Raw genomic sequence first — 72,089 nt, 5'->3', positions numbered from 1 at the left:
CGGCTCCACTCTCGGTGTTCTCCCCACAGGTCTGCTCCTCTCCCGGAAGGTGAGTGACTGGGCCGCAATCCTTGGGCTCAATTTATCGGCTCCACTCTCGGTGTTCTCCCCACAGGTCCGCTCCTCTCCCGGAAGGTGAGTGACTGGGCCGCGATCCTCAGGCTCAATGTATTGGCTCCACTGTCGGTGTTCTCCCCACAGGTCTGCTCCTCTCCCGGAGGGTGAGTGACTGGGCCACGATCCTCGGGCTCAATTTATCGGCTCCACTCTCGGTGTTTTCCCCACAGGTCCAGTCCTCTCCCGGAAGGTGAGTGACTGGTCCGCGATCCTTGGGCTCAATTTATTGGTTCTGCTATCGGCGCTCTCCCCACAGGTCCACTCCTCTCCGCTCCGCTCCTGGAAGGAAAGTAAGTCTGGTATCTGTGACGGACAATGAGGAGAAACACAATATCAGGAGAGAGTGAAATACATTTTACTCTTCAGACGATATTATTTATTATATTTCAGCTGTTCCTTGTTTCACAAATATTTTGGCGGGCTTTTCAAATTTGTGAATGGGTTTCAGCTCTGACAATTTGCCACTGTCAATCTCCACCCCATTTTCTCATTGCCCTTTGATGATCGGCGAAATAGCAGCTACCTGATTGGTGACATGAACCAGCCAATGAGATTCAGCAGACAGTAACCAATCAGAAGTAGCCGGACTGCATTCCTCCAGAAGGTAAAGCAGGGAAGTGCGGGAGGAATTCCTCACTCTTTGTGAAAGTATTTGTGAGATTGTGGAAATGTCTGGAAGAGGAGCAGGGGAGAGACCATGATCCTGTCTCAGGTGAGTTTTTGAGTAAAATGGCTGCAACCAATACTGTAACTTCAGGCCAGGGAGTGTGTAACACGGTTCGGGTGGTAGTGAAGGATAAGGAAGGAGATGCACCGGTTGATCGTACCTTCTTCATTAAGAAAATCCTTATTAATTTCTGTGGATTCCAAGCTGCGAACATCTTCTGCCTGCAGGACTTCCCCAGCAGTGGATATTTTGACGTGACGTCCAAGAACATGGCGGATGCATCAAGTTCCTGAAGGTGTTCAAGGAGAAGGGAAACCAGGCGCCGCTGTCGATCCTCACAATGGAGCCGCTCTTCACACTGCCATCGCAACGTGACCGGGTGGTGAGAAGCCACCTCTACAACCCCCATGTTCCTGTCGTGGATGTACTCACCTTCCTCACCAGGTATGTCGAGGCGGCCGGCAGCAGCACTGATGTCAAGGACCCATTTGGGAATTGGACCAGTTAGCGGCAGGTCAAGGTGACCTTGAAGGTCGATGCCAACGGAGCCATCATCCATCCTCCCTCCAGCTTCGCTTTCGGGGGAAGTCGAGGCTTCATGGTCTATGCGGAGCAGCCCAGAGTTTGTCGTACCTGCGGCAAATCTGGTCTTGTGGCAGCTAACTGCAGCACAGTCGTCTGCAAGAACTGCAAGAAGGAAGGCCATCAGACCAAGGACTGTAAACAGAGTAAGTACTGCAACCTGTGAGGTGGGGCAGGCCACCTCTACAAAACCTGCCCAAACGCTGCCTCAGTTATGCTCAGGCAGCAAGGACCAAGGAAAGACCGGGTTAAGGAACGGTGAACATGTCTGGTGCTGGGAGGGAAACAAGCAATCCTCCCCACAGCGATGAAAGTCTATCTGAGAAAGAGAAGAAAGGGGAGGCAGCTGCAACCAGTGACCCAACACCTACTCCGTGCCTGGAAACTCCTCCTCCACAGACAGAATTAATGGAGGGGGAGGCAGCAGATGGACAAACAGGTCAGTGGCAGGTGGTACAAAGGAAGAACACAAAGAAAAAAGCTCCAAAAAAAGAACAGGTCACCACCCAAACCAGTAGCAAGAGGAGGCTACCGTCTGAGACAGACTACAGCAGCTCCTCCTCACTGGACGAGGAAGGGCCGGAATGATGGCACCTCCAAAAGAAGCAGCAGAACTCAAAGGAGCTGGCAGATAAAGCCCCCCAGCTCCGGGGCAGTGGAAGCTGTGACACGCCCAGCGCACCCCAAACCAAAAGCATGGAACCCAAGGTGATGCTCAGTGCACCCCAGCTCCGGGAGACCGAGAGCAGCGAAGTGTCCTGCGCATTCCAGCTCCAGCTCCGGGAAGTCAGGAACAGTGATGTCTTCGAGGAGGGACCGAGGGGAAAGACACCAACAGCAGAGGACAACCCAAGCCTTGCTGCCTACAAGACCAGTCCCCCACCCGCCGATGTCACCCCAGTGGAACAAAACCCTCATGAATAACCATGAGGGGTTTCTGGGCTCAACGAATGTGAAACAGCTTGCGGACACGATGGGTATGCAGGAACATACTCAAGGACTGGGACTAGCAAGGACACCTGGTGTGGTAAGCAACACCCAACTTTATAGTGGATATAAAGAATGCTTCGATTAACATGCATTGTGTTAAATCCACCACGTGATGTGTTTCAACCTTGGATGACTTCGCAAAGGTCAAAGCCGGCGTACTGTTTTGTCAGGAGTGTGGAATCCTGCACCGCAGCACTTACAGGCAATGGTCACGATGGTGATCCCATGGGTCATCGATCTGGTCCAGAGGAAATGATTCCTGTTCCTCTGGCCTGGGGATTCTGCTGCGGGGAGGCAACTTAACCATCTCTGAAGTTAAGATGCTGGTGAGCGGTCGCCTTCTCGTAGCAGATGTAATGTACAACAATGCTCCGCTCCAGTTAAGCAACGTAGATGCCCCGGTCCAATGCAGCGAGTGGCTGACCATCCTCCAGCAACTCACACTGCTGCTGGCGACATCCAGGCCGGTCATTCTTGAAGGTGACTTCAACTGCATCATTGATGCAGCTGGACAATCTGGCAGTGACGACAGAAAACTGGACGCTCCGCCCAGATTCTTAAATGAAACAGTAAAAAATGCCAAACTGCACAATGTCTTCAGCAAACCTGCAGACAGAGAGCAGCGTAGATACACATGGTCAAGATTGGACGGGTCTGCCCGTTCCATGATTGACTTCCTGTATGTGTCCCCTGCTTTCACGGTCAGATCCACCGACGTCAAGCTGGTGTTCTTCTCCGACCACTGCCTCTTACTGGTTGACTGTCACTTACAGGATGACCAGCGGGTTAGCAGGGGGACATGGAAGCTCAATGCTACACTGCTAACCCCAGAGAACATTGTGGAACTCAAAAGAGATTGAAAAAGTTGGAGAACAGTGAGACCCTCTTTGAGTATCCGGTGCACTGGTGGGAAGCGATCAAGGAGAACATCAAGAGGTTCTTTATCTCCAAAGGTGTTCAGAGGGTGAGAGAGACAGAGGGAAATGTCTGCACTCCAGAAAAGAATGCAAAATCTGCTCCGGCTGCAGTCGATGGGTGTCGAGGTCAAGGAGGTGCTCCAAGAGGTGAAGAGCCAGCAGGCCTCGCTCTTTGCCACGGAGGCCTCCAAGATCATCTTCCGGTCCAGAGTCTGCTCCATTGAGCAGGATGAGACGTGCTTGCGTTTCTTCTTCCAAAAGGTACACAGAGAGAGCTCTGTGATCAGCAGCCTGAAGGAAGAGGATGGCTCGGTCACAACTTCACACTCCGACATACTAAGGATTAGCAAATCCTTGAATGCTGGGCTGTAATACGTGAAGTCTATGGACAGCACGTCCTCCCAGTCCTTCCTGTCATCTATCACAGAGGTCTTAGATGACAGCATGCAGGAGAATCTGGACAAACCGCTAACTCTGGACAAGCTGACAAAGGCCATCAAGTCTTTTGAAACGAAGAAAACTCCCGGAAGCGACGGCTTACCAGTTGAGTTGTATTCGGCCCTGTGGGACTGGGTCAGCCCAGACCTGCTGGAAGTGTACGAGAGTACGCTCCTGGCCGGCAGCATGTCAGAATCCATGAGGAAAGGCATCATCACCCTCATCTACAAGTAGAAGGGGGAGAGGGCAGAAATCAGAAATTGGCGGCCCATCTCACTGCTTAATGTAGACTACAAGATTCTGTCCAAAGTCATCGCCAGTCGAGTCAAGACTGCTCTGGAGTTGGTGATTCACCCTGACCAGACCTGTACTGTACCCAGCAGGAAGATCTCTGATAGTGTTGTGCTACTCAGGGATACGATCGCCTATGTACGGGTCAGGAGGGTGGACACCTGCCTCATCAGCCTGGACCAGGAGAAGGCTTTTGACAGGATATCGCACACATACATGATGGATATGCTCTCCAAAATGGGGTTTGGGGAGGGAATCTGCAATTGGATCAAACTGCTCTACACAAACATCAGTAGTACAGTCCAAAAAATTGGGTGGGAATCAGAAAGTTTCCAATCAAATCTGGAGTCAGACAGGGCTGTCCTCTTTCCCCTGACTTGTGTGTTTGCTGTATCGAACCCTTTGCTGAGTCTATTTGGAAGGATGCGGGCATAAGAGGGGTGACAATCCCAGGCAGTGGAGTCACTCAGGTCAAAGCCTCCCTGTACATAGATGATGTTGCAGTATTCTGATCGGATCCGCTGTCCATTCGCAGACTGATGAGCATCTGCGACCAGTTCAAACTGGATTCGGGAGCCAATGTTAACCATGGCAAGAGCGAGGCCATGTTCCTTGGAAACTGGGCTGACCGATCCTTTGTCCCCTTCACTGTCAGGTCAGACTACCTGAAGGTGCTGGGGATATGGTTTGTCAGGGCCAGGACGTGCACCAAAACCTGGGAGGAGCGAGTAGCCAGGGTACAACATAAACTGAGCAAGTGGGAGCAGCGATCTCTCTCTATTATGGGTAAGAACCTGGTCATCAGGTGCAAGGTGCTCACGTTGTTGCTGTAAGTGGCACAGGTCTGGCCCATACCCCACTCCTGTGCTGTGGCGATCACCCGAGCCATTTCCCGCTTTATCTGAAGACGCAAAATGGACAGGGTCCAGAGGGACACGATGTTCAAACCTCTGGATAAAGGCGAAAAAATGTACTCAACGTCGCCCTCAACCTGATGGCCGCCTTAGTATGTGGCTGCATCAAGCTGTGCGTAGAGCCCCAGTATGCAAACACCAAGTGTCACTACGTGCTGAGGTTCTATCTGACCCCGGTGTTGCGAAGGATGGATCTGGTGACATTGCCACGGAACGCTCCATCCAGTTGGACTGTGCGTTCGTGGAAATGTTTGTGTGGAAAAACACCTTTGACCACCAATCCATCAGGCAGTGGTCTGCACGGAATGTCCTCAAGTCTATCTTTGGAAAAGAAAAGTCTGGAAGAGGAAAGACCGGCAGGAAAGCTCGGTCCAAGGCCAAGTCTCGCTCCTCCCGGGCTGGACTGCAGTTCCTGGTGGGCCGTGTTCACAGGCTCCTGAGAAAGGGCAACTATGCTGAGCGTGTGGGTGCCGGAGCCCCGGTCTATCTGGCTGCTGTGCTCGAGTATCTGACCGCTGAAATCCTCGAGTTGCCCAGTAACGCAGCCCAGGACAACAAGAAGACCCGCAACATCCTCAGACACCTACAGCTGGCTGTCCAGAATGACGAGGAGCTCACCAAGCTGCTGGGAGGGGTGACCATCACTCCGGGCTGGGTGCTGCCTAATATCTAGGGCATTCTGCTGCCCAAGAAAACCAGCGCTCCGGGCACCAAAACCAAGGCAATCTGCCAGGATTTTATCAAATACCCAAAGGTTCTTTTCAGAGCCACCCACAGTATCATTCTTGTAAATCTCCTCTGTACTCTCTACACAACAATTATGTCCTTTCTGTAATGTGATGACCAGAACTGTACGCAATACTCCAGCTGTGGCCAAACCACCGTTTTAAACAGTTCTCGCATTACATCCCTGCTTTTGTTGACCAAGAAAGGAAAGCATTCCATATGCCTTCTTCACCACTCTATCTACCTATCCTGTCACTTTCAGGGACCTGTGGACATGCACTCCAAAGTCTCTCACTTCTTCTACCCATCTCAATATCTTCCCATTTATTGTGTATTCCCTTGCTTTGTTTGCCCTCCCCAAATGCATTACCTCACACTTCTCCAGATTGAATTCCATTTGCCACTTTTCCGCCCACTCAATTAATCCATTCATAAGTCTACAGCTATCCTCCTCACCATCAATTACACGGCCAATTTCCCAATCATAGCTCCCACATTTAATTCCAAATAATAATTATTTTTTTTTTAAGAGATACAGCACTGAAACAGGCCCTTCGGCCCAGCGAGTTTGTGCCGACCATCAACCATCCATGTTATACTAATCCTACACTAATTCCATATCCCTACCACATCCCCACCTGTCCCTATATTTCCCTACCACCTACCCAGGGACAATTTATAATGGCCAATTAACCTATCAACCAGCAAGTCTTTGGCATGTGAGAGGAAACTGGAGCACCCAGAGGAAACCCACACAGGCAGCACCCAGAATTGAACCCAGGTCGCTGGAGCTGTGAGGCTGCGGTGCTAACCGCTGCGCCACTGTGCTGCCCGTGTGGTAACATACACCACAAACAGCAAGGGACCCAACACTGAACCCTGTGGAACGCCACTGAAAACCGCTTTCCATTTGCAAAAACATCCGTTGACTACTATCCTTTGTTTCCTGCCACTGAGTCAATTTTGGATCCAACCTGCCACATTCCCCTGTATCCCATGGGCTTTCATTTTATTGACCAGACTGCCATGTGGGACCTTATCAAATGCCTTACTAAAATCCATGTAAACCACATCCACCGCACTATCCTCATCAATGCTCCTTGTTACTTCCTCAAAAAACTCGATCAAGTTAGTGAGACATGACCTTCCCTTAACAAATCCATGCTGACTATCCCTGATTAATCCATGTCTTTCCAAGTGGTAGTTTATCCTGTCCCTCAGAATTGATTCGAATAATTTACCCACCACTGAGGTCAGACTTACCACATCCTTTTAAAATAATAGTACAACGTTCGCAGACCTCCAATCCTCCGGCACCTCCCCCATATCCAGTGAGGATTTGAAGATGATCCTCAGCGCTTCCACTATTTACTCCTTGGCTTCCTTTAACAACCTCAGATGCAAACCATCTGGCCCTGGTGATTTATTCATTTTCAAGGATGTCAGACTCTCTGGTACTTCCACTCTCATTATGCTTATCGTATCTAATATTTCACACTCCTCTTCTTTTACTACAATGTCTGCATCATCCCTCTCCTTTGTGAAGGCAGAGACAAAAAACTCATTAAGAACCCCGCCCACATCTTCTGGATCCACACAGAAGTTCCCTTGTACATCTCTGATAGGCCATACCCTTTCCTTAGTTATCCTCTCGCTCTTAATGGACTGATAAAACATCTTTGGGTTTCCTTCAAGTAGTTGTATCCAGTCCACATCCACCAAATCACCTCTCAGTTTTGTAAAATTTGCCTTCCCCCAATTTCGAACTTTTACTTTTCGAGCTGCCCTGCCATTACTTAGCTTTACAAACTCATTATTGCTCGTGTAATAAGTAGAATAATTTACCAGTTACTCACCGATCAGCTTCTTCCCCTGTATCATGGAGGCTGAAAAGGCAGAAGAGAAGAGACCAAAGAGCACCTCCTTCCCCTAGTCAGTGAAGTCCCTCACACATCAACTCACAGCTTTACACTCTGTCCAAACAGCACTTTCTAATAAGTAATTATTCATAAATTACACTAACTAAAACATTAGTAACCTGACCAATTACAAGGTAGCTATTTGAGGGTTTTTAAACAAAGAGCTTTTTTCCCTATCCCAAAGGCTCTTTTCAGATCCACCCACAGTATCTGAAAGGGCTGATTACTGTCTGAAGTCTGCTCTACCCACACCTCTGTCTATCCCTCTTCATCTAGAACAACCAGCGTCATCTTCCATTCCTTTCACCATCATGTGTTTAACTCGCTTCTCCTTTTTGACAGTCAGATATCAATGTAATAATGAAATGATCTGTGTCAGTGCTGGCCATTTCCCTGTCCTGATTTCAGACCCCACTCTGGACACTTGTTTCCCATTCCAGGACCTTCTTGTATTAATATTCAGCACCACCTGTCAGTCAGAAACTTGTCTCAATGAACCGATCCTTTTACTGAACTTCCAACTGCTGCTGTCTATTTCTCGAGGGAAAGAGCTGCTCACTGAATAAGGATGTGAGGGGAATGTAACCCGGCTGCTGGTGAGAAGGTCCCGTCTTCTCAATCAAAAGCCTTTTATTTTACTTCAGTGATTCCCAGATTCCCAGCTGGTCTGTTGAGGATTTTGTTTTCACAGAAATAACTTGTTAAATACAAATCTGATTCCAACATGTCAGTAACAGGACAGAATGGGAACCTTTTAAAAGGATGAAGCAACTATTTCAGTGGCTTCTCACTGTCCCCCTGAAGCCTGTGTGAAGGGGAATTACCAATAGTCTGTAATTTATTACTTCCACACCAAGTTTGAGTTATTTGTCGTGTGAAAGATTGCTGAACGGAGTCTTTTACTGTCAGTTACGGATGAGAAGTTGACAAAAATTGGCAAGATAAAGCTGTTCATAAAATAGCACCAGAAATTTGAGTCGGTAAAAGCAAAATTGTGTTTTAAAAGTTTATTTAAACCGCTACGGGAAAATAGATTTTTATGTACTTTTCCAGTCGATCACTTCTTTTCCAAAGTGAAATTGGTGGCTTTCACAAATTCAAATATTCTGCCAGGTTGACAGGTTCAACCAATGATTTTTTGTATTTTGTGCTTCGAGGTTCTCTGATTGAATCATTCCTGAGAACTAATGGCTGTGTGGCCTAATGGATAAGGCGTCTGACTTCGGTGTATTCTATGATGTTATCAGAAGATTGCAGGTTCGAGTCCTGCCACGGTCATTTTGACCCAAAGGGATTATGCAGGGCTTTGGGGATCAAGTCGGGGACTGAACAGATTGGAAACCCGACATGGACTTGATAGGGCGAATGGCCTCCTCATGTGCTGTCACTGACTTTATGAGAAGAGGGTGACCAATCAGAAGTGGGCTGGGGTTACAGCGGGCTCAAACTGCAGGAATTCCAGGTCCCTGAATGACTGAGCTGAAACTGATCAGTTTCACTGCAGGAAACACCGTCTCGGGGGAAATAACATCACAAATAATTCCATTTTGCTAATTATTCAATTATAAAACAATGGGCAGATGTGAAGGTGTGATGTTACTTTTCACTGTGAGGGGAGAATCCACCATCTGGGTAAATCAGCAACTTTATAACATCGTCTGTACGTTTAGAAAAGAAACGATGAAAACTCTCCCCATAACCCTGGTGCGGTGGAAAGGCTCAATTCAGAGATTGGACTATAACGAGAGCACAACATAAATCATTAACTGATATTTCCGGCATAAAACACACCCCAGCTCCCGTTCCCATGTCACTGCTGTCCCTATGAGGCGGTGGGTGACTCTGAAAAGAGACTTTGTTTTGTGTTTCTGCAGGAAAACCACAAAGATCCTCCCAGGCAGTGAAACTCATCTTCCCAGAATCTCCATACCAGATTGAAACAGAAAACACAAAGACAGTGAGAAAGTTCCAGAGAGTTACTGAGCATTAAAACCAATGAAATAAACCAATTCTAGAGAGATGTTGGTGCAGCTTTTTCAGAGAGATTGTGGGTGGCTCTTAAAAGAGCCGTTGTGTTTCGAGTGTTTTCACTACACGGTGGAGTTTTACTTGGAGTTGATGTACTTGGTCACTCACTTTGTCCCTTCTCACATTCCGAGCGCTTTGTTGGGTGGAAATGTTTCTTCAGGCAGTTTCAACAGCTCAGAGCCGACATTGAGTGAGAAACCAGAAATGGGAGTACGGGACACAGACAAGGAATTGAGGCTGAACCTTTCTAAATCTCACTGGTTATAGGCCTCAGCTAGAGCATTGTGTCTAATTCCATGCTCCACACTTTAGCAGGAATGGCAAGGCCTTAGAGAGGGTGCAGAGGAGATTTACTAGAATGTATCAGAGATGCAGGAATTCAGCTAATGTGGAAAGAATAGGGGTCTGGGGTGTGTGAAGCTGGGGTCCTTCTTCTTAGAGCAGAGATGTTAATGGGGCAGTTAATAGTTGTGTTCAACATTGTGAAGAGTTTTTATAAGAAGAAAGAAGTTTGACTACAATTAGGCAGAGCCTTGGTGAGATCACACCTGGAGCAGTGTGTACAGTTTTGGTTCCCCTTATCTAAGGAAGGATATACTTGCCTTAAAGGAAGTGTATCAAAGTGTCACTCGATTGCATCCTGGGATGAGGGGATTGTCCTATGAGAAGAGATTGAGTAGACGAGGCCGATATTCCTCAGAATTTAGAAGAGTGAGAGGTAATCTTACTGGCACCTAAAAATCTTAAGGGATTTAACAGGGTAAATGCTGGGAGGATGTTTCCTCTGGCTGGGGAATCTAGAACTAGGAATCACAGTCTCAGTATAAATGGCTCCATCATTTAGGACTGAGAAGAGGAGAATTTTTTTTCACTCAAAGTATTGTGAATCTTTGGAATTCTCTACGCGCAGTGGTTAGCACCGCAGCCTCACAGCTCCAGTGACCTCGGTTCCGTCCAGGGTATTGCCTGTGCGGAGTTTGCAAGTTTTCTCTGTGACCGCGTGGGTTTCCGCCGGGTGCTCCAGTTTCCTCCCACAGCCAAAGACTTGCAGGTTGATAGGTAAATTGACCATTGTAAATTGCCCCTAGTGGAGATAGGTCGTAGGAGAATGGTGGGAATGTGGTAGGGAATATGGGATGAATGGAGGATTAGTATAAATGGGTGGTTGTTGGTCGGCACAGACTCGGTGGGCCGAAGGGCCTTTTTCAGTGCTGTATCTCTCTGTGACTCCAGAGATGTGGATGCTCAATCATTGGGTATATCCAAGAGAGAGATCGATAGGTTTTTGGATACGAAGGGAATCAAGGGATCTGTGCTCGTGTGGTAAGATGGAGTTGATGTAGGAGATCAGCTGTGATCTTATTGAATGGCAGAGCTATTTCGATGGGCCGAATGGCCTACTCCTATTTTTTATGTAAAGTTCCATTCTCTCAGGGAATATTTAATTTTCAAAAAGAGAAATACTGCACACACTGGAAACCTGAATAATAACAGAAGATTCTGGAAACACTCAGCAGTTCCAGCAGTATCTGTGGAGAGAGGAAGGTAGGAGCAATGTTTCAGGTCTATAGAAGGGTCACAGAACTGGACCACTAACCCGAGCTTCTCTTCTCCACAGTTGTTTCCGGACTGGCTGAGTGTTTTCAGTATTTTAGACTTTTTCTTTCTGTATTTCATCCATTTCCCATTTGACTATTTGCTGTGAAACTTTCAGCGTTGTGCTCAATTCTTTGTGTCGTTGTGTTTTCTTTATTTGAAGTAATGTAAATAGTATCCTGAAATGAATTTGCCAAATGGTTGGGCAAATTGTTACAACCAGTTTTTGAGCAAGTTCTCCACATACACGGTGAAGGATTCCTTCACATTTGTGAAGACCATACAGGACTTGCATATCGATAGCAATGCCATGTCCATGTGTCATTTGACATTGCTAGCCTATTCACCAATGTACCACTTCAGGAAGCCATAGATATTTGCACTGCAGTGCTATATCATGGTGATCTAGACCCGTCACCATTGTGTGAATCCGTATTCATTGAACTTATGAACTCGGCAACTTGCACAGTTGAGTTCAGTTTTATTGACACCATGTATCGCTGGTGTTGCCATGGGATCCCCTCTCGGCCCAGCTCTCACAAACATCTTTGTTGGATTCCATGACAAACCTGTTTTTAAGGGAATGACACCTAACCTCCGACCTCTTGACTATTTCCAATATGTAGATGATACGTTTGCTATATTTGAATCCGCAGCTGCATGAAATAACTTCCTTGCACGTCTTCATGGGCTCCATCCTACACTCAAATTCACCTTTGGAATGGAGCTGTCAAATGAGTTCCCTTTCCTTGATGTACTAGTTGAGAAATCTGCTAAGGGGTTTTCTACAACGGTCTACCGCAAACCGACCTTCACTGGTCAATACACGCGTTGGGATTCTTACAGTTCCACGCGCTATAAGATTGGATTTATCGACAACCTCATAAATAGGGCTGAGCCATTTGCTCACCATGCAATATTGATGGTGAAATAGGGCGAATCAAAGACATCCTGCATTACAATGGCTACACTGATCAGATCATTTCTCACTGTATATCACACAAACTTATAAACGGGCTGAAGGCCGTCGTTTTGAGCCCTGAAAAGTGACCAGTCTCCCTCAAATTACCCTGGAAGGGTAATATATCCCCAGTATTTGAGTAACAGGTGAAGCGAGCTGTTTCCTGCTGTTACTATGCAGGAGCAACAAGTGTGGTGTTCACCACTAACAGGATGCTGCTGTCAAGCAAAAGAGACGTCCTGCCTATCACACAAATAAGTAACGTGGTATATGAATTTTAATACCAGTGTGATGCTAGGTTTCTAGACCGTACATCCCAAAACTGGCGGATTGTATCAAATAACATGTCCCTTCCGCTGTTCGCAATGGGCCCTACCCAACCAACCCGTGCTTGCAAAACTCAAAACACAGTATCCAACATGAGATGTGATTCCACAATCGGACAACATTTGCTAAATAATTCTCAGTGTGCTAAGAATTACGTTGACAACCGATTTAAGACTGTCAGTAGGGCTCGCAGTGTGGTGCATTGGTGTGTACTGTAAACTACATATATTAATACACAGGGCCCTGTTCTTTGCAGACAGAAAGAACATGCACACATGTTGTGCCAGTTTCAGCTGAACAAAATAAGTGACAGCCATTCACTGGCTCATTCCACAGGGCAATGCCTTGACCAATCAGAGTCAAGCTGCCTGGTTTAAATTACAAACAAAGCTGGGCAGTTATCTGTCAGTTACCATAAACTGGTGCATTCTGAATGGCAATGCCTCTACCAATCAGAGTTCACTTGCCAACCAATCAGCACTCTCTTCTCATACAGAAGAAAGTTGTTGTTTTCCCTTAAATTGGTATTCTTGCGGATTGCCCTGCTGAGTGCAAGACGAAAACAACTGGCTACCAAAGTTTGGACAACATGTCACTATTTTCACGAAATGATTACTTTTATTTTCAATATAAAAATATAAAGCAATATGAGTGTAACATTTACAGACAAATTCTATTACCTCACATTGCCTGATTCTTTCACACTGACAGACTGTGTGAACTACTGTCCCGATTTTGCAGTTCTCACTTCCAGTTAGCAAATGTCAGCAATCTGTGATACAGTGCAGTTTACAGACCAGACCGTCAATCACAACATGCAATAATTGTTCAGCTTATGTTGGACTGGTGGGATTTAGAAATACTAGGAATTGAGATGAGCTGTTATTGTATTTAATTATTTGTTTCATGGGATGTGGACGTCGCCAGCCAGGCCAGCATTTATAGTCCATCCCTAATTGCCCATGAGAAGGTGGTGGTGAGCTTCCTTCTTGAACCACTGCAGTCCATGTGGGGTAGGTACACCCACAGTGCTATTAGGAAGGGAGTTCCAGGATTTTTACCCAGCGACAGTGAAGGAATGGCGATATAGTTCCAAGCCAGGATGATGTGTAGCTTGGAGGAGAACTTTCAGGTGGTGGTGTTCCCATGCATCTGCTGCCCTTGTCCTTCTAGGCAGCAGAGGATGCAGGTTTGGAAGGTGCTGCCTGAGTAGCCTTGGTGCATTGTTGCAGTGCATCTTGTAGATGGTACACACTGCTGCCACTGTACGTCAGTGGTGAAGGGAGTGAATGTTGTGGACGGGGTGCCAATCAAGCGTGTTGCTTTGTCCTGGATGGTGTCGAGCTTCTTGAATGTTGTTGGAGCTGCACCCATCCAGGCAAGTGGATAGCATTCCATCACACTCCAGACTTGTGCCTTGTAAATGGTGGACAGGCTTGGGGAGTCAGGAGGTGAGTTACTCACCGCATGCTTCCTACCCTCTGACCAGCTCATGTAGTCACACTATTTATAAGGCTACTCCAGTTCAGTTTCTGGTCAATGGGAACCCCCAGGAAGTTGATAGTGGGGGATTCAGCGATCGTAATGCCGTTGAATGTCAATGGGAGATCGTTAGATTCTCTCTTGTTCGAGATGGTCATTGCCTGGCACTTGTGTGGCGCGAATGTTACTTGCCACTTATCAGCCCAAGCCTGGATATTGTCCAGGTCTTGCTGCATTTCTACATGGACCTCTTCAGTATCTGAGGAGTCGCGAATGGTGCTAAATTTTGCAATCATCAGTGAACATCCCCACTTCTGACCTTATGATTGAAGGAAGGTCACTGATGAAGGAGTGAAGAAGGTTGGGCCGAGGATACTACCCTGAGGAACTCCAGCAGTAATGTCCTGGAGCTGAGATGGTTGACCTCCAACAATCACAACCATTTTCCTTTGTGCTCGGTACGATTCCAACCAGTGGAGAGTTTTCCTCTTGATTCCCATTGACTCCAGTTTTGCTCTGGCTCCTTGATGCCATACTCAGTCAAATGCTACCTTGATGTCAAGGGCAGACACTCTCACCTCACCTCTTGAGTTCAGCTCTTTTGTCCTTGTTCGAACCAAGGCTGTAATGAGGTCAGGAGCTGAATGGCCCTGGCGGAACCCAACTGAGCGTCACTGAACAGGTTATTGCAAAGCAAGTGCCCCGTCGATGACATATTCCATCACTATACTGATGATTGAGAGTAGACTGATGAGGCAGTAATTGGCTGGGTTGGAATTGTCCTGCTTTTTGTGTACAGGACATACCTGGGCAATTTTCCACATTGCCGGGTAGATGCCAGTGTTGTAGCTGTACTGGAACAGCTTGGCTAGGGGCGCGGCAAGTTCTGGAGCACAGGTCTTCAGTACTATTGCTGGAATATTGTCAGGGCCCGTAGCCTTTGCTGTATCCAGAGCCTTCAGTCGTTTCTTGATATCACGTTGAGTGAATCGAATTAGCTGAAGACTGGCATCTGTGATGCTGGGGACTTGAGAAGGAGGCCGAGATGGATCATCAACCCGGCACTTCTGGTTGAAGATTGTCGCAAATTCTCCATCCTTGTCTTTTGCACTGATGTGCTGGGCTCCCCCATCATTGAGGTTGGGGATATTTGTGGAGCCACCTCCTCCTGTTGGTTGTTTAATTGTCCACCACCATTCATCATTGGATGTGTCAGGGTGTAGATCTGATCCGTTGGTTGTGGGATCACTTAGCCCTGTCTATTACATGCTGCTTCTGCTGTTTGGCATGAAAGTAGTCCTGGGCTGTAGCTTCATCAGGCTGACGCCTCATTTCAAGGTATGCCTGGTGCTGCTCCTGGCATGCCCTCCTGCACTCTTCATTGAATTAGGGTTGATCCCCAGCTTGTTGGTAATGTTAGAGTGGGGGAATATGCCGGGCCATGAGGTTATAGAATATGGTTGACTGCAATTCTGCTGCTGCTAATGGTCCACAGCACCTCATGGATGCCCAGTTATACATTGCTAGTTCTGTTCAAAATCTATCCCATTTAGCACAGTGGTGGTGGCACACAACACGAAAGAGGGTATCCTCAATGTGAAGACGGGACATCATCTCCACAAGGACTGTGCAGTGGTCACTCCTACCAATACTGTCATGGACTGATGCATCTGCGGCAGGCAGATTGGTGAGGATGAGGTCAAGTATGTATTTCCCTCTTGTTAGTTCCCTCACCACCTACTGCAGACCCAATCGAGCAGCTGTGTCCATTGGGACTTGGCCAGCATGGTCAGTAGCGGTGCTACCGAGCCACTCATGGTGTTGGACATTGAAATCCCCCAGCCAGACTACATTCTGTGCCCTTGCCACCCTCAGTGCTCCCTCCAAGTGGTGTTCATCAGTCTCTCGCTGTCTCTTGCTGGTTTGCTCAGTACCTTTCTCTGTCTGTTCATTTCTGAGTCCTGATAATATCTTCCTGGTTTTCTGTGTGTCTTTCTCTGCCTGCCTCATTGTCAGTGCTGTTACTCCGTGTCCTTGTGTCATTGCGCAGTGAGGGTGAGTCCGTCAGCACGTGTGTTGCTGAGTCCGGGATTCTTGAGAAATCCGACTCCAATCCTATTTTTATAAAAACATTGGGGAAATAACACGAACAGTTCACTTTCAAAACATCAAGTATTTACCCATAATAACAAGATGCTTCCGAAGGCACTCGATTGTAATCAGCTTCTTCCTTCTCGTGAACACATCAATCAGTAACAAATCACTTTTGCTCACACGAACACAAGCTGCAAACACGGACCAGCCGAGTCTCTCCCACTTTGTCAACCCCTTCCTGCAGAGCCTCCTCTCCACCACCAGATGGTGATGTTGGCCACAATAAAACCAGGACAAATGGTCACAGTGAGGAGACGGTCAGTAACAGAAAATAAAACAATAACAGGGAAAACCTTTACACAACAACAGGGTACATCTTTACACAACAGAAAACATATTTACACACCACGAAATACCTTTAGACAACAGGGAGAATACAATCATACAAATGCCTTGTTTCTCCATCTCAGTCTCGTTGTCTCTCTCTCTGTCCCTCACTTTTGCTTCCTCACAGTCTATTCTTCGTTTTCTATGTGTTTTTCTCTCTGTCCCGTTGTCGATGGTGTTACTCAGCGTCCTTGTAACATTGTGTAGCCAGGCTGAGCCTCCCAACACCTGTGTTGCTGTAATAAAAACAGAAAATGCTGGAAATGCTCAGTAGGTCTGGCAGCATCTGTGCAGAGAGAAACAGTTAACAGTTCATGTCTGTTTCGTTAGTTCACATTAACTTTGTTCTCTCTCCACAGATGCTGCCAGACCTGCTGACTATTTCAAGCATTTTCTGTTTATGTTTCAGATTTCCAGCATCCGCAGTATTTTGCTTTTGTACGTGTGTTGCTATGTCTGGGACTGTTTGAGTGCAATGCTATTGCTTTATAAACAGCGTTGAAACAAACATTTATCTCGCTAACACACAGCACTAATACACAGCTGGATATAAACAGCAGCCTGCAGCAGAGGGCGCAGTGGAAGTTTATTAACACAAATAATTCACCAACATTATATTTACTGCTATCCACAATCACACCACGCTTCATCTTAACACGTTTTACTCTTTATTTACATCAACTTCTTCCTTCCAGTAAACACTTCAATTTGGAACACAGCTTCCAAATCACCTTTATTCACAAACCCGAACACACATCAGCCCAGACTTTCCCCTTTCTGTCAACCCATTCCTGCATCACTGCCTCTCCACCAACAGTTGTTGCGAGCATCATACAATCATAGAATGGCTGCAGCACAGAAGGAGGCCATTCGGCCTGTCGAACCCGTGCTGGCTCTCTGTTAGAGCAACTCACCTCATTTCACTCCCCAGTCAGTTCAATTTTGGAGGTGGGAAAACTTCTCGAAAGAATAATTTGGGACAAAATTAATAGTCCCATGGACAAATGTGGGTTAATTCAAGAAAGCCAGCATGGATTTCTTAACGGAAAATCATGTTTAACTGTCCTGCCGTAGTTTTTTGATGAGGTAACAGAGAGGGTTGATGAGGGCAATGCTGTTGATGTGGTGTACATGGACTTTCAAAAGGTCTGGCAGCATCTGAAAGGTCACTGACCTGAAACGTTAACTTTGCTTCTCTCTGTACAGATGTTGCCTGACCTGCTGAGTATTTCCAGCATTTCTTGTTTTCATTATGGCACAGAGTTCCCTTTTCAAACTTACAGAATTAACCACAATAATGTACTCTGAGATTCAAGTTAAATATCAGCCCAATATTTACACACATTATGAGTTTATAAGTTTCAGTATTAATTCCCATTAGTGCATCCTGACATATACATTAGATATAACATAACATAAGAACAGAAGAAATAGGAGCAGGAGTAGGCCATTCGGCCCCTCAAGCCTGCCTCGCCATTCAGTAAGATCATGGCTGATCTGCCCCAGACCTCAACTCCTCTTTCATGCCAGCTCTTCATAGCCCTCAACTCTCCAATATTTCAAAAATCTATTTACATCCTCTTTAAATACTTTCAGTGATTTAGCCTCCAATACTGTCTGGGGTAGAGAATTCCAGACATTCACTACCCTCTGAGAGAAGAAATTCCTTTGCATCTCAGTTTAAATGAGTGTCCCCTTATTCTGTAACTATGTCGCCTAGTTTGAGATTCCCCCACTAGTGGAAACATTTTCTCAACATCTACCCTGTTAATAAAAACAAGAAATGCTGGAAATACTCAGCAGGTCTGGCAGCATCTGTGAAGAGAGAAGCAGAGTTAATGTTTCAGGTCAGAGACCCTTCTTCACCCTGTTAAGCCCCCTCAGAATCTTGTAAGTTTCAAAAAGATCACCCCTCATTCTTCTAAACACGAATGAATAACCTGTTTAGCCGTTCTTGATAAGTCAACCCCTTCATCCCAAGAATCAGCTGAGTGAATCTCTTTTGAACTCCTCCAATGCCAGTACATCCTTTCTTAAGTCTAAATCTCAAGTGCGATATCAGATTGAGAGAATCTGAAAGATAGTATAACCTGAGATACAAACTGAGAATTCAGTTTAAAACTCCCCCGGATTGTGAAACTAAAAGATACAATAGCAATTTAATTTGTATAGACTGTGCGTTGGATCACATTCCAGCCCTCATCCAGTATCAGACTGGAAGATACTGTAGCAATTCCATTAGTGCAGACTCAGCTCTACATTACAGAGCAGGGAACATATTTAAACAACCGGGAACACTTTTACACAAGACGGATCATATTTACACAACTGAGAAGATCTTTACCCAACAGGGAACCATTTTACACAATAACAGAGAACATCTTTACACAACAGCGAATATAGTTACACAACAGAGAACATATTACACAGCAGGAAATATCTTTAAAAGAACACAGGGAACATCTTTACACAACAGAGAACACAATTACATAAATCATCAGTCTTTCGCTGTCTCTTGCTGGTTTGCTCAGTACCTTTCTCTGTCTGTTCCTTTCTGGGTCCTGATAATATCTTCCTGGTTTTCTGTGTCTTTCTCTGTCTGTTCCTTTCTGAGTCCTGATAATCTCTTCCTGGTTTTCTGTGTGTCTTTCTCTGTCTGTTCCTTTTCTGGGTCCTGATAATCTCTTCCTGGTTTTCTGTGTGTCTTTCTCTGTCTGTTCCTTTCTGGGTCCTGATAATCTCTTCCTGGTTTTCTGTGTGTCTTTCTCTGTCTGTTCCTTTCTGGGTCCTGATAATATCTTCCTGGTTTTCTGTGTCTTTCTCTGCCTGCCTCATTGTCGGTGCTGTTACTCTGTGTCCTTGTGTCATTGTGCAGTGAGGGTGAGTCCGTCAGCACGTGTGTTGCTGAGTCCGGGATTCTTGAGAAATCCGACCGCAATCCTATTTTTATAAAAACATTGGGGAAATGAACATATTTCACTAACGGGCAGCTAAAATTTAAACCAGCAGTTAGCAGAGTGGCGCAGCGGAAGCGTGCTGGGCCCATAACCCAGACGTCGATGGATCGAAACCATTCTCTGCTATTTATGTTTGGTAGGAACACAAACCGTTCACTTTCAAAATATCAAGTGTTTCCCCATCATAACAAGATGTGCTCGATTGCAATCAGCTTTTTCCTTCTAGTGAACACATCAATCAGCAACAAATCACTTTTGCTCACACGAACACAAGCTGCAAACACGGACCAGCCGAGTCTCTCCCACTTTGTCAACCCCTTCCTGCAGAGTCTCCTCTCCACCACCAGATGGTGATGTTGGCCACAAGAAAACCAGGACAAATGGTCGCAGTGAGGAGACGGTCAGGAACAGAAAATACAACAAGAACAGGGAAAACCTTTACACAACAACAGGGTACATCTTTACACAACAGAAAACATATTTACACAACAGGAAATACCGTTACACAACAGGGAGAACACAATCATACAAATGCCTTGTTTCTCCATCTCAGTTTCGTTGTCTGTCTCTCTCTCTCCGTTCCTCACTTTTGCTTCCTCACAGTCTATTAGTTTCCTGTGTGTTTTTCTCTCTGTCCCGTTGTCGATGGTGTCACTCAGCGTCCTTGTAACATTGCGTAGCCAGGCTGAGCCTCCCAACACCTGTGTTATAGAACATAGAACAGTACAGCACAGTACAGGCCCTTCGGCCCACGATGTTGTGCCGAACCTTTAATCTACTCGAAGATCAAAACTACCTACATACCCTTCATTCTACTATCATCCATGTACCTATCCAAGAGATGCTTAAATGTCCCTAATGTATCTGCTTCTACTACCACCACTGGAAGTGCATTCCACGCACCCACCACTCTCTGTGTAAAGAACCTACCTCTGACATCTCCCCGAAACCTTCCTCCATCACCTTAAAATTATGCCCCCTGGTGATAGCTCTTTCCACCCTGGGAAAAAGTCTCTGGCTATCCACTCTATCTATTCCTCTCATCATCTTGTACCCCTCTATCAAGTCACCTCTCATCCTTCTTCGTTCCAATGAGAAAAGCCCCAGCTCCCTGAATCTTTCTTCGTAAGACATGCCCTCCAGTCCAGGCAGCATCCTGGTAAATCTCCTCTGCACCCTCTCTAAAGCTACCTCATCCTTCCTATAATGAGACGACCAGAACTGAACACAATATTGCAAGTGTGGTCTAACCAGGGCTTTATAGAGCTGCAGCATAACCTCGCGGCTCTTAAACTCAATCCCCCTGTTAATGAAAGCCAACACACCATACGCCTTCTTAACAACCCTATCAACTTGGGTGGCAACTTTGAGCGATCTATGGACATGGGCCCCAAGATCCCTCTGTTCCTCCACATGACCAAGAATCCTGTCTTTTCGCCTGTATTCTGCATTCAAATTCGACCTTCCAAAATGAATCACTTCACACTTTTCCAGGTTGAACTCCATCTGCCACTTCTCAGCCCAGCTCTGCATCCTGTCAATGTCCTGTTGCAACCTACAACAGCCTTCCACTCTATCCACAACTCCAGCAACCTTCGTGTCATCGGCAAACTTGCTAACCCAGACTTCCACTTCCTCATCCAAGTCATTTATAAAAATCACAAAGAGCAGAGGTCCCAGAACAGATCCCTGCGGAACACCACTGGTCACCGAGCTCCAGGCTGAATACTTTCCATCTACTACCACCCTCTGTCTTCTATGGGCCAGCCAATTCTGTATCCAGACAGCCAACTTTCCCTGTATCCCATGCCTCCTTACTTTCTGAATGAGCCTACCATGGGGAACCTTATCAAACTCCTTGCTGAAATCCATATACACCACATCCACTGCTCTTCCTTCATCAATGTGTTTTGTCACATCTTCAAAGAATTCAATAAGGCTTGTGAGGCATGACCTGCCCCTCACAAAGCCATGCTGACTGTCTCTAATCAAACTCTGCTTTTCCAACTAATCATAAATCCTGTCTCTCAGAATCCTCTCCAATAATTTGCCCACTACCTACGTAAGACTGACTGGTCTATAATTCCCAGGGTTATCCCTATTCCCTTTCTTGAACAAGGGAATAACATTTGCCACCCTCCAATCATCTGGTACTACTCCAGTGGACAGTGAGGACGCAAAGATCATCGCCAAAGGCGCGGCAATCTCTTCCCTCGCTTCCCGTAATATCCTTGGATATATCCCGTCTGGCCCCAGGGACTTATTTGTCCTCATGTCTTTCAAAATTTCCAGCACATCCTCCCTCTTAACATCAACCTGTTCGAGCATATCAGCCTGTTTCACGCTGTCCTCACAAACGACCAGGTCCCTCTCACTAGTGAATACTGAAGCAAAGTATTCATTTAGGACCCCCCCTACCTCCTCCGACTCCAGGCACAAGTTCCCTCCACTATCCCTGATCGGCCCTACCCTCACTCTGGCCATCCTCTTGTTCCTCACATAAGTGTAGAACGCATTGGGATTTTCCTTAATCCTACCCGCCAAGACTTTTTCATGTCCCCTTCTCGCTCTCCTAAGTCCATTCTTCAGTTCCTTCCTGGCTACCTTGTAACCCTCTAGAGCCCTGTCTGATCCTTGCTTCCTCAACCTTAAGTAAGCTTCCTTCTTCCTCTTGACTAGCTGTTCCACATTTCTTGTCATCCAAGGTTCCTTCACTCTACCATCCCTTCCTTGCCTCATCGGGACAAACCTATCCAGCAGTCGCAGCAAGTGCTCCCTAAACAACCTCCACATTTCTGTCGTGCATTTCCCTGAGAACATCTGTTCCTAATTTATGCACCCCAGTTCCTGCCTAATAGCATTGTAACTCCCCCTCCCCCAAGTAAATATTTTCCCATCCCGTCCGCTCCTGTCCCTCTCCATGACGATAGTAAAGGTCAGGGAGTTGTGATCACTATCACCGAAATGCTCTCCCACCGAGAGATCTGCCACCTGGCCTGGTTCGTTGCCAAGCATCAAATCCAACATAGCCTCCCCTCTAGTCGGCCTATCTACATATTGAGTCAGGAAACCTTCCTGGACACACCTGACAAAAACTGCTCCATCCAAACTATTTGCACTAAGGAGGTTCCAATCAATATTAGGGAAGTTGAAGTCACCCATGACAACAACCCTGTTACTTCTGCACCTTTCCAAAATCTGCCTCCCAATCTGTTCCTCCGTGTCTCTGTTGCTATTGGGGGGTCTATAGAAAACTCCCAATAAAGTGACTGCTCCTTTCCTGTTTCTGACTTCCACCCATAATGACTCAGTAGACAAACCCTCCTCGATGACCTCCCTTTCTGCAGCTGTGATACTATCCCTGATTAACAATGCCACTCCCCCACCTCTTTTACCTCCCTCCCTATTCCTTTTGAAACATCTAAACCCCGGAACATCCAACATCCATTCCTGCCCCTGTGATCTCCAAGTGTCCGTAATGGCCACAACATCGTAGCTCGAAGTACTGATCCATGCTCTAAGTTCATCACCCTTATTCCTGACACTTCTTGCATTAAAATAGACACACTTCAACCCATCATACTGGCTGAAACTTTGCCCTGTCAACTGTCTAACCTTCCTCACAGACACTCTGCACTCGGTATCTGCCTGTTCAACAGCTACCCCATCCACTGATCCATAGCTCCGGTTCCCATCCCCCTGCCAAACTAGTTTAAACCCTCCCGAAGAGCTCTAGCAAACCTCCCGCCCAGGATATTGGTGCCCCTCCAGTTCAGATGCAACCCGTCCTTCTTGTACAGGTCCCACCTTCCCCAGAAGGTATCCCAATGATCCACATAACTGAAGCCCTCCCTCCTACACCAGCTCTGTAGCCACGTGTTCAGCTGCACTCGCTCTCTGTTTCTAGCCTCACTAGCACGTGGCACCGGTATCAATCCTGAGATTACTACTCTGCTCGTCCTGCCTTTTAGCTTCCAACCTAACTCCCTATATTCGCTTTTCAGGTCCTCATCCCTTTTCCTAGCTATGTCATTGGTACCGATATGTACCACGACTTCTGGCTGCTCCCCCTCCCCCTTAAGAATCCTGTAGACTCGATCTGAGACATCCCTGACCCTGGCACCCAGGAGGCAACATACCATCTGGGAGTCTCATTCGCGACCACAGAATCTCCTGTCTGTTCCTCTAACCATTGAATCTCCTATCACTATCGCTCTCCTATTCTCCACCCTTCCCTTCTGAGCCGCAGAGCCAGGCTCAGTGCCAGAGACCTGGCCGCTGTGGCTTTCCCCTGGTAGGTCCCCCCCCACAACCGTATCCAAAACGGTATACTTATTATTGAGGGGAACAGCCACAGGGGATCCCTGCACTGTGTGCCTATTCCCTTTCCCTCCCCTGACGGTCACCCAGCTACCTTTATCCTGTGACTGAGGTGTCAGTACTTCCCTATAACTGCTCCCTATCATCCCCTCTGCCTCCCGCATGATCCGAAGTTCATCCAGCTCCAGCTCCGGTTCCCTAACGCGGTCTGTGAGGAGCTGGAGTTGGGTGCACTTCTCACAGGTGAAGTCAGCAGGGACACAAGTGGTGACCCTTACCTCCCACATCCTGCAAGAGGAGCATGCAACTGCCCTAGCTTCCATCCCCTCTGCTCTAAATTGACAACAGAGAATAAAAAAATATAAAGGAAAACCTTACCTTACCAAACCCTCCACACAAGAGTCCTTTTTTTTGGTTGGAGGAGGAGGATGGGTGGGAGACACTACACGTGTAGTGTTTCGGGTTTAGCCACTGCCCGAATATATAAGTTCACTTACCCAGCAGTCCCCGTGTCCGCGTCCGCCGAATCGCCAGGTAAGTACTTTATAGTGAAACGTACCTTCCCAGCTGCCCCCTGGCTCGCACTATCACTGCTACTGCTGATCAAAGGTGTTGCTGTAATAAAAACAGAAAATGCTGGAAATGCTCAGTAGGTCTGGCAGCATCTGTGCAGAGAGAAACAGTTAATAGTTCAGATCTGTTTCCTCAGCTCACATTAACTTTGTTTCTCTCTCCACAGATGCTGCCAGACCTGCTGAGTATTTCAAGCATTTTCTGTTTATGTTTCAGATTTCCAGCATCCGCAGTATTTTGCTTTTGTACGTGTGTTGCTATGTCTGGGACTGTTTGAGTGCAATGCTATTGCTTTATAAACAGCGTTGAAACAAACATTTATCTAGTTAACACACAGCACTAATACACAGCTGGATATAAACAGCAGCCTGCAGCAGAGGGTGCAGTGGAAGTTTATTAACACAAATAATTCACCAGCACAATATTTACTGCTATCCACATTCACACCACGCTTCATCTTAACACGTTTTACTCTTTATTTACATCAACTTCTTCCTTCCAGTAAACACTTCAATTTGGAACACAGCTTCCAAATCACCTTTATTCACAAACCCGAACACAAGCTGCAAATGCTGCAAACACACACCAGCCCAGACTTTTCCCTTTCTGTCAACCCATTCCTGCATCACTGCCTCTCCACCAACAGTTGCTGCTAGAATCATACAATCATAGAATGGCTAAAGCACAGAAGGAGGCCATTCGGCCTGACGAACCCATGCTGGCTCTCTGCTGAAGCAACTCACCTCGTCTCACTCCCCAGTCAGTTCAATTTCGGTGGTGGGAAAACTTCTCGAAAGAATAATTCGGGACAAAATTAATAGTCCCATGGACAAATGTGGGTTAATTCAGGAAAGACAGCATGGATTTCTTAAGGGAAATTCATGTTTAACTGTCCTGCTGGAGTTTTTTGATGAGGTAACAGAGAGGGATGATGAGGGCAATGCTGTTGATGTGGTCTACATGGACTTTTTAAAGGTCTGGCAGCATCTGAATGGTCACTGACCTGAAACATTAACTCTGTTTCTCTCTCCACAGATGCAGCCAGACCTGCTGAGTATTTCCAGCACTTTTTAGTTATATTTCAGCTTTCTAGCATCTGCAGTATTTTGCTTTTATTGACTTTCAAAAGGAGTTTGATACAATGCAACACAACAGACTTGTGAGCAAAATTATAACTCATGGAATAAAAGGGACTGTAGTAACATGGATATGGAATTGGCTGAGTGACAGGAAACAAAGAGTAGTGAGCAATGGATGTTCTTCGGGCTAGAGGAAGGTTTGTAGTGGAGTTCCCCAGAAGTCAGTGTTGGGACCCTTGCCTTTCCTGATATATATTAATGACCTAGACCTTGGTGTACAGGGCAGAATTTCAAAGTTTATGGATGATATGAAAATTGGAAGCATTGTGAACTGTAAGGATGATCGTGTAGAACTTCAAAAGGACATAGACAAGTTGGTGGAATGGGAGGACAGATGACAGGTGAAGTTCAATGCAGAGAAATGTGAATTGATTCATTTTGGTAGGAAGAACATGGAGTGACAATATAGAATAAAGGGTACAATTCTAAAGGGGGTGCAGGAGCAGAGGGTCCTGGGGGTATAAGTCATTGGTTGAGAGAGTGGTTAATAAAGCATACAGTATCCTCGGCTTTAGTGATAGAGGCATAGAATACAAGAACAAGGAGGTCATGTTGAACTTGTATAAGACACTAGCCTCAGCTGAAGTACTGAGTCCAGTTCTGGGTGCCACACTTTAGGAAAGATGTGAAGGCATTGCAGAGATTATGGAAAAGATTCATGAGAATGGTTCCAGGGATGAGGAACTTCAGTTATGAAGATAGATTGGAGAAGTTAGGACTGTTTTCCTTGGAGAAAAGAAGGCTAAGAGGAGATTTCATAGTGGTATTCAAAATGATGAGGGGTGTGGACAGAGTGGATAGGGAGAAACTGTTCCCACTTGTGAAAGGATCGAGAACGGGAGGGCACAGATTTAAAGTTTGTTGTTCATTAAGTGTCTTCTATTCTGGGAAAAATAGAGCATATGATTGACTGTATCAGTAAGTGGGAAAATTTAAAATTTTTGTTGTGACCTGTGGAGAAGTGGGATGAGACTAAATAGTAACCACCTCAGATTTCAATTGCAACAGCACTTGTGATCTGACTCTGTAGCTTAGTTGGTTAAAGCACCTGTCTTGTGAACAGGAAATTCTGTGTTCAATTCCCAGCGGAGCCTTATTTCATATTTGCAATATGCTTGAGAAGTTTGGGTGTTAACATTTATGTCTGTGTCTTGTGAACTTTAACTTAGAATTCAAATTTCATGATGAATTTCATTCACAGGAGAAAACAGCCTTTGTGAAGGATGTGAGTTTGGAATGGCTGTTCCTCCTTGCACAGAAATTCAGTGCTGATATTTCAAAGGCAACCTCTTTGATACAAATTTGTTCACAGTTGCATTCAACCTGGAAAAAAAGCTCGACCTTAATCTCACTGAAGGAAAGTGTGACCGTGTTGTATGTTTCAAAGTGTGTGTGTCATTATGTGTTGCTTGTAACTGAGACTGAGACACGACGCAAGTGGGAGGGTTGATCTGAGGTTTGGAATATTTCTCAGTCAGGAACAAGAAAAATCAAAGGAACCAAATAAGAAAACCTATGTCTCATGTGGTTACCGAGAAACGGTGAGGAGATATTAAACTTTGTTCTATTCAAAACAGCTGTGTGAACTTTGACCTTTCCTGCCTTTTCTCAACAGTATTTGAAGTGTCTCGGTAACAATGTTCAGTGTTGAGGAGAGTGGGGTCTGGGTGAGCAGATGCTGAGTGTGACAGGGTCAGGACTGGATGCAGGAAGTTCTCTGACAGTCTCTCTTGCCGATGGGTTTGAGTTGATTTTCAACTGGGAGCAGCTGGTTTTTCGATAAATGAAGGAAGTTCCCTCCAACCATTTTTTTCTAACAGTGTAGGATAAGGATGTGAAGGGTTAATGCTGAAAACAGTGGGATCAACCCCTCCCACTGTCAGAGTAATGATGAAACAGTCACATGAGATGAGGTTTGGGAGAAGAGAGAGCAGCACCAAGGATGCTAGTTTCGGAGGCTTGATGAGTGTGTATATAGTATTGTGTAAATTAGAAAAGAGGTCTTAGTTCTTTCAGCAGGAAATGTGTCCAGAAAATATTGATAAAGTCACAATTTTATAATTCAGGAGTCGGAACACAGATATTAATTCCAAGTGACAGTTCTGGGTTCATTTAACAAAAGTAGAGAATAATATTACTCACTGCTTGAAATCCCCCAGTGAGGAGACAGTTAAACAGGTGATCTGTTGAGGCATCCTTCAATCCAAGGGTTCGACAGCATTTAATCTCCCTTTTTGGTGAAATTCTCTGTTATTTGAAACTTTTTTATCCAGCTTTGATGGGTGAGTGAAAAAACTGAAAAAAGTGAACAGTTCCATCCTTTCTTTTCTTTCTTCTTCCCTTCTTTCCATCAGGTTCTCTTTTCTGTCCTAGATCAATATAATGAGGAGAATCCCAATTTAATCTGCTGTTTCTGGTGTTTTATCCATTCCAATTAAAATTCAACATTCCAATCAAATCTATTTGTTATTCCACAGTGTCTCTCCATGTGTTTTATTCTGTTCTATTTGCTCACATTCTGTTTGATGATCAATGTTACATCTCACTCTCTTTTCTGGTGAAGATCAGAAGCAGTGATATCTTTTTGCACCACCCATCAAGTCGGCCTGAGGCTGTGCCTCGCCGATCATGTGGAGTTAGGAACATAAGAACAGGAGTCGACCATTCAGCCCATCGAGCCTGCCCCGTCATTCAATATGATCATGGCTGATCATCCACTTCAATGCCCTTTTCCCCACACTTTCCTCATATTCCCTTCTGTCATTTGTATTTAGAAATCTGTCAATCTCTGCTTTAAACATACTCAATGACTGAGCTTCCACAGCCCTCTGGGGTAGAGAATTCCAAAGATTCACAACCCTCTGAGGAACAGCATTTCTCCTCATCTCTGTCCTAAGCGGCTACTCCCTTATTTTGAAATTCCTTCCCTTGGTTCTTGACTCCCCAATCAGGGGAAACATCTTAGCTGCATCTACCCTGACTGTCATTTAAGTATTTTGTAGGTTTCAATGAGATCACCTCCCATTCTTCGAAACTCTAGAGAATACTGCCCCAGTTTCTCCAACCTTTCTTCATAGAACAGTCCCACCATCCCTGGAACAAGTCTGATGAACCTTCGTTGAACTCCCTCTGTGGCAATAATATCCTTCCTAAGGTAAGGAGACCAAAACTGCATTCCAAGTGCGGTCTAACCAAGTTTCTATACAATTGAAGCAAGAATTCACGACTCTCGTACTCAAATCCTCTTGTGATAAAGGCTAACATACTATTAGCTTTCCTAATTGCTTGCTGCACCTGCATGTTAGCTGTCAGTGACTTATTGACATGGACACCCAGGTCACCCTTATATTCTATACCTCAGCTAATAAAGGAAAGGATTCCACATACCTGCTGAACCACCTTATTGACCTGTCCTGCTACCTTCAGGGATCTGTGGACATTCGCTCCAACGTCCCTCACTTCCTCTACACCGTTCAGTGTTCTCCCATTAATTGTGTATTCCTTTGCCTTTTTTGACCTCCCAAATGCATCACCTCACCCTTGTCCAATTTGAATTCCATTTACCACTACTCTGCCCACCTGACCAGTCTATTGATATCTTCCTGCAGTGTACAGCTATCCTCCTCGCTATCAGCAACACGGACAATTTTCATGTCATCTGCAATCGTCTTGATTGTGCCCTCTACATTCATGTCCAAATCATTAATATATACCACAAAAAGCAGGGAACCTAGTTCTGAGCCCTGTGGAACACCACTTGAAACAGACCTCGAGTTGCACAAACATCCGTACCCAATTCCTTTTTGCTTCCTGCCACTGAGTCTATTTTATGTCCAGCTTGCTACATTCCCCTGGATCCCATGTGCTTTTATTTTTTTTAACCAGTTTGCCATGTGGGACCTTGTCAAAAGCCTTGCTAAAATCCATGTAGATCAGATCAACTGCACTATCCTCATTGTTACTTCTTCAAAAAATTCAATCAAGTTAGTCAGACAGGAGCTTCCCTGAACAAATCCATGCTGATGATACTTGATTAATCTGTGCCTTTCTAAGTGACAGTTTATCCTGTCTCTCAGAATTAATTCCAATAATTCACCCACTATTGAGGTTAGGCTGACTGGTCTTTAATTATTCGGTCTATCTCTTGCTTCCTTTTTCAACAATGGTGCAATGTTAGCAATAAAAACAAAATGTACTGCAAATACACAGCAGATCTGGCAGCATCTGTGGAGAGAGAAGCAAAGTTAACATTTCAGGTCAGTGACTTTTCATCAGAACAGATATGTTAACTTTGCTTCTCTCTCCACAGATGCTGCCAGACCTGCTGTGTATTTCCAGCACTAATAGTTTTTATTTCAGATTTCCAGCATCTGCAGAATTTTGCTTTTATTGCAGAGACCTCCAATCCTCTGACATCACACCTGTATCCAGTGAGGGATTGGAAACTGATGGTCAGACCTTCCACTATTTCCTCACTGGCTTCTTTTAACAGCCTGGGGTACATTTCATCCGGCCCTGATGATTTATCCACTTTCAAGGATGCTCATCCCATTTATACTTCTTCTCCCCCTCAGTTTATCATGTCCAATGCTTCACACTCCTTCTCCTTAATTATAATGTCTGCATCACCCCCTCATTTGTGAAGACAGTAAAGTATTCATTAACAAACATACCAACATCTTCAACCCTGACACATAGGTTACTTTTTAGTTCTTTGATGGGCCTTACTTTTTCCTCTGTTGCCTCTTACTCCCATGTATTGAAGAAATATCTTTGAATTCGTTTTGATTTTGCTTGTCAAAATTCTTTCATGCTCTGTGTTTTTCACCACTGCTCCCAAATGCCTGTAGTCATGTCAAAGCACAACTTGTCAGAAGTGGGATTTAAACCCACCCCTCCAGAGAGCGTTGTGATCTGAATGCACCATTTCAGACTGCTTGACCATCCTGTCTACCCCATGTGGATGCTTAATGCTGAGGTAGTTATCCATTCTTTGTGAAAATATTTGTGAGATTGTGGAAATGTCTGGAAGAGGAAAGACCAGCGGAAAAGCTCGGTCCAAGGCCAAGTCTCACTCCTCCCGGGCTGGACTGCAGTTCCCGGTGGGCCGTGTTCACAGGCTCCTGAGAAAGGGTAACTATGAAGAGCGTGTGGGTGCGGGAGCCCCGGTCTATCTGGCTGCTGTGCTCGAGTATCTGACCGCTGAAATCCTCGAGCTGGCCGGTAACGCGGCCCGGGACAACAAGAAGACCCGCATCATCCCCAGACACCTGCAGCTGGCCGTCCGCAACGACGAGGAGCTCAACAAGCTGCTGGGAGGAGTGATCATCACACAGGGCGGGGTGCTGCCTAATATCCAGGCCGTGCTGCTGCCCAAGAAAACCAGCGCTCAGAGCTTCCAGAAAAAGGAAAGCGGCCAAAATGTCATCTAATAACCCAAAGGCTCTTTTCAGAGCCACCCACAGTCTCTGTGAAAGGGCTGATTACTGTCTAATTCCAGCATGTCAGTAACAGGACAGAATAGGAACTATTTAAAATGTTTAAGCAACTATTTCAGTGGCTTCTCACTGTCCCCCTGATCCCTGTGTGAAGGGGAATTACCAATAGTCTAATTTATTCCTTTCCACACCAAGTTTGAGTTATTGGTCCCTTAAGGATTGCTGAATGGAGTCTTTTACCGCCAGTTACAGATAAGAAGTGGGAAAAAAATGACAGGTTAAAATTGTGCGTAAAATAGCGCCAGGAATTTGTGGCGAAAATAGCGGAATAAACAAAGGTTTTTAAAGGTTGGTGGAAAATATTTTACGAACAACTTTAAATAGATTTTCCAGTAATCGCTTCGTTCCGACACTGAAGTTGGCGCCTTTTGCAAATTCAAACTTTCTGCCAGGTCGACAATTTAAACCAATGTAATAAAAACAAGAAATGCTGGAACCACTCAGCAGGTCTGGCAGCATCTGTGGAACGAGAAGCAGAGTTAACGTTTTGGATCCGGAACTGTTCGCACCCACACTGTTTGGGATCATCTTTTCCCTGCTGCTCTCATATGCATTCAAGTCTTCAGAAGAAGGAATTTTCCTCCACACATGATCAGGTGGCAGGTTGATCAACCTTGCCTGTCTAAGAGCGAAGACCAAAGTACGGAAAGTCCTCATCAGGGAACTCCTCTTTGCTGACAATGCTGCATTAACATCTCACACTGAAGAGTGTCTGCAGAGTCTCATCGACAGGTTTGCGACTGCCTGCAACGAATGTGGCCTAACCATCAGCCTCAAGAAAACGAACATCATGGGACAGGACGTCAGAAATGCTCCATCCATCAATATCAGCAACCACACTCTGGAAGTGGTTCAAGAGTTCACCTACCTAGGCTCAACTATCACCAGTAACCTGTCTCTCGATGCAGAAATCAACAAGCGCATGGGAAAGACTTCCACTGCTATGTCCAGACTGGCCAAGTGAGTGTGGGAAAATGGCACACTGACACAGAACACAAAGGTCCGAGTGTATCAAGCCTGTGTCCTCAGTATCTTGCTCTACAGCAGCGAGGCCTGGACAACATACGTCAGCCAAGAGCGACGCCTCAATTCATTCCATTTTCGCTGCTTCCGGAGAATCCTTGGCATCAGGTGGCAGGACCGTATCTCTAACACAGAAGTCCTCGAGGTGACCAACATCCCCAGCTTATAGACCCTACTGAGCCAGCGGCGCCTGAGATGGCTTGGCCATGTGAGCCGCATGGAAGATGGCAGGATCCCCAAGGACACATTGTACAGTGAGCTCGCCACTGGTATCAGACCCACCGGCCATCCATGTCTCCACTTTAAAGACGTCTGCAAATGCGACATGAAGTTCTGTGACATTGATCACAAGTCATGGGAGTCAGTTGCCAGTGATCGCCAGAGCTGGCGGGCAGCCATAAAGGCGGGGCTATAGTGCGGCGAGTCGAAGAGACTTAGCAGTTGGCAGGAAAAAAGACAGAAGCGCAAGGGGAGAGCCAACTGCGTAACAGCCCTGACAACCAATTTTATCTGCAGCACCTGTGGAAGAGTCTGTCACTCTCGAATTGGTCTTTATAGCCACTCCAGGCACAGCTCCACAAACCACTGACCAGCTCCAGGCGCTTACCCATTGTCTCTCGAGACAAGGAGGCCAAAGAAGAAGGTGTGGCTTTTCACTGAGGGCATGTGTCGACTGGGGAAATAACTAACTGTAGAACCTCGGGCACTGTTTACACAGCCCGTTTAGAAAATCAAATCCACTGCACATCCTTGCTGCAAGTGAAATGTCAAATTTGGGGATTCCAGTTTTATTCCCGAATGCAGCACAGATTTATTCCAGTCAGTTCTGAACAGCCAATCCCAGCTCCCGTTTCCAGGTCACTGCTCTCTCTGTGTGAGGCGGTGGGTGGCTCTTAGAAGAGCCTTTGTTGTGTGTTTGCTGGAAAGGGTCGAGTTGTTCAGCCGCCAAATCCGTGGAGTGCGGCCCTGCCGTTTCAGAACGTACACCACATCCACGGCAATGACCGTCTTGCGCTTGGCGTGCTCAGTGTAGGTGACCGCATCCCTGATCACATTCTCCAGGAAAACCTTCAACACCCCGCGAGTCCCCTCATAGATCAAATCCGAGAACCGCTTGACCCCGCCATGGCGAGCCTGTCGGCGGATTGCTGGTTTAGTGATGCCCTGGATATTATCACGAAGCACTTTACGGTGCCGCTTTGCTCCGCCTTTTTAGTACCTCCCTCTCTCAATTTGTACCCTCTCCATTGACTCTACTCTCTTCACTTCCACTGATATTTTGTCCAATTCCACTTCCTTAGTGATCACTGATACAAAGTACTCATTAAGTAGATTAACATTGCCCTGCACTTCCAAGCATATATTACCCTCTTTGTCCCTAATAGGCCGCACTCTACCTCTTACTACCCACTTATCATTTACATGCTGCTCAAAGATTTTTGGGTTCCCTTTCATGTTGACTGTCAGTCTATTCTCATAGAAATATAGAATAAGCAAATATAGAAGATGTAAGTATTTCCCATCCTTGATGAGGTGGAACTTTTTTATGTTGTGGGTGGTAATGTCTCGGCCCACGAGTGAGGTGGAAGCAGAGACAATCAATGATTTGAAAAGGAAATTGGATGGATACTTGAAGGAAAGAAACTTGCAGGAGGAAAGGGATCGAGCTGGTGAGTGGAACTGACTCTACTGCTACGGGGAGAGCCAGCATGGACATGATGGGCCAAACGACCACCTTCTATGCTGTAAATGACTCTGTGTTGTTTCTCAAATTCAATCTACTGGTGCTTGGTAAATAATTTCAAAGTAAATTGTGCAACTGGAAAATCAGAACCAAGGCAAGGGACGCATAAGGAAGCAGAATTGCTGAAACCCAGGATTGAACCTGGGTTCCCATGGATCAGATACTCCTCCACTAGGGATCCACTAGGGATCATCCAAGTTACTTTTAAATCCTCCCATGGGTCCACATGTCAGACTGAGTTCCATGTTGTAGACTCAAGCAAAGGAAATCTGCTCAGTTCCAAAACTATCAGCAAATTGAAGCTGATTACGATCAACATCATCAGAGGTCAGAACGACGTGGTGAAAGAATACACCCTGAAGAAGGATCCACAATATATTCAAAGACATCAGCAAAGTAAAAAAGAAGAAAATCGATGATAAAAACAGAAAGTGCTGGAAAAACAGAGCGGATCTGGCAGCATCTGTGGAGAGAGAAACAGAGTTAACATTTCAGGTCAGTGACCCTTCTTCAGAACTGGCAGATATAAGAAATGTAAAAGATTTTAAGCAAGTAAAGTGGGGGTGGGGCAAGAGATAACAAAGGAGAAGGTATTGATAGGACAAGGTCACGGAATAGCTTAACAGAAGGAGAGGGCGGGGGAAGTGGGGGATGGAGAGGGTGGGGGGACATAGCGGGGGAAGTGAGGGGAGAGGGCGGGGAGAGGGGTGGGAAGCGAGTAGAGAGCGTGGGGGAAGCGGGGAGAGAGTGTGGGGGAAGCAAGTAGAGAGCGTGGGGGAAGTGGGGAGGGAGCGGCCGAAGACCTTGGTGGCGGTGGGTGTGCTCTCCTCCTCCTCCCCGCTCTCTCCGGACATTCTCCCCCGCCTGATCTCTCCGGCCATTCCCTGCTGCCATGTAAACACATGGCCTTTGTTTTGCTTTACATTGCCTTTGTGTGATTATTTGAGCAGCGCCATCTTTAGCCCTGGCAGCTGCCAGAACGTCGCTGACTGGGAGGTTTTATTTGAACAGGCTGCTTTTGCACATGTGCTGATGCAGCGCCACCTAGTGGTGGCGTTGTCAGCAAATGCAGCCTTTCATTTCCTGGTATGTTCGTGCGTGTTTTCTTTTGTACCCGTCAGTGCCTGGGAGGAGAGAGTCAGCTTCACTTCGTAACCGTGAATTTCGGGTGTGAGAATGTGGGTTTTTACTCTGTATGTTTCAATTTTTGGTCTGTGACTGTTTGTTTCTGCTATTGCGATGTGAGTTTCACCACCTATCTTTCAACAACTTGTATGTGAGCATCAGCTTTTGTCCAGATCTATCAGTTTCTGATATAGAGTCATAGAGTTATACAGCACAGAAACAGGCCCTTCGGCCCATCGTGTCTGTGCCGGCCATCAAGCACCTAACTATTCCATTTCCCATTTTCCAGTACTTGGCCTGTAGCCTTGTATGCTATGGCATTTCAATTGCTCATCTAAATACTTCTGAAATGTTGTGAGGGTTCCTGCCTCTACCACCCCTTCAGGCAGTGCGTTCCAGATTCCAACCACCCTCTGGGTAAAATTTTTTCCTCAAATCCCCTCTAAACCTCCTGCCCCTTACCTTAAATCTACGCCCCCTGGTTATTAACCCCTTTGCTATTGGAAATACTTTCTTCCTATCTAAACTATCAATGCCCTTCATAATTCTGTATAGCTCTCCCCTCAGCCTTCTCTGCTCTAAGGAAAACAACCCTCGCCTTTTCAGTCTCTCTTCATAGCTGAAATTCCCCAGTCCAGGCAACATCCTGGTGAATCTCCTCTGCACCCTCTCCAGGGCAATCACATCCTTCCTATCATGTGGTGCCCAAACAGTACACAGTACTCCATCTGTGGCCTAACTAGCATTTTATACAGCTCCATCATAACGCCCTGCTCTTATATTCTATGCCTCAGATGATCTATATCGTCCTGTAATCTAATATTTACGACGCCACCAATTTTCGTGTCATGTGTGAGAAAGGGTTTGATTCTATCCCTATCAATTTCTGTTACATGCATGTGTTTTTAATCTGCACCTCCTCTAGGTGAGTGTGTTTTATTCTCTGTAATGGTCAGTCTCTTGTAGGTGAGTCTGTGTTTTGCTTTTTATCTCTCAGTCTTCCAAGTATGAGCCTGGTTTTGTACCTAATTTTCTTTGTACCTTGCAGTATGGATATGGAAGAGAGGTTTTTACACATTACCTGCCAAATCCTGCGAAATGATTTTTGGGTTTCACACAGTATCTGTCAGTTTCCTGTCTAGGCCTGTTGTTTTAATCTGTCCCTGGCATTTGCTGGTTTGTTAGTGTGGGGTTTACACTGTACCTGTCAGTTTCTCAGATGTGAGTGTTGGTTTCACTTTGTATAGAATCATAGATCACAGAATACTTACAGCACAAAAGGAGGTTTCAGCTCATCGTGCTTGTGCTGCCTCTCTGCACAAGCAACTCAGCTCATGCCACATCCTCATGTATTCCATGAAAACCTGATTTTTTTTTCTCTTCAGATAATTATCATATATCCTTTTGAAAGCTATGGTTGAACCTTCCTCCGTCACACTCTCAGGCAGAACATATCAGATCTTAACCACTCGCTGCGTAAAAAAAGGTTTTTCCTCATGTTGCCTTTGGTTCTTTTCCCATTCACCTTAAATCGGTGTCCTCTGCTTACTCAGCCATGCGTAATATTTCCCATTGCTTTCTCAGTACTGATGGATTGTGAGGTGGGAGACAGCCAGAAGTCCCACTGAGCTGCACTGACTCCCAGCTGAAAAAGAAATGAGATAAAGTTCAATCTTTCACAGCGAGATGCTGCAGAGAGTTAAGATTCCCGAATGAAAGTGAGACTTTCTCATACTGTTGTTGAATTTCATTTCAAACACTCCTTGTCATCTCTGCTACTGAAGCCGAAAAATAGGGAAAATCTAAATGGCGCTCAAACTCACAACCCTGAGATTAAACGTCCCATGATTGACAGACTGAACTGTCACTTCTACTCTACCTCTGTTTGGATGGATGCAACTGTATGCTCCAATGCAAGGGCAGCTTTCAAATCCTCCCATGGGTCCACATGTCAGACTGAGTTCCATGTTGTAGACTCAAGCAAAGGAAATCTGCTCACTTCCAAAATTATCAGCAAATTGAAGCTGATTACGATCAACATCATCAGAGGTCAGAACTACCTGGTGAAAGAAGACACCCTGAAGAAGGAGCCACAATTATTCAAAGGCATTGACAAAGTGAAAAACAAGAAAATCGATGAGTCAATCCAAGCCAAACAGAAACAATTGAAGAATTCCATTCCAGACCAGAACACAATTTTGTTGCTTTTGGAGCCAGGTCTCAGTTAATGCTAGAACATGGCTACCTGCCTGACCCTAACCCGACGGGTCCCGATGACATGTGTCGGGTTTGGGTCGCTCCTCCGGGTTCAGCATTTGGGTTCAGCATTCGGGCTCAGGTCAGGGCGGGCTGGGTCAGACACACTCGAATACTCTAAATACCTTGTGTTATAATTGTGTTAGTGAAACACTGGAAACCGCAGATCTTTTGAAGTGTACTGCCTACTCTGCTTGGTATTTCAACTTGCTGTGTACTAATCAATAAACAGTTTTTGTGTACATTGTAGCAGAACTCAGCCCCAGGCACATAATTATCCGGTTAGCTCTTTCTTGCCCTTTCCTGATTCTAGGGGTGTTGAAGGTCTTTGCCATTTTAATCTTAATGAAATATTTACAATGTAATCAGTTGCTGCACTGTTGTGTAATATGATGTTTTTAATGAGTTCTATTTTTCATTGACACAAATTTAACCTTTTTGTGTTTTGGTTTCTCTCTTGGTTTTCCTTCGTGCTTTGTATTCTTGGTGACAAAAGCAGTTGAACAGCTACAATCTGCATGAATAGCAACTTCACCCTTTTCTTTAATTGCACAGTTTGCAAATGAATTGACTGCATCCCGTTAGGGGTTGGCAAGACTTCTTGTGCCTGCCTCAAAACATATTGTATTGAATAAAGATTGTAAAGTAAAGGAGGCTTGTAATGCAAATTAAGAGATTGAAAGGGGAAAGACAATGAATTATGCTCTAAATTTGGAATATATTTAATTAATTAAGTGTCAGACTTGATAAATCGCTGCTTTTAGTTTAATGTGGCCTCAGTGTTTATGGATAATTAATGAAATTAAGAGGCATTTTTTATATACAAAGCTGGGCATTAGTATTTAATAGTTGATATATAATTTTGAATATATTTTAATTTCTTTATTCATTTGACACGGCTAAATACGAAGCAGTCTTAAATAAGTTAATTTTTTTTTTTGTAAAATCTGATTACCAGATTAAAATATTAAATCACGGGAGACATTTCAAAGATTACTGAACCAGTAATCCAGAGGCCTAGACTCAAGATCCAGTGACAGCCAGGACGTTAAGGCGGGAAACACTCTGCACTAGTCTGCAGTGAGCGATTCCATCGAAGGTAGAGCACAATCTCTTTAATATAAGAATGTATATTTTATAATAATTAATCACTCAAGACCTTCCTGGTCTCTGCATCTCAGCTGCTCTCTTGATAAACTTGCAGCAAGTATTTCAACCTGTAAAGCAGGAGTCTAGGGAATGTATAATGATATTTTCTAGCCTTCGGGCAATATTTTAATCAATACAGTGTGGGACAACCTGTCTGGGCACAACTCCATGACTTTCTCTTTAACTAGTGACCTAACAATCACTAACTTCTATGATAACAATCTTCAGCTCATCACCTCCGGTACGTAGCTCTAATCTTAATGTACATTTAAACAACCTTTCAAGTCCAGTTACAGTTTTTGTTGCTTACCTGCACAAGCTTAAAAAGTGAAAAACGGAAGCAAGTTTAACTGAACATTCTGGTGGTCAGTTCGGGCACGGGAAAAAATGAAAGGACTCGGACCAGGTCGGATGTGGTGCTGTCAGGCTTGGGTCGGGTTACATTTGCTGACCCGAGCAGGCCTTTAGTTACTGTTGCAACCTTATATTCCCACTTGACAATCTGTATATTTTGTTCATTTCAATTTTGTCGACAAGCTCTTTGAATCCAGTTCCCCGGTCCTCAAGCAGGCTCAGTTTGGAAATCGATTCCGCTTTCTGGAAGGCTGAAACCAATCGATGACCTGAAACTAAAAATAGCAACAGAGAAGGGCTCATCTGGGATTTGAACCCAGGACCTCTCACATATTAATCACTTACATACCCAAAGCGAGAATCATACCCCTAGACCAACGAGCCACTATTGGTGAACTTTTTATTTGCTCCTGTGGAATTTCACTGGCGCCCACAGCCGATCATCCATTTTTTTCTGATCAAAGCAACATCCTGCAAAGCTGAAATAAAAACAGAAAGTGCTGGAAATACTCAGCACCTCGGGCAGCATCTGTGGAGAGAGAATCAGAATTAACATTTCAGGGTTTTCACCTTTTGTTTGAACCATCTTTTCAGACTGCTTCTGTCCATCCAATCTCACTTTTTATTCTATCCACATTCTGAAGGTGGTGCAGTGGTGAGCACTGCAATCTCACAACTCCAATGACCCAGGTTTAGTTCTGAGTACTGCTTGTGTGGAATTTGCAAGTGGTACTTTATCAAATAAACAACACCCACTGCATTCCCTTCATCAACTTTCTCAGATAGTTTATCAAAAAATGCAGTTAGATTTGTCAAGCATGAACTCCCATTTATAAATCCATGCCCACTCACCTCCGTTCACTCAAACCTCTCCAAATTTGATTAGATTAGAGATACAGCACTGAAACAGGCCCTTCGACCCACCGAGTCTGTGCCGAACATCAACCACCCATTTACACTAATCCCATATTCCGACCAAACATCCCCACCTGTCCCTATATTTCCCGACCACCTACCTATACTAGTGACAATTTATAATGGCCAATTTACCTATCAACCTGCAAGTCTTTTGGCTTGTGGGAGGAAACCCACATAGACACAGGGAGAACTTGCAAACTCCACACAAGCAGTACCCGGAATCGAACCTGGGTCCCTGGAGCTGTGAGGCTACAGTGCTAACCACTGCGCCACTGTGCCACCCAAATGACTTCAATTTTCTTCCTGACCTGTTGGTCTCATGCTGATAGCAAGCTCACCATAGAGCATGTATTTGGCAATGTGACCGTCATTCATTTGGCCCAGTCAACAGAGTCACCGCTGACTCAAGAGGGCAAACATGCTGCGGATCACTGCACGCTGGTGTACTTCCGCATTCGGCACTCTGTCCTGCCAGGAGATGTCCAATATCCATCTGAGACAGCGGAGGTGGAAGCTGTTCAGCTGCTTTCCTTGGCTTATATAAGTTGTTGATGCTTCTCTACTACAAAGGAGGGTGCTGAGATCACAAGCCTGTTACACGTGGAGCTTTGTATCGTTCAGTTTGCTGTCGGTTCACACTCATCTTCTCAACTTTGACATGACAGCTGCAGCATTGACAATCCTGGTGCTGATTTCAGTATCAAGGGACAGATTGCTGGTGATTGTTGATCCAAGGTATGTGAAGCTGTTGACAACCTCCAAAGTGAGGTTGTCGATGTTGATGGAAGGTGGAGTCTCTACGTCCTGGCCCATAACTTTGATCTTCCTGAGGCTGATCGTCAGTCCAAATTCCTTGCAGGCCAGGGAGAACCGATCTACAAGCTGCTGTCAGTGAACTTCATTATGGGATGTCAGCGCAGCATCATCAGCAAACAGCAACTCACAGACTAGGAATTTACCCACTTTGGTCTTGGCGCACAGTCTTGCCAAGTTGAACAGCTTGTCGTCAGCTCTGATGTGCAGGTGAACACCCCCATCTGAGTCACTGAAAGCGTACAATAGCAGCATGGAGAAGAATACACCAATTATAAAGGATGTGATAACTAGACAGTTAGAAAATAATGATATGATTGGGCAGAGTCAACATAGATTTATGAAAAGGAAAACAGGTTTGAAAAAACCCGTTGAGATTTTTGAGGTTGTTACATATAGAACAGATAAAGGAGAACCAGTGGATGTGTGGTATTTGCATTTTCCTTTGGTAAGATCCCACACAGGAGGTGAGTAAACAATATTAGAGCACATAGGATTGGGGATAATATACTGATATGGATTGAGAATTGGTTAACAGACCGAAAACAGAGAGCAGGAATAACGGGTCCTCCTCAGGATGGCAGGCTGTTACTATTGGGGTACTGCAAGGATCAGTGTTGGAGCCACAGCTGTTAACAACCTATATAAATGATTTGGATGTGGGGATTAAATGTAATATTTCCAAGTTTGCAGATGACACAAAGCTCGGTGAAGTGTGAGTTGTGAGGAGGATGCAGAGAGGCTTCCAGGGGACCTGGAGAGGCTAAGTGAATGGGCAAGAACATGGAATATAATGTGAGTAAGTGTGAAGTTATTCACTTTGGTAGAATAAACAGAAAGACAGAGTATTTCTTAAATGGTGAGAGGCTGGGAAGTGTTGATGTCCAAAGGGACCTGGGTGTCCTTGTTCCTGAGACACTAAAAGCTCTTGTGCAGGTGCAGCAATCAATTAGGAAGGCAAATGGTATGTTGGCCTTCACACGAGGGGTCATGAGTACAGGAGTAAAGATGTCTTGCTGCAATTGTATAGAGCCTTGGTGAATCCGCACTGGAGTATTGTGTACAGTTTAGTCTCCTCATCTAAGGACGGATATACTTGCCATAGAGGGAGTGAAACAGAGGGTCACCAGACTAATCCCTGGGATGGTGGGATTGTCTGATGAGGAAACTGGGCCTGTATTCCTTAAAGTTTCGAAGAATGAGAGGTGATCTCATTGAAACTGACAAAATTCTTACAGGGCGTGATAGTGTGGGTGTCGACAGGATGTTTGCCCTGGTTGGTGAGTCTAAAACCAGGGGACATAGTCTCAGAATAAGGAGCAGGCCATTTAAAACTGAGAAAAGGTTGAATTTCTTCACTCAGATGGTGGTGAATCATTGGAATTCTGTACCCCAGAGGGCTGTGGCAGCTCAATCATTGAGCATGTTCAAGACAGAAATTGATAGAAATCTTGATACTCATGATATCAAGGGATATGGGGATAGCAGGGGAAAGGGGCTTTGAGGTAGATAATCAGCCATGATCAAATTGAATGGTCGAGCAGGCTCGACGGGCTGAATGGCCTAGTCCTATGTTCCTCTGTTCCTAAGAGAGTTGGCGCCAGCGCGCAGCCCTGCTTTACCCCACTGCTGATCTTGAAAGTGTCTGATGTTGCTCCATTGTAACTGATGGAACTGTGCATGTTCTTGTGGAAAGAAGAAGAGACCATCTCTGCTGACAAGATCAAAGGCCCTGGTGATGTTTCTTAAAACATATGTGGCTCTGTGGTGCAATGGATAGCGTGTTGGACCTGATAAATAATGATAGAGAAAATGTTCAAAGGTGTGGGTTCGAGTCTCATCAAAGTCTAATTTTGGACCAGAGACACAGGAGCACGACGGAACAGAGAGATAAGAAGTGCGTCAAAAGCACAGACTTGGAGACAGAGCAAGGCAGGAGTGACATCACAATGGAGAGTGAGAGCAGGGAAACAGAGAGCCGCTGGGGTGAGTTTGCAGGATTTGGTTCTTGCTTCGGTGCAGTGGAAGGAGCTGTTTGGTGAGGATCTGGTAAGCTGTGACATCACAGGCAAGCAGGTAGTTCATTGATTTGGAAGAAGCTGCATGTTTGATGACTATCTGGTAAGTGATTAAGGTCCATTTTAGTCCTAACGTTTAAAATAGTAAACAAACTAGTGGTAAGCTTAATAAAATATACAATAAAATAAATAATTGAATAAAATAATTAAGTAGTTAATTAGAACACTTTAAGGATGACAGGACAGGTGATGTGTCACAGCTGCAGCATGTGGGAGCTCCTGGATGCCAGTGTGATCCAGGGCAAACACATCTGTAGTAAGTGTTTGCGGCTCAAAGAGTGAGAAAAAAGGAATGTAGTGGTAGTAGGAGACAGTATAGTAAGGTGGATTGACTCTGTTCTCTGCAGCAAAGAGCAAGAGTCCAGACGGCTGTGTTGCCTGCCGGTGTTCGGATTAAGGACATCTGCTCAGGGCTGGAGTGAAACATACAATGGGAGGGGGAGGATCCAGTTGTCGTGGTACATGTCGGTACCAACGACATAGGCAGGACAAGGATAGAGGTTCTGCATCGTCAGAATGAGGAACTAGGCAGCAAATTAAGAAGCAGAACCTCAAAGGTAATCATCTCTGGATTATTACCTGAGCCACGTGCAAATTGGCATAGGACAAATAAGATTAGAGAAACATATGCACAGCTCAAAGTCTGGTGTGGTAGTAGTGGGTTCTGGTTCGTGGGGCATTGGCACCAGTACTGGGGAAAGAGGTGGCTGTACCGTTGGGACAGTCTGCACCTGAACCATGCTGGGGCCGGTGTTCTAGCGAGCCACATAACTAGGGAAGTAGAGACGGTTTTAAACTGAATAGTGGGGGCAAGGGATCAAATTTGGGAAGATATGGTGAATCAAGGAGGAGAGACAAGGCAAGAGAGAAAGGTATAAATAGGGGAAATGATAAAGAGACCGAGACAGGAAGAGACAAAGCATACAAATCAAAGAGTAAATCAACAGATAAGGCTAGAGGTGACAAAAATAATAAAAGGACAAAACTAAATGCTCTGTATCTGAATGCATGGAGCATTCGAAACAAAACAAATGAACTGAGAGCACAAATAGCATAAATAAGTACGATCTCGATCTGATAGTCATTACAGAGACATGGCTGCAGGGCGACATAGATTGGAATGTGAATATTGGAGGTGACATGGCATTTAGGAAGGACAGGAAGCTTGGAAAAGGTGATGGGGTAGCTCTGTTAATTAATGATGGTATTAGCACAATAGAGAGGGATGACCTAAGTTTAGGAGATCAGGATGTAGAAGCAGTTTGGGTAGAGATGAGAAATCATGAAGGCAAGAAGTCACTTGTGGGAGCAGTGTATAGGCCACCTAACATTAACCACACTGTAGGATGGGGTATAAAGGAAGAAATAATGGCAGCTTGTCAGAAAGGTACAGCGATAATTATGGGGGGTTTTAATCTACATATAGACTGGAAAATTCAGATGGGCAGAGGTTGCCTAGATGAGGAATACATAGAATGTTTTTGGGATAACTTCTTGGAACAATACATTCTGGAGCCAACCAGAGAGCAGGCTATACTAGACCTGGCATTGTGCAACGAGATAGGATTAATTAATTACCTCATAGTTCAGGTGCCCCTAGGTAGTAGCAATCATAATATGATTGAATTTTACATTCAGTTTGAGGGAGAGAAGAGTGGGTCCCAGACTAGTATTTTAAACATAAATAAGGGCCTTTTGGCTAAGATCAAGTGTAGTATCTGTTCTTATCGGTGCTTATTTGGAAGAGAAGAAAGCATGATCATTGGCTTTTGATCCTGGGTAGGCTTTGAGTAAAATGGCTATAACCAATCTTCGCGCTTCAGGCCAGGGAGTGCGGAACACCGTTCGGGTGGTGGTGAAGGACAAGGAAGGAGATGCACTGGTCGATCGCACCTTCTTCATCAAGAAAATCCTCATCAATTGCTGTGGATTTCGAGCTTCGGACATCTTCTGCCTGCAGGATTTCCCCAACAGTGGGTATTTCGACATGATGTTCAAGAATGTGGCAGGATGCATCAAGTTCCTGTAGGCGTTCAAGGAGAAAGGGGACCAGGCGCCGTTGTCGATCCTCACAGTGAAGGCACTCTTCACAACGTGACCAGGTGGTGACGATTCACCTCTACAACCCCCATGTTCCGGTGGTGGATGTACTCACCTTTCTCGCCAAGTACGTCGAGGTGGCCGGCAGCAGCACTGATGTCAAGAACCCCTTTGAGATTTGGACCAGCAAGCGGCAGGTCAAGGTGACCTTGAAGGTCGATGCCAGTGGAACCATTATCCACCCTCCCTCCAGCTTCGCTATCGGGGGAAGTCGAGGCTTCTTGGTCTACGCTGGGCAGCCCAGATTTTGCTGCACCTGTGGCAAATCTGGTCACGCGGCAGCTAGCTGCAGCATGGTTGTTTGCAAGAACTGCAAGGAGGAAGGCCATCAGACCAAGGACTGTAAGCAGACTAAGTGTTGCAACTTGTGCGGTGCGGCAGGCCATCTCTACAAAACCTGCCCCAAACGCTGCCTCAGTTATGCTCAGGCAGCAAGGTCCAAGGAAAGGCCGGGAGAAGGTTCGACGAAGGCGTCAGGTGCTGGAAAGAAGACAAGCAACCTTCTCCGCAGTGAGGAACTTCTACCTGAGAAGGAGAACAAAGGGGAGGCAGCTGAAACCAGCGACCCAGCACCTCCCCTGCACCCGGAAACCCCTCCTCCACAGACAGAATCAATGGAGGAGGAGGCAGCAGATGGACAAACCGGTCAGTGGAAAGTGGTACAAAGGAAAAACACAAAGAAAAGACCTCCAAAAGCAGAACAGGTCACCACCCAAACCAGTGGCAAGAGGAGACTACCTTCTGAGACAGACTACAACAGCTCCTCTTCACTGGATGAGGAAGTGCTGGAACGACGGCCCCTTCAAAAGAAGCGGCAGAACTCCAAGGAGCTGGAAGATAACGCCCCCCAGCCCCCGGACACAGGAAGATGTGATGGGCCTGGCGAGCCCCAACCCCAAAGCGCCACACCTAACAACATGGCCAGCGCATCCCAGCTCCGGGACACTGAGAGCAAAGACATGTCTGGCGCACCTCAGCTCCGGGAAGCAGGGAGCAGTGATGTTTTCGAGGAGGAACAGAGGGGAACAGCAGAGGACAACCCTATCCTTACTGCCTACAAGACCCCCCCGATGTCAACCCAGCGGAACAAACCCTGCATGAAAAACCAGGAGGGGTTTCTGAGCCCAACGAATGTGAAACAGCTTGCGTACACTATGGGTATGCAGGAACATCCCGAAGGACTGGGACTAGCAAGGACAAATGGTATGGGAAGCAACAACCAACTTTTAAAAAATGGGTATAAGGATTGCTTCCACAAATGTGCGTAGCATTAAAGCGATATGTTTCAACCTTGGATTACCTTGCCAAGGTCAAAGCCGACCTCCTGTTTCTGCAGGAGTGTGGAATACCACATCTCAGCACCTACAGGCAGTGGTCACGATGGTGGTCCCATGGGCCATCGATCTGGTCGGGGGGTAATGACTGCCGTTCCTCCGGCCTGGGTATTCTGCTGCGGGGAGGTAACTTCACCATCTCCGAAGTTAAGGAGGTGGTGGGCGGTCGCCTCCTCGTAGCAGACGTAATGGACAACAACGCTCCGCTCCGGTTGATCAACGTGTACGCCCCGGTACAACGCAGCGAGCGGCTGACCGTCTTCCAGCAGCTCCCAATGCTGCTGGCGACGTCCAGGCCAGTCATCCTAGGCGGTGACTTCAACTGCATCATCAATGCGGCTGGACGATCCAGCAGTGACGACAGCAAACTGGACACTACGTCCAGATTCCTAATAGAAACAGTTAAAGATGCCAAACTGCACGACGTCTTCAGCAAACCTGCAGACGGAGCGCAGCGCAGATACACATGGTCAAGATCGAACGGGTCTGCCCGTTCCAGGATTGACTTCCTGTTTGTGTCCCGTGCTGTCACGGTCAGATCCACCGATGTCAAGCCGGTGTTCTTCTCCGACCACTGCCTCTTACTGGCCGACTGTCACTTACAGGACGTCCAGCGGGTTGGCAGAGGGAGGTAGAAGCTCAATGCTACACTGCTGACCCCAGAGAACGTTGAGGAACTCAAAAGGGATAACAAAGGTTGGAGGACCGTGAAACCTCTCTTTGAGTCTCCAGTTCAGTGGTGGGAAGCGATCAAGGAGAACATCAAGAGGTTCTTCATCCACAAAGGTGTTCAGAGGGCGAGAGAGAGACAGAGGGGAATGTCCCGACTCCAGAAAAGTATGCAAAATCTGCTCCGGCTGCAATCAATGGGGGTCGAGGTCAAGGAGGACCTCCAAGAGGTGAAGAGCCAGCAGGCCTCGTTCTTTGCCACGGAGGCCTCCAAGATCATCTTCCGGTCCAGATTTCGCTCCATTGAGCAGGATGAGATGTGCTCGCATTACTTCTTCCAAAAGGTACACACAGACAGCTCTGTTATCAGCAGCCTGAAGGAAGAGGATGGCTCAGTCACGTCTTCACAGTCTGACATACTAAGGATTAGCAAATACTTTAATGCTGGGCTGTATGACGTGAAGCCCACAGACAGCAGAGCCTCCCAGTCCTTCCTGTCATCTATCACAGAGGTCTTAGATAACAGCAGGAGGGAGAGACTGGACAAGCCGCTAACTCTGGACGAGCTGACAAAGGCCGTTGAGTCCTTCGAGACGAGTAAAACTCCCAGGAGCGACGGCTTACCGGTTGAGTTGTACTCGGCCCTGTGGGACTGGGTCGGCCCGGACCTGCTGGAAGTATACGAGAGTATGCTCCTGGCCGGCAGCATGTCAGAATCCATGAGGAAAGGCATCATCACCCTCATTTACAAGCGGAAGGGGGAGAGGGCAAAAATCAGAAATTGGCGGCCCATCTCACTGCTTAATGTTGATTACAAGATTCTGTCCAAAGTCATCACCAGTCGAGTCAAGTCTGCTCTGGAGTTGGTGATTCACCCTGATCAGACCTGTACTGTACCCGACAGGAAGATCTCTGATAGTCTCGCACTACCCAGGGATACGATCGCCTATGTATGGACAGGAGGGTGGACACCTGCCTCATCAGCCTGGACCAGGAGAAGGCTTTTGACAGGATATCGCACACCGACATGATGGACGTGCTTTCCAAAATGGGGTTTGGGGAGGGAATCTGCAATTGGATCCAACTGCTCTACACAAACATCAGTAGCGCAGTCTCAATCAACGGGTGGGAATCGGAAAGTTTCCCGATCAAATCTGGAGTCAGACAGGGCTGTCCTCTCTCCCCGGTCTTGTTTGTTTGTTGTATTGAACCCTTTGCTGAGTCTATTAGGAAGGATGCGAGCGTAAGAGGGGTGACAATCCCAGGCAGTGGAGGCACTCAGGTGAAAACCTCCCTGTACATGGATGACGTCGCCGTCTTCTGCTCGGATCCGCTGTCCGTGCGCAGACTGATGAGCATCTGCGACCAGTTCGAACTGGCCTCGGGAGCCAAAGTTAACCATGGCAAGAGCAAGGCCATGTTCTTTGGGAACTGGGCTGACCGATCCTTTGTCCCCTTCACCGTCAGGTCAGACTACCTGAAGGTGCTGGGGATATGATTCGGAAGGGAGGGGCAGCGATCTCTCTCCATTGTGGGTAAGAACCTGGTCATCAGGTGCGAGGTGCTCACTTTGTTGCTGTATGTGGTGCAGGTCTGGCCCATACCCCACTCCTGCGCTGTGGCGGTCACCCGAGCCATTTTCCGCTTCATCTGGAGATCTAAAATGGACCGGATCCGGAGGAACATGATGTTCAAATCTCTGGACAACGGTGGGAAAAATGTACCCAACGTGGCCCTCATCCTGATGACCACCTTCGTGTGCGGCTGCATCAAGCTGTGTGTAGATCTCCAGTACGCAAACTCCAAGTGTCACTACGTGCTGAGGTTCTATCTGTCCCCGGTGTTGCAAAGGATGGGCCTGGTCACATTGCCGCGGAACGCTCCATGCAGTTGGACCGTGCCGTACTGCCTATCCTTCGTGGAGCAGTTTCTGCGGGAAAACACCTTTGACCGCCGATCCATCAGGCAGTGGTCTGCACGGAATGTCCCCAAGGCCCTACGGGAAAAGGAGACAGGGGATCCTGTCGGATGGTTCCCTGAGCAGACCGCCAAAGTCATTTGGTGGAATGCCTCATCACCAGAACTTTCAAGCAATCACCAAGATGTAGCTTGGCTGGTGGTGAGAAGGGCCCTCCCCGTCAGATCCTTCCTGCACGCCCGAAGTCTCGTCCCCTCCGCGCAATTCCCCCCGCGGTGGCTGTGGTGGGGAAGAGATGATTGCCCACCTCCTCCTGGAATGTGTCTTTGCAAAGCAGGTGTGGAAGAGATGAAGTGGTTTTTGTTGAGGTTCATCCCTAGCAGCTCCGTAACACAGGAGTCTGTGCTCTGCGGGCTGTTCCCAGGGACGCACACCGAGACAAACATCAACTGCTGCTGGAGGACTATCAATTCGGTGAAAGACGCCCTTTGGTCTGCCCGAAACCTGCTGGTCTTGCAGCGCAAAGAGTTGTCCACGACCGAATGTTGCAGACTGGTACATTCCAAGGTCCAGCACTACATGCTGAGGGACGCATTAAAGCTTGGGGCAGCTGCAGCAAAGGCTCAATGGAGAAAGACCACAGTGTAAGGTCCCCCCACCAAGCTGAACTGAGGGGCTGGCTCCATGGAAAACCCCTCGAACTGTTTTGGGAAATTTCCGTTTGCTGTAAAATGTACATGGCATGAAAAATGAAATGGAAGGGTTGTGAGACAACTCACTCCTGTATTGAAGGAAACTGACCTCCTTTGCACTATTTGTAATTTTTGACTTGGTGCTGTTTCGAACTGTTTTGTCGTAATTTTTTACAGATTTTTATGAATAAAGTATATTTTGGAAATTAAAAAAAAGTTCAGGGAAGCCAGGGTCCACCATAAACTGAGCATGTGGGAGCAACAATCTCTCCATTGTGGGTAAGAACTTGGTCATCAAGTGCGAGGTGCTCACGTTGTTGCTGTACGTGGCGCAAGTCGCCCATTCTCCACTCCTGCGCTGTGGTGGTCACCCGAGCCATTTTCCGCTTTATCTGGAGGTCTAAAATGGACCAGGTCCGGAGGGACACGATGTTCTAACCTCTGGATAAGGGCGGGAAGAATGTACCCAACATCGCCCTCATCCTGATGACCACCTTCTTGTGCGGCTGCATCAAGCTGTGTGTAGACCCTCAGTACGCAAACTCCAAGTGTCACTACGTGCTGAGGTTCTATCTGTCCCCGTTGTTGTGAAGGATGGGCCTGGTCACATTGCCGCGGAACGCTCCATCCAGTTGGACCGTGTCGTACCAACTATCCTATGTGGGAATGTTTCTGCGGGAAAACACCTTTGACCACCAATCCATCAGGCAGTGGTCTGCACAGAATGTCCTCAAGGCCCTATGGGAAAAGGAGATGGTGGATCCGGTCGGATGGTTCCCCAAGCAGACCGTCAAAGTCATTTGGCGGAATGCCTCATCACCAGAACTATCAAACAAGCACCAGGATGTAGCTTGGCTGCTGGTGAGAAGGGCCCTCCCCGTCAGATCCCTCTTGCTCACCCGGAGTCTATGCCCCTCTACACGCTGCCCTTGAGGTGGCTGCAGTGGGGAAGAGACTCCTTCTGGAATGTGTCTTTGCAAAGCATGTGTGGAAAAGCATTTGTCGAGGTTCATCCCAAGCAGCTCTGTAACACAGGAGTCTGTGCTCTGTGGACTGATCCCAGGGACACACACTGAGATAAACATCAACTGCTGCTGGAGGACTATCAATTTGGTGAAAGACGCTCTTTGGTCTGTACGAAATTGGCTGGTCTTCCAGCGCAAAGAGTTGTCCACCACCGAGTGTTGCAAACTGGCACATTCCAAGGTCCAGGACGACAGGCTGAGGGATGCACTCAAGCTTGGAGCTGCCGTCACAAAGGCTCAATGGGGAAAGACCACAGTGTAAAGTCGCCCCACCATAGTGAACTGAGGGGCTGGACCCATGGGAAACCCCTCGGGCTGTATACACCAAATGTGGGTTTGCTGTAAAATGTACACGACATGAAAAAAGGAATGGAAGGGTTGTGTGGCAACTCACTCCTGCTTTGAAGAAAACTGATTTCTTTTGCACCTTTTTTTTAGAATTAGAATTAGAACATTACAGCACAGTACAGGCCCTTCGGCCCTCGATGTTGCGCCGACCTGTGAAACCATCTGACCTACACTATTCCATTTTCATCCATATGTCTATCCAATGACCACTTAAATGCCCTTAAAGTTGGCGAGTCTACTACTGTTGCAGGCAGGGCGTTCCACGCCCCTACTACTCTCTGAGTAAAGAAACTACCTCTAACATCTGTCCTCTATCTATCACCCCTCAACTTAAAGCTATGTCCCCTCGTGTTTGCCATCACCATCCGAGGAAAAAGACTCTCACTATCCACCCTATCTAACCCTCTGATTATCTTATATGTCTCTATTAAGTCACCTCTCCTCCTCCTTCTCTCCAACGAAAACAACCTCAAGTCCCTCAGCCTTTCCTCGTAAGACCTTCCCTCCATCCCAGGCAACATCCTAGTAAATCTCCTCTGCACCCTTTCCAAAGCTTCCACATTCTTCCTATAATGCGGTGACCAGAACTGCACGCAATACTCCAGGTGCGGTCTCACCAGAGTTTTGTACAGCTGCAGCATGACCTCGTGGCTCCGAAACCCGATCCCCCGACTAATAAAAGCTAACACGCCATATGCCTTCTTAACAGCCCTATTAACCTGGGTAGCAATTTTCAGGGATTTATGTACCTGGACACCAAGATCTCACTGTTCATCTACACTACCAAGAATCTTCCCATTAGCCCAGTCCTCTGCATTCCTGTTACTCCTTCCAAAGTGAATCACCTCACACTTTTCCACATTAAACTCCATTTGCCATCTCTCAGCCCAGCTCTGCAGCCTATCTATGTCCCTCTGTACCCTACAACATCCTTCGGCACTATCCACAACTCCACCGACCTTCGTGTCACTCGCAAATTTACTAACCCACCCTTCTACACCCTCTTCCAGGTCATTTATAAAAATGACAAACAGCAGTGGCCCCAAAACAGATCCTTGCGGTACACCACTAGTAACTAAACTCCAGGATGAACATTTGCCATCAACCACCACCCTCTGTCTTCTTTCAGCTAGCCAATTTCTGATCCAAAGCTCTAAATCACCTTCAACCCCATACTTCCATATTTTCTGCAATAGCCTACCGTGGGGAACCTTATCAAACGCCTTACTGAAATCCATATACACCACATCCACTGCTTTACCCTCATCCACCTGTTTGGTCACCTTCTCGAAAAACTCAATAAGGTTTGTGAGGCACGACCTAACCTTCACAAAACCGTGCTGACTATCGCTAATGAACTTATTCTTTTCAAGATGATTATAAATCCTGTCTCTTATAACCTTTTCCAACATTTTACCCACAACCGAAGTAAGGCTCACAGGTCTATAATTACCAGGGCTGTCTCTACTCCCCTTCTTGAACAAGGGGACAACATTTGCTATCCTCCAGTCTTCCAGCACTATTCCTGTCGACAATGACGACATAAAGATCAAGGACAAAGGCTCTGCAATCTCCTCCCTAGCTTCCCAGAGAATCCTAGGATAAATCCCATCTGGCCCAGGGGACTTATCTATTTTCACACTTTCCAAAATTGCTAACACCTCCTCCTTGTGAACCTCAATCCCATCTAGCCGAGTCGTCTGAATCTCAGTATTCTCCTCGACAACATTTTCTTTCTCTACTGTAAATACTGACGAAAAATATTCATTTAACGCTTCCCCTATCTCCTCTGATTCCACACACAACTTCCCACTACTATCCTTGATTGTCCCTAATCTAGGGCGGAACAGTGGCGCAGTGGTTAGCACCGCAGCCTCACAGCTCCAGCGACCCGGGTTCAATGCTGGGTACTGCCTGTGTGGAGTTTGCAAGTTTTCCCTGTGTCTGTGTGGGTTTTCTCCGGGTGCTCCGTTTTCCTCCCACATGCCAAAGACTTGCAGGTTGATAGGTAAATTGGCCATTAGAAATTGCCCCTAGTATAGGTAGGTGGTAGGGAAAATATTGGGACAGGTGGGGATGTGGTAGGAATATGGGATTAGTGTAGGATTAGTATAAATGGGCGGTTGATGGTCGGCACAGACTCGGTGGGCTGAAGGGCCTGTTTCAGTGCTGTATTTCTAAACTAAACTAACTCTAGTCATTCTTTTATTCCTGATATACCTATAGAAAGCCTTAGGGTTTTCCTTGATCCTATCCGCCAATGACTTCTCGTGTCCTCTCCTTGCTCTTCTTAGCTCTCCCTTTAGATCCTTCCTGGCTAGCTTGTAACTCTCAAGCGCCCTAACTGAGCCTTCACGTCTCATCCTAACATAAGCCTTCTTCTTCCTTTTGACAAGCGCTTCAACTTCTTTAGTAAACCACGGCTCCCTCGCTCGACAACTTCTTCCTTCCCTGACAGGTACATACTTATCAAGGACACGCAGTAGCTGCTCCTTGAATAAGCTCCACATTTCGATTGTTCCCATCCCCTGCAGTTTCCTTCCCCATCCTACGCATCCTAAATCTTGCCTAATCGCATCATAATTTCCTTTCCCCCAGCTATAATTCTTGCCCTGCGGAATATACCTGTCCCTGCCCATCGCTAAGGTAAACCTAACCGAATTGTGATCACTATCACCAAAGTGCTCACCTACATCTAAATCTAACACCTGGCCGGGTTCTTTACCCAGTACCAAATCCAATGTGGCATCGCCCCTGTTTGGCCTGTCTACATACTGTGTCAGAAAACCCTCCTGCACACACTGGACAAAAACTGACCCATCTAAAGTACTCGAACTATAGTATTTCCAGTCAATATTTGGAAAGTTAAAGTCCCCCATAACAACTACCCTGTTACTCTCGCCCCTGTCGAGAATCATCTACGCTATCCTTTCCTCTACATCTCTGGAATGTCAACTTGGTGCTGTTTTGAACTGTTTTGTCATGCATTCTTTTTAACAGATTTTTATGAATAAAGCATATTTTTGGGGGGAGAAAAAGTTCAGAAAAGGTTCACTAGGCTGATTCCTCGGATGAGGGGTTTGTCTTTTGAGGAAAGGTTGAGCAGGTTGGGCCTGTACTCATTGGAGTTCAGAAGAATCTTATTGAAACATATCAGATCCTGAGGGGGCTCGACAGGCTAGATGCTGAGAGGATGTTTCCTCTTATGGGGGAATGTAGAAATAGGGCACACAGTTTCAAATTAAGGTGATTCCAATTGAAGATGATGATGAGGAGGAATTTCTTCTCTCAGTAGGTCATTAGCATTTGGAATTCTCTTTCCCAGCGAGCAGTGGAGGCTGGGTCAATAAATATATTCAAGGCTGAGTTAGACAGATTTTTGATTGACAAGGGAGCCAAGGGTTATGAGGGGGCAGGAAAGTGAAGTTAAGACCACGATCAGATCAGCCATGATTTTATTGAATGGCGGAGTAGGATCAAGGGGCTGAATGGCCTACTGCTGTTCCTACTTCTTATGTTCTTATACCCACACAGACAGTCCTTTTTCACAGCTACTCTAAAACGAATGATATTTTAATGACTCTTGCACACAATCCTCTCCGACTGAAACATACTTCATTCACCTGACTTCATTCTCCAAATCTAGATCCAGTACCATCTCCTTCCCCATTGGATGGAAATATACTGATTCAGAAAGTTCTCTTACACACATTCCAGGAATTCTTCTCCCTCTTTGCCCTTCACACAGTTATTTTCCCAGCCTGTATTCAGATAATTGAAATCCCCATTAGCATTACTCAGAGGTTCTTGCATCTTTCGACAATTTGCCTGCAAATTTGCTCCTCTATCCACTTCCTACTATTTAGTGGCCTGGATATACACTGAGCAGTGGAATATTTCCTCTGTTGATGCATTATTCTAAACAAATCGATTCTACCTTTCAACCCTCAAGTACATTTTCTCTTCCTAGTGCTGTAACAGTATCTTTGATCAATACAGCTGCACCCACACAATCCTCTGCCTATTTTTAGATTAGATTAGATTAGAGATACAGCACTGAAACAGGCCCTTCGGCCCACCGAGTCTGTGCCGAACATCAACCACCCATTTATACTAATCCTACACTAATCCCATATTCCTACCAAACATCCCCACCTGTCCCTATATTTCCCTAGCACCTACCTACACTAGTGACAATTTATAATGGCCAATTTACCTATCAACCTGCAAGTCTTTTGGCTTGTGGGAGGAAACCGGAGCACCCGGAGAAAACCCACGCAGACACAGGGAGAACTTGCAAACTCCACACAGGCAGTACCTGGAATCGAACCCGGGTTCCTGGAGCTGTGAGGCTGCGGTGCTAACCACTGCGCCACTGTGCCGCCCTTTTCTTCTCTATCTTTCTTGAATACATCGCAGTGAGGAATATTAAGTTCCCATTCCTCCCCTTGTTTGATCCATGTCTCCGTTATTGCCACTGGATCACAATCCCATGTGGCTACTTGTGCCTGCAGCTCACCAATCCTATTTACCATGCTGCAAGTATTTACAAACATGCACTCTAAACCTATCTCAGTCTGCCTTGCATTTGTCTCTTGTTTGAGTCTTGTGTTTCTGAACTATTCTTTATTCTAATGCTATTTGTTTCTCTCAGTCCTCGGTGCACCTTGTATCTATTCTCTAATGCTTCATTCTTGTGCCCCTCCCCCAGCCAAATTAGTATAAATCCTTTCACAAAGCATTAGTTAAAGTGACAGCGAGGACATTTGTCCTGTCCATCTTGTGCAGGTCACATCAACACCAGAAGTGGTGACAATGTTCCTGGAAGCTGTCGCCCTGCCTCATCCACCATTTCTCCAGCCATGCATTAACCTGTATTATCCTACTATTCCTATACTCACTAATACACATGGGAGTAATCAAAATATTATAACCTTTGTGGTCTTGCTCTTTAACTTCCTTCCCAGCTCCTAAAACTCTGATTGTAGGATCTCAACCCTTTTCATACCCATGTCATTGGTTCCAAAATAGACCACGACTTCTGACTGTTCTTCTTCCCCATTGAACATATTTTGAAGACTGAAAACTGGTTTCAGAATCTCACACTTGGTCCCACTGCCAAGCGGCCGGTGAGGGCGGTGGGGAGGTGAGTGGGGGGCGGGGGGGGGAAGCTGCAGCGAGGTCCCCCCACTGCTGGTAATATGCGGCGGGCCTTTCCCGAAGTCGGGGGTCGAGGCGGGCCTCTTCCCGCAGAATTTTATGGCCCCCTCCTGCCGTGACCCATGACATCGAGAGCCTGGTAAAATTCAGCCCAATATGTTCAGCTGCAATGGCGGTTCATGCTGCCCTCTTCTGGTCATTGGCTGACTTACATGCAAAGTTTCTGTAAAATGAATGTAACGTGGATATATTGCCAGGACAGGGGAGGATCACCTTGAGATTTTTTAGGAAGAAGCAGAGCAGTTGGACTAATTGGAGAACACAGCCAAAGATACAGCACTGGCATGATGGGCCAAATGGTCTTTGTTCACTATTCTATGACTCGATGAACATTTCCCATCCTAATTTCACATTTTCTACAACTGCAGCATTTGGCTTTGTAAAGGTCTGGTGTGTAGACTTTTCCCAGAGCTGCAAATAGTACCTTGTGACAATATAAACTGTCAGTGTGTGAATGTGGGTGTCACATTTATATACAAAATGAGAGCTGAAGTTATGACGGTGTCAGTTGTAAATGTATTTTCATTATGTTTCTAATCTGTAATATGTTATACATATCTATGATTGAAACTGTGCTCCTGTAAATGGTGAGTTTTATTAATCATTCATTGGATGTGGACATCGTTTACAAGGCCAACATTTACTGCCCATCCTGACTTGCCCTTGAGATGCTGGTGCTGAACCGGCTTCCTGAACAGCTGCAGCCCGTGTGGATTTGCAGTTTTTCTTGTAGTTATTCATTTGAAACAGATGAACGGAATGCTCGGGCATTTCAGAGAGCAGTAAAGAGTTAACTACATTGCTGTGAGTTTGAAGTCACACATGGGCCAGACCAGGTGAGGAGAACAGATTTCCTGTCCTAAGAACATTAGTGAACCAATACTCCAGTTGTTTCATTGTCACCATTACTGATACAAGCTATTTATTGTTGATTTATTTCATTAACTGAACTTAAATTCTGCAACTGTGGTGATGGGATTTGAAATCACTGTCACCAGATTATTGATGGGATTTGAAATCACTGTCACCAGATTACTGATGGGATTTGAAATCACTGTCACCAGATTATTGATGGGATTTGAAATCACTGTCACCAGATTACTGATGGGATTTGAAATCACTGTCACCAGATTATTGCTGGGATTTGAAATCACTGTCACCAGAGTACTGATGGGATTTGAAATCACTGTCACCAGATTATTGCTGGGATTTGAAATCACTGTCACCAGAGTACTGATGGGATTTGAAATCACTGTCAACAGATTATTGCTGGGATTTGAAATCACTGTCACCAGATTACTGATGGGATTTGAAATCACTGTCACCAGGTTATTGCTGGGATTTGAAATCACTGTCACCAGATTACTGATGCGATTTGAAATCACTGTCACCAGATTATTGCTGGGATTTGAAATCGCTGTCACCAGATTACTGATGGGATTTGAAATCACTGTCACCAGGTTACTGATGGGATTTGAAATCACTGTCAGCAGATTATTGCTGGGATTTGAAATCACTGTCACCAGATTAGCGATGGGATTTGAAATCACTGTCACCAGATTATTGCTGGGATTTGAAATCACTGTCACCAGATTATTAGTCCAGGCCTCTGGATTACTAGTGCAGTAAATATTACCACTATTTTACTGTAGCCAGGGGTGCATCAATGGGCTCATTATGAATAAATGTGTATGTCTGTGTGTGTGGTTTTGGAATATATTTGTGTGTATCTTTGTGTATAAATGTACTTAGGTGTTATTAATAAATAAAACAGAAATAAATAAACAGATAATTTTTTTTGAATAAGACAATTCAACCTGAATACATAATAGATTTGTGCAAATAAGCATGTAAGCAGTATTTAACACAAGAAATCAAAAATGTTCGAGTTTAACATGGATGAAAGGAAGAGCAAATGTAACAGGGCTTTAAGGTGATAAACTCATAGAATCAGTGACTGGTTACAGCACAGAAGGAGGCCATTCAGCCTATCGTGTCAATGCTAGCTCTCTGCAACAGCAACTCACCCAGTCCCACTCCACTGCCTTTTCTCCATTGCCCTGCAAGTTTTTCTCCTCAGATAATTATCCAATTCTCTTTTGAAGGCCTCGATTGAACCTGCCTCCGCCGCACTCTCAGGCAGTGCATTCCAGATCCTAACCACTCGCTGCTTAAAATAGTTTTTCCTCATGTTGCCATTGATTCTTTAGCCAATCATCTTAAATTCGTGTCCTCTGGTTGTAGATCCTTCCAGCAATGGGAACAGTTTCTCCCTATCTACTCTGTCCAGACACAAGAACACAAGAACATCAGTAGTATGAGAAATGGTCCATTTTCCTGCTGATTTTTCTATTGCCTCACCTCAATAACCACAATAACAATCATCTCCTTGGGTTTCTTGGTTTATTGAATGTATTTGCAGTCCTGACACAGTGTGAATCCACAGAAGTCATCGATAAGGTCCATCTACTGCCCCGTGACATGGTGTAGCTAGCTTTATTCTATCAATGAAAGTAATTCGTATTGGCATTACATACTATATTGCTTGCTTGCTAGCTAATGCATTTGTGCTGCTCTCCATTGATGTTTGTATGCTACTTTATTTACAGGGAGAAATATGTTTTAAATCAGACTGTGTTTTGAAGGCATCAGATTGGCTATACAATTTATATACAGATTAATTGCCCCCATGTCTGTGGCTGAGTCAATAATTTTGTCAAATGTCCATGGTGCAACATCAACATGTCAGTGCCTATCCCTGCACAGATAAGAGGGGCTCCCTCTTCATTTAGGGTAGGGGGGAGGGGGAATGGCTTTCCCAGAAGACATAAATCTCAAAGAACACATCCATTCAGAGTTTTGACTGAACTGAACTGCACAGAATGTTGTGAGATAACAATCCAGTTCCTTTTCCCACTCTCTTGGGGCTTGAGGAAAAAATGTTCTTTAAAACAAAGAAAGAAATGCACTGGACACATTCAACTGGAGAAACGGGATCAAAATTCTTTGCCGCTGTTTGTTGTTCCACCTCCCCTAAAGATTTAATGGGTGTATGTGGCGTGGCAATGGAATGATGGAAACTCGGAAACCCCAAGGTAGATTTGCCCAGATTTGTGCTGAGCTGACGTACCACATTTAGTCTCAGTGTCCTTAGTTTAAGAATGGGAAAACGTAGCCAGGATTCCTCCTCCTAATAGCAATTCAGTGACTTGATGTCAATTACACAGGGATGGACCTGAGGCAAGGGAGAGATTAAGCTCAACTTGTGATGTGCTCCAAGCAGCCTGTCAACAATGGCTCTCTCAGCTCACACATGAAGAATGTTCTAGAAGGCTGACCAAACCCATGGATCATAATCCCAGTGAGGACTCAACAACCAGAGGAGGAGAAAAACAATGATTGGATAAAATAATTGAAATGCTGTTTGTAAAGTTATATATAATGCAACAGTTCATGCTGCAACAAAACAACATGATGTGGGTTTGAACCCGTAAGTGCCCAGCAGTAATATTCTCCATCTACAGACTAGGAGGCTCCTCAGTGAAAGTGAAATTGGAGTGTCAGCCTAGGACATGAAAGCTAGTGCCAGTTATTTTAGCAAACTAAGACACACAGGTTCAACTGGTAGAAAGCAAAATTAGGACTGATGTCAGGAAGTTCCGTACACAAATAGTGATCGCCGTGTGGAAAAGACTTCCAGATAGGGCAGTGAAGATAAAAAAGCTTGTCAACACTGAAGAAACAGTTGGAGAGTGTGGGAGTGAGGGATGCAGTTCTTTCTGCATCAATGAGCTTGAATAGGCCAGATGGCATTCCTCAGAATCCCAATGTTTATAACCTGTAAGGCTGAATTGCTATATATCTGGGGATAGGTTATCTGTTTGCTTCGTAGTCTGAGTGAAGTGTCTCGCATGGGCAAAACAACCAATGGAAAAGAGGTAACTCACCTACATGAGACTCCCTCTCATGCAGTGACAAGGTTATGATAAGCATGGTGAGGACACAGAACTGCGAGCTCAAGGTACAGCTAACAGATCTTCAAAATAGATTTGGAAAACCTGTATGTATTTTACATCACCTCTTTGTAAAACCCAAGATCTTATTCACAAATGTGTTTCTGAATCTATTTCACTAATCCTCACATCAACTGGATCCATTATTAAGTCTTTGTGGTCAAAATCCTGAAGTTCCCTCTTGCATTTTGGGTGTATTTAGACTGCATTTTCGATCAGTGTGAAGTGGTTTCAACTTTGCACTGACACTTTTATTATGTTCATTCAGAGGTAATGTAAGATCCATCTTCGAAAAGGGTGACAGAACTAAGCCGAATAATTGCAGCCCAGTTAATTTAACATCTATGTTAGTTGAGTGAGTATGTTCAAGACTGAGATTGGTAGAGTGTTGGACATGAATGGAAACAAGGGAAATGGGGATAGGGTGGGAAATGGATTGAGGTAGAAGATCAACCATGATCTTATTGGATGGTGGAGAGGCTCGAGGGGCCGTACAATCTACACCCGCTCCTATTTCTTATTTTCTAGGTCAATGTTTAGAATCTTTAAAGATAAAATTACTAAATATCCAAGTGAGAAAATTATTAGAAGTAGAAACACTGGTTTCATAAAGGAAAATCGTGCTCGACAAAACCCAATAGAGTTCTTTTGAAGTGACAGATAATGGTGGCCGTGTGTACAGGGACATTCGGAATGCCTTGGAAAAGTTAGTAGAGAGGAGACCATTGGAGAAGATTAACACTTTTGGAATTAGGGGAATGGGATGAAATGGGATTAAAAACTGGTTCTGAGAGAGGGGAGAGTAGGAGTTAAGGGCAGTTTCTCCGAGGGGATGGAAGTGGGTAGCAGTGCCCCACACGGTTCTGTTCTAGTGCTGCTAATTTGTAGTGTGTAAGGTCACTTGTGCACTTGGCGAGGAGTGAATTATGGTGCAGGGCATGGGGAAGATGCAAAAAGACCATCTTTAAGAAAAGGAGTCTGGCCTCAATGGTCCGGGTGGAAACACTTGTGACACCATGCAGTCACACTGACTCCCTCGTATGCATGGGTTTGGCCTGTGTTGACAGCCCGAGCAATAAGGGAATAATTTTTTTCTACAGAATGTAACATTTGTTTCGCTTTCGGTTGAGTTGAAGAATGACGGTTTTTATACAATTGAGAAACTGGTTCTTGCAAACTGCTTGTTTCTCTTATGGAGTTTGTTGAACCCAGACTGAGCCACAACACTTCAATAACCTGAAACATTCTCAGCACAGTAACTTTTTATTCATGTGATTGTGTTTTTTACTCCCCAGATCTAGAAGACAGCAGCTTGACAGATGATATTGAGTCTTCAAGCACTTCACTGAGCTGCTGTGCTTCCAGCAGAGGCTCTGCAGCAAAAGCAGGCTTGCCTTCCGAAGACTGCACTACTAAACAGACCATACAACTTACCGAAGAAATCCAGAACCCACAGGTCAAACAAAACTCATCCCTGACCTTTTGTAAATGTATTCCCTTTCTCTACAAGCATGAAAAAACATGAGGTAATCAAGATTAGAGCCGTCCGACAATCTGATCCATTCAAGCACAGGGAATATAACTTTTTGGGGGGTGGGAGATGTTTGTAAATAGTTAAGGATCTAAAGGCTAAGTGTGTTGATGAGCAACATTGTGGTAGAACGCGAGGAATTTTGAGGCCAGAGAAACCGTGGTTCTACAAAAGACCAGCGTTAATCTTGCATGACCTCTAATAATGCCTCATCAAAAAGATGACTATAATTCATAACCGAGTTCCTTTAACTTCTGTAAACAGCTGCTTTGAAACTGTTTACAAACATAATCACTTATATTGTGGATTTTTTAAAACCCAGTGTAATAAGTTCCTCTCCTTCCCAGAGATTTAAGTTATTATAATTCTCAAATGACATTAATAGGATTGTCCCAATCAGGAGCCATTTGACCTGTCTGCTTTTGTAGACTAATTACACTCTATCCTCAAGGCTCAATGGGAACTCAGTGCATTTGTGTAAAAACCAGACAGGGAATTGTGAAAATATACTAAATCTGTGTTTTTTAAGCTGCTGGAAACAAATTGCACTTTTTAATTTAGAAACGCAGTTTCTCGAGTTCCCCAATGGTCTAGTGGTAAAGGTACTGCCGTTCACCTGACATTCAACCATATGAACCAGAGGATCTCAGGTTTGATTCCCACTCTTGGCTGAGTTAGCTAATTTCAACTAGAGACACTGTCGGGGCTGCTGCAGTTACCTCAGTCACCACTTGAACCATGTAGGTTTGGTGCTCCGAAGTCGGAGATGATAAAGGGGGTGAGAAAGGGAACGGTGGCCTCATTCCCTGTCTCTGTTCAAGTTTTGGAGCTGGGGGATCCTCCAAACACCACCAGGTTTCATCAATTTCTGTCTCCGCTGGGCAAGCTAATATTGTCACTTGCTGTCCTTCCATCCTCTTCGCAACCACTCACAATCACTCTGGTGAGCAGATTGTTGAGGTATTTGCTGTTTGCTTCTCTCATTGCAGTGTGGCAGGGGCCTGGAGAACATGACCTTTGGAGATGCTGGATGGTTTTGGAGGGTGCTGGACTCAATCATTATCCTGTTGAGGAATAAGCAGAACAAAGAGATGCTAACGCTTGAGGTGCTGTCATACCTGTCGAAGAACATGATTCAGTTGAGAGCAAACACTAATCCACCCTTTGTCGACACAATTCTCAGCAGAATTCAGTCACTCTTTGAGGGAAGGTGTGAGAAAGTACTGGTGGAAATGTTCCAATGTGTTGGGAAACTTGACCAAGTGGAATCTGAGGGTGAAGATCTTTCTTCTACCAACAGGTCCATTCCAAACTGGTTCACTTATTGTTGCACTTGGATGGAAAGAGTGAGGAGATCATCAGATCTTGTAGGTCAACACTGTGGATGATCTTGCCACTTACTGGATCTGCCGAGGCTTCCTCATAGATATCTAGAGGAGCCCAATGGGAGTTACATGGACTTCCTCAGATACCTATCACAGCAGTTAGTTTAAGATGCTTCGAAACCTGTGGAGCTTTTATCAGTTCTCCAAGGAAGACAGTCACAGTGACTGCCTGACAGTGTTGGATCTTAAGGATGTGAGAAGCCAGCTGCTCCACAATACCAGGCAGACTGGGACCAACATATTCCACCATTGCTCTGGCAGCAGAACAACCCCCTTGTTGAATTTGCAGAGGTTCATCATCTGTTCCCATCCTCCATTTCTTTCCATGTATTCAGCTCCGTCTCTATAATTGTCTGATTCAAAGGGATCTTTAGTGTCTCCACACTATTGACACACAAATCCCTACTTATAGATGTTTGAAATTGAGCTGTGAATTCTCTCTGCTGTGATTCACTCTCAGAAACAAAACCATTGATCAGAGAAAGATCAATTCCTATACCATGGATTGTGAGTTATTCTCAATAATGAGCAGGAGCAGCTCCGAGAACACGCAGTGACCTTTTCAACTTTACTCCTGCAGCAGCTGGAACGTGTCTGATCCGCCCGGTGGGTTACCTGGTGGACGAGCTGTGTAATGAACTGCTGCTGTCCCCCACCAGAATGAAACCTAAAGACACAGACCTCGATCCTCCTCCACCTCCTCCTCTTCAGAACAACAAACTGATCATTCTTTCAACATGACCTACACATTTGTAAATGTATGGATTGTAATTAAATAAATATTCTGTTGTGTTATTGTAACTATTGGTGAATCTTCAAACCCATTCAGGGAGGCAGTATTCCTGACACAGAGCAGCAGTGAGCAGGAGGAACTGTGGATAACATTGAGGAGAAATCTGTCTCTCCCCCGGGGGTGACAGAAGCAGGAGGTCTCAGCTGAGGATTCCAAGAGCAAGATCTCCGAGGCCTCGGCTGGTAAAGATCAATGATTGATGAGCATTGGTCTCACACACAGGCTGTGGAGACAGTCTCTTCTCTCCTGGTGCAGATGACGGGACAATTGGAGGAGTCCAGAACTCACACCGACAACACAATGAGGGAGGCAACACATGAAGTGTGGAAGACCCTGGGCACTGGCCGTCCGGGAGATCAATGTAGCTGCCAACCAGACATTAGGAGGAGGGTAGAAGAGCTCTGGTCACTTCTACAATGACAACAGTTACTGCTTCCATAGCTGGCATTCTGACAACGTAGCCTTGACTGCTCAGAAACTGCTGTTTCATCATCATTGCCATAACTCCTGGTAAATCCCTGATCCAGAATTAGCCCACTGTTTGTTCACATTTAGCCATTTCTCCCCCGTCGCCCCAGTCATTTGATTCTGGTGAGTGCACTGTCACAAAATGATCAGAGTTACAGAGGCTCAGAGAGGGAAATCATGGCAGAAATCCCAGTGGTCACTTCTGGTGTGGAGTTTTGCTGTGGGGCCGTGTCCCACTTCACTTGCCAGACCAGCTCCCAGAAGTGGGTGGTTTTCAGAAGGAAATTCCAGCTGGTGATTTTGGGATACGGGTGCTGTGATAATAAGACTCGCCTGTTTGAAATCTGGTTTTCACATAACATTCTGATGAGCATAATTTGAAATTGCCTGGAGGCATGAAAACAGAAAGCTGCAGTTCATCACTCGAGTGCTGATTCGAAGCAATGTTCTTGGTGCAGTATAAGTGGATTCTACACACACATTTCCACTGAAGGTGTGAAGTGTGCTGTCTGACACACAGCAGCATGTTTCAGGATCACTCAGGGACTGAGGGAACGAAGGCACAGGTTCACAGATACAGTACTGGAGGTCTTGATGGAGGAGGTCCAAAGGAGGAGGAATGTCCTGTACTTAGAGGAGAAGGAGTCCACCTCCCTCTCCTGTCTCTCCTGTCCTTCTCTCCTGCCGCGGCTGGTGCTGCTCAGCCTGGCCTCGTGTCCTCCTCCCATTTCTCCCGCAGACCGAGCAAGATGTCAATGACCAAACGCTCCCTTTCTCCTGCTGATTCCTATAAAGTTTCCAATAAGGTGGAGTAACACAGCACTTACTCTTTATAGGTGAAATCCTCAGAGTTTTTCCCGAGTAAATGCTGACAGAGTGTTGGTGAAGTCTTGACAAAGTTTCCCAGAAAGTCTCCCAACGTGTTTCAAATGTCCTCTTCAAACCTCCAGCAGTAAGTGAACAGTAAAAAGTGATTAATCTTTAAATAGCACTTGAAATCCTCAGCGATGACTTGTTTACTCCTGTCACTGTCAGGAGACGGTGTGAGTTCAAGAGCCAGCCACCAAAATGCTGTACTGAGCAAGATGTCGATGACTAAACACTCCCTTTGTCCTGGTGACTCTGATAGGGAGGGGTCGACCCAACTCACAATCTCACTGATTTCACACAAATCATAAACTGCAGGACTGTCTGTCAAATTAACCTCCAATGTAGCATTCAAAATAAAATATGAATTCATAATTTAATAGTTTGTTTTAAAACTCCTCTGTGGTCACTGTGATACAAAAACACTTTACTTCCTTCATGTGATGATGTGATCTTCCAAAAGGAAATTGAAACAGTCCTCGTTCAGGAGTGAGAATTCTTCTGGTCACTGGCTGCAGAGTTAAAGGTGCCAACAATAGCTTCCTCTCTTGCGGATTTCCACTGTAATCACAGTTTCATAGAACAAGGAAAGTGTTTACCAGCATATATCAGCAGTATGGAATTCTGTTGTGTATACAGGAAAGGGAGGTGGGAACAGGACAGGCACATGGGATTAGGACGACTGCTCATGTGGAGGATGATCACCAGTAATCTATCAGAGATCAGATTACACCAGAGAGACTCCAAAAGAGAAACTGGTGTTGAATTTGTGAGGCTTGTTTTGTGGAATGCTTTAGTGTTTGATGAGAATGTTGAACCAGTGAAATTTTGCAGCTGTGGGATGACAGTTACCTGAATAGATATTATAATATTTATTGCAACATTAAGGTACCATGTGTACTGAGTGTAACAACGTTAGCAGCATCCAATCATACAGCTGTGAAATATCTGCAAATGTTGCTATTTATGTCGTGAGACAAATTGAAAAGTGTTTAATTTCTCTGCGATTTAAGTAGACATCTAGTCACTGGACCCAGAACCCTGAAGTGGAAGAAAATCATTCTCGTTCTCGAGGGACTGCCTCAGAAGAAGAAGAAGAAGAAGAATGGAATAAAGTAACACCCTGACAGTTCATTAATTGTCTGTATGGAACCTTGCAGAATTTGGAAGACAGGCAGAAAAGTCAAAGTCACTGTCCTGGTCCCAAGTCCTCCACTCTTCCAATATTGCATATTTACATCTCTATAAAGGAGATGGCTTTTTGGTAAAGGAGCAGAATTCCTGCTGTGTATTTGTGTGAGGTCCTGGGTTCAAATCATACATAAGCCCTCATTTCGCCAGTAACATTAGAACTTGTAAGTGAAGTATATAATACTTTTTCCCATGCGAATTGTGAAATTTACAATAGTCTGCTACAAAAGAGGTTGAACCTCTGTTGAAAAAGGGAGCGAAGGAAAGACCGAGTAATTACAGGCCAGTCAGACTAACCTCAGTCATGGCCCAATAACTGGAACCTATTCTGAGAGACAGAATAAACTGTCAGTTCGAAAAGCACAGGTTAATCAAGGATAGTCAGCATGGATTTTTAAGCGAAGATCTTGTTTGACCAACTTGATGGAATTTTTTGAAGAAGTAACAAGGAAGATAAATGAGGGTAGTGCAGCTGACGTGTCCTACATGGATGTTAGCAAGGCATTTGGCAAGGTCCCACATGGCAGACTGGTTAAAAAAATAAAAACCCATGGGATCCAGGGAAATGCAGTAAGGTGGATACAAAATTAGCTCAGTGGCAGGAAACAAAGGGTAATTGTTGACGGGTGTTTTAGCGACTGGAGGGCTGTTTCCAGTGGTGTTCTGCAGGGCTCAATACCAGGTCCCCTGCTTTTTGTGGTACATATTAGCGATTTGGAAGTCAATGTAGGGGGCATGATCAAGACCTTTGCAGACGACACAAAGATTGGCCATGAGGTAGATAATGAGGAGGATAGCTGTAGGCTGCAGGAAGATATTGATGGTTTGGTCAGGTGGGCAGAAAAGTGGCAAATGGAATTCAACCTGGAGAAGTGTGAAGTGATGCATTTGGGGAGGTCAAACAAGGCAACAGAATACACGATACTGAGAAGTATAGAGGAAGTGAGAGACCTTGGATTGAATGTCCACAGATCCCTGAAGATGGCAGGACAGGTCGATAAGGTGGTTAAGAAGGCAGATGGAATCCTTTCCTTTGTTAGCCGAGGTATAGAATACAAGAGCAGCGAGCTTATGCTGCAACTGTATAACTCATTGGTTAGGCTACAACTTGAGTTCTGTGTGCAGTTCTGGACACCTCATTACAGAAAGGATGCAATTGCACGAGAGAAGGTACAGAGGAGATTTACAAGGATGTTGCCAGGACTGGAAAAATGCAGCTATGAGGAAAGACTGGATAGGCTGGGGCTGTTCTCCTTGGAACAGAGAAGGCTGAGAGGAGATCTGATTGAAATGTACAACATTTTGAGCGGTCTAAATAGAGTGGAAGTGCAAGGTCTATTCACCTTGGCAGAGAGGTCAGTGACGAGGAGGCATAGATTTAAAGTGATTGGTAGAAAAATTAGAGGGGAGACGAGGAAAAACCTTTTCACCCAGAGGATGGTGTGGGTGTGGAACTCACTGCCTGAAAGGGTGGTTGAGACAGAAACCCTCAACTCATCCAAAAGGACTCTGGATAATCACCTCAAGTGCCGTAATCTGCAGGGCTACGCACCAAATGCTGGAAGGTGGGATTAGAACAGGTGGATCGTTTTTCAGCCGCCACAGACATGATGGGCCAAGTGGCCTCTTTCTGTGCGCTACACTTTCTATGATTCTGTGATTCTTAACTCTCTCCAGCATCTTGCTTATTGATTTTCTTGTTTTTCTTGTTTTTCACTTTGTTGATGCCTTTGAATAATTGTGGATCCTTCTTCAGAGTGTCTTCTTTCACCAGGTAGTTCTGACCTCTGATGATGTTGATCGTAATCAGCTTCAATTCGCTGATAGTTCTGGAACTGAGCAGATTTCCTTTGCTTGAGTCTACAACATGGAACTCAGTCTGACATGTGGACCCATGGGAGGATTTGAATGCCACCCCTGCGTTGGAGTTGCATCCATCCAATAAGAGACCGAGTAGAAGTGACAGTTCTGTCAGTCGAACATGAGACTTTTAATGGCAGGGTTGTGACTTTGAGTGCCATTCTGTTTTTCCCTTTTTTAAGGCTTCATGAGCAGAGAGTACAGGGAGTGTTTGAAAATGAGCAAGTCTCGCTTTGATTCAGGACTCTTACCTCTCAGCAGCATCTCACTATGAAAGATTGAATTTGATCTCATTTCATTCTCAGCTCGGGGTCTGTGCGGCTCAGTGGCACTTCTGGCTGTCTCCCGCTTCACAATCCATCAGTACTGAGAAAGCAATGGGGAATATTACTCACATGTTGTGTTCTTTAATTTTTTGGAAAACTTGAATGTATGTATTTTCTTCCAAAACAAGGACACCAAGCCACTGTTAATGTAGGGCTGAAATAGCTCAGTTGGGAGAGCGTTAGACTGAAGGTCTAAAGGTCCCTGGTTCAATCCTGAGTTTCAGCAATTTTGCTTCCTTATGCGTCCCTTGCCTTGGTTCTGATTTTCCAGTTGCACAATTTACTTTGAAATTATTTACCAAGCACCAGTGGATTGAATTTGAGAAACAACACAGAGTCATTTACAGCACAGAAGGTGGTTGTTTGGCCTATCACGTCCATGCTGGCTCTCCCCGGAGCAATAGAGTCAGTTCCACTCACCAGCTCGATCCCTTTCCTCCTGCAAGTTTCTTTCCTTCAAGTATCCATCCAATTTCCTTTTCAAATCATTGATTGTCTCTGCTTCCACCACACTCGTGGGCCAAGTCATTACCACCCATAACATAAAAAAGTTCCACCTCATCAAGGATGGTAAATACTTATATCTTCTATATTTGCTTATTCTCTATTTCTATGAGAATAGACTGGCAGTCAACATGAAAGGGAACGCAAAAATCTTCGAGCAGCATGTAAATGATAAGTGGGTAGTAAGAGGTTGATTAGGGCCTATTAGGGACAAAAAGGATAATATAAGCTTAGAGGTGCAGGGCAATGTTAATCTACTTAATGAGTACTTTGTATCAGTGATCACTTTGGAAGTGGAATTTGACAAAATATCAGTAGAAGTGAAGAGAGTGGAGGCAATGGAGAGAGTACAAATTAGGAGAGGGAGGTACTAAAAAGGCTGGCTGTGCTTAGGGTAGATAAATCACCTGGTCCGGATGGCTTACATCCCAGGTTGCGAAAGGAAATGCGGATGCAGATAACGGAAGGGCTTGCTATAATCTTCCAATCTTCCCTGGATACGGGGAGGTGCCAGAGGATTAAACAGTGGCAAATGCGATGCCCTCATTCAAGAAAGGGTGTAAGGACAGTCTGGGTAACTACAGGCCAGTTAGATTAACAGCAGTGGTGGGTAAGGTTTTAGAAAGAATAATCAGGGGAAAAAATCAACAGTCACTTGGAGAGGTTTGAGTTAATTAAGGAGAGTGAGCATGGATTTATAAATGGGAGTTCATGCTTGACTAATCTAACTGCATTTTTTGATGAACTAACAGAGCAGGTTGATGAAGGGAATGCTGTGGATGTTGTTTATATGGATTTTAAGGAAGCGTTTGACAAGGTACCACATAAAAGGGCGGTTAACAAAATTGAGGTTCGTGGTATAGGAGGGTCAGTGTCCAATTGGATAGAAAATTGGTTTAAGGACAGAAAACAGCGAGTCTTATTAAATGGTTCTTTGTCAGACTGGAGGATAGTGGACAGTGGTGTTCCCCAAGGGTCAGTGCCAGAACCACTGCTTTTTTAGCTAAAGGTAAGTGACTTGGATCTTGGAATACAGAGTAGAATCTCAAAATATGCCGATGACACCAAACTTGGAGGAGTGGCAAACAGTGAGGATGATATGAACTGCCTGCAACAGGACAGTGATAGGCTAGCAGAATGGGCAGACAGGTGGCAGATGGAATTTAATAGTGACAAGTGTGATATGATGTATGTTGGCAGAAGGAATAGGGAGAGGCAAAGAACAAAGAACAAAGAAAATTACAGCACAGGAACAGGCCCTTCGGCCCTCCAAGCCTACGCCGATCCAAATCCTCTATCTAAACCTGTCGCCTATTTTCTAAGGGTCTGTATCTCTTTACTTCCTGCCCATTCATGTATCTGTCTAGATACATCTTAAAAGACGCTATCGTGCCCGCGTCTACCACCTCCGCTGGCAATGCATTCCATGCACCCACCACCCTCTGCGTAAAGAACTTTCCACGCATATCCCCCCTAAACTTTTCCCCTTTCACTTTGAACTCGTGTCCCCTTGTAATTGAATCCCCCACTCTGGGAAAAAGCTTCTTGCTATCCACCCTGTCTATACCTCTCATGATTTTGTACACCTCAATCAGGTCCCCCCTCAACCTCCGTCTTTCTAATGAAAATAATCCTAACCTACTCAACCTCTCTTCATAGCTAGCGCCCTCCATACCAGGCAACATCCTGGTGAACCTCCACTGCACCCTCTCCAAAGCATCCACATCCTTTTGGTAATGTGGCGACCAGAACTGCACGCAGTATTCCAAATGTGGCCGAACCAAAGTCCTATACAACTGTAACATGACCTGCCAACTCTTGTACTCAATACCCCGTCCGATGAAGGAAAGCATGCCGTATGCCTTCTTGACCACTCTATTGACCTGCGTTGCCACCTTCAGGGAACAATGGACCTGAACACCCAAATCTCTCTGTACATCAATTTTCCCCAGGACTTTTCCATTTACTGCATAGTTCACTCTTGAATTGGATCTTCCAAAATGCATCACCTCGCATTTGCCCTGATTGAACTCCATCTGCCATTTCTCTGCCCAACTCTCCAGTCTATCTATATTCTGCTGTATTCTCTGACAGTCCCCTTCACTATCTGCTACTCCACCAATCTTAGTGTCGGCTGCAAACTTGCTAATCAGACCACCTATACTTTCCTCCAAATCATTTATGTATATCACAAACAACAGTGGTCCCAGCACGGATCCCTGTGGAACACCACTGGTCACACGTCTCTATTTTGAGACACTCCCTTCCACTGCTACCCTCTGTCTCCTGTTGCCCAGCCAGTTCTTTATCCATCTAGCTAGTACACCTTGGACCCCATGCGCCTTCACTTTCTCCATCAGCCTACCATGGGGAACCTTATCAAACGCCTTACTGAAGTCCATGTATATGACATCTACAGCCCTTCCCTCATCAATCGACTTTGTCACTTCCTCAAAGAATTCTATTAAGTTGGTAAGACATGACCTTCCCTGCACAAAACCATGTTGCCTATCACTGATAAGCCCATTTTCTTCCAGATGGGAATAGATCCTATCCCTCAGTATCTTCTCCAGCAGCTTCCCTACCACTTACGTCAGGCTCACTGGTCTATAATTACCTGGATTATCCCTGCTACCCTTCTTAAACAAGGGGACAACATTAGCAATTCTCCAGTCCTCCGGGACCTCACCCGTGTTTAAGGATGTTGCAAAGATATCTGTTAAGGCCCCAACTATTTCCTCTCTCGCTTCCCTCAGTAACCTGGGATAGATCCCATCCGGACCTGGGGACTTGTCCACCTTAATGCCTTTTAGAATACCCAACACTTCCTCCCTCCTTATGCCGACTTGACCTAGAGTAATCAAACATCTGTCCCTAACCTCAACATCCGTCATGTCCCTCTCCTCGGTGAATACCGGTGCAAAGTACTCATTTAGAATCTCACCCATTTTCTCTGACTCCACGCATAACTTTCCTCCTTTGTCCTTGAGCGGGCCAATCCTTTCTCTAGTTACCCTCTTGCTCCTTATATATGAATAAAAGGCTTTGGGATTTTCCTTAACCCTGTTTGCTCAAGATATTTCATGACCCCTTTTAGCCCTCTTAATTCTTCATTTCAGATTGCGCCTACAATCCCGATATTCTTTCAAAGCTTCGTCTTTCTTCAGCCGCCTAGACCTTATGTATGCTTCCTTTTTCCTCTGAGCTAGTCTCACAATTTCACCTGTCATCCATGGTTCCCTAATCTTGCCATTTCTACCCCTCATTTTCACAGGAACATGTCTCTCCTGCACGCTAATCAACCTCTCTTTAAAAGCCTCCCACATATCAAATGTGGATTTACCTTCAAACAGCTGCTCCCAATCTACATTCCCCAGCTCATGCCGAATTTTGGTACAGTTGGCCTTCCCCCAATTTAGCACTCTTCCTTTAGGACCACTCTCGTCTTTGTCCATGAGTATT

At 45.5% G+C, this 72,089-nt stretch overlaps 1 long non-coding RNA gene and 2 other non-coding genes across 3 annotated transcripts; 2 read left to right on the top strand and 1 right to left on the bottom strand.

The window, feature by feature from the left end:
• Positions 1-8,750: 8,750 nt before the first annotated feature.
• Positions 8,751-8,839, top strand: trnar-ucg (transfer RNA arginine (anticodon UCG)). The gene is given in 2 exon segments: positions 8,751-8,787; positions 8,804-8,839. It is a non-coding gene; the product is annotated as a tRNA-Arg (tRNA).
• A 10,414-nt stretch (positions 8,840-19,253) lies between these two features.
• Positions 19,254-61,148, top strand: LOC137350441 (uncharacterized). Its single transcript, XR_010969419.1, has 3 exons — positions 19,254-19,316; positions 38,030-38,170; positions 60,998-61,148. It is a non-coding gene; the product is annotated as an uncharacterized lncRNA (long non-coding RNA).
• trnap-ugg (transfer RNA proline (anticodon UGG)) lies at positions 38,870-38,958 on the bottom strand. The gene is given in 2 exon segments: positions 38,870-38,905; positions 38,923-38,958. It is a non-coding gene; the product is annotated as a tRNA-Pro (tRNA).
• Positions 61,149-72,089: the final 10,941 nt, after the last annotated feature.

This window comes from Heterodontus francisci, chromosome 35 (assembly GCF_036365525.1).
Source record: "Heterodontus francisci isolate sHetFra1 chromosome 35, sHetFra1.hap1, whole genome shotgun sequence".
In the NCBI taxonomy this organism is placed as follows: Eukaryota; Metazoa; Chordata; class Chondrichthyes; order Heterodontiformes; family Heterodontidae; genus Heterodontus; species Heterodontus francisci.
The sequence above is the reverse complement of the archived record's forward strand: the minus strand, read 5'-3'. Positions and strand labels throughout refer to the sequence as shown.